This window comes from Lactuca serriola, chromosome 8 (genome assembly GCF_051521515.1).
Source record: "Lactuca serriola cultivar US96UC23 chromosome 8, Lser_US96UC23_V15, whole genome shotgun sequence".
Taxonomy (NCBI): Eukaryota; Viridiplantae; Streptophyta; class Magnoliopsida; order Asterales; family Asteraceae; genus Lactuca; species Lactuca serriola.
Genome location: NC_136415.1, coordinates 333,227,964 through 333,300,052, shown reverse-complemented (window position 1 = coordinate 333,300,052; position 72,089 = coordinate 333,227,964). Strand labels below are relative to the sequence as shown.

The 72,089-nt window shown below is 37.7% G+C and overlaps 2 protein-coding genes across 6 annotated transcripts; one reads left to right on the top strand and one right to left on the bottom strand.

Moving 5' to 3' along the window:
- Positions 1 to 22,365: 22,365 nt before the first annotated feature.
- MSH6 (MUTS homolog 6) lies at positions 22,366 to 28,556 on the top strand. 4 transcript variants are annotated; one of them, XM_079017621.1, is made up of 20 exons: positions 22,366 to 23,359; positions 23,456 to 23,552; positions 23,674 to 23,776; positions 23,863 to 23,916; positions 24,019 to 24,093; positions 24,170 to 24,238; positions 24,345 to 24,428; positions 24,524 to 24,718; positions 24,825 to 25,348; positions 25,435 to 25,564; positions 25,655 to 25,746; positions 25,880 to 26,261; positions 26,341 to 26,442; positions 26,549 to 26,711; positions 26,804 to 27,096; positions 27,175 to 27,312; positions 27,464 to 27,543; positions 27,628 to 27,727; positions 27,854 to 27,983; positions 28,067 to 28,556. In XM_079017621.1, exons 1-20 carry the CDS (start codon positions 22,534 to 22,536, stop codon positions 28,249 to 28,251), a joined length of 3,822 nt encoding a protein of 1,273 aa, XP_078873747.1. In that variant the 5' UTR covers positions 22,366 to 22,533; the 3' UTR covers positions 28,252 to 28,556. The 4 variants fall into 4 exon arrangements, with proteins under 4 accessions (XP_078873747.1, XP_078873746.1, XP_078873745.1 ...); XM_079017620.1 differs by having other exon boundaries at positions 25,877 to 26,261; XM_079017619.1 differs by having other exon boundaries at positions 23,450 to 23,552.
- On the bottom strand, positions 28,515 to 33,192 carry LOC145070670 (uncharacterized). 2 transcript variants are annotated; one of them, XM_079017623.1, is made up of 7 exons: positions 32,980 to 33,192; positions 32,794 to 32,854; positions 31,341 to 31,411; positions 30,176 to 30,314; positions 29,166 to 29,246; positions 28,983 to 29,084; positions 28,515 to 28,882 (listed from the first exon to the last, which is right to left on the bottom strand). In XM_079017623.1, exons 1-7 carry the CDS (start codon positions 33,099 to 33,101, stop codon positions 28,808 to 28,810), a joined length of 651 nt encoding a protein of 216 aa, XP_078873749.1. In that variant the 5' UTR covers positions 33,102 to 33,192; the 3' UTR covers positions 28,515 to 28,807. The 2 variants fall into 2 exon arrangements, with proteins under 2 accessions (XP_078873749.1, XP_078873748.1); XM_079017622.1 differs by having other exon boundaries at positions 32,794 to 32,865; positions 32,980 to 33,190.
- Between the last annotated feature and the right edge of the window lie 38,897 nt (positions 33,193 to 72,089).

Below are 72,089 nucleotides of genomic sequence, written 5' to 3'. Positions count from 1 at the left end.
GTTTATTTGAGATAAGTGTGGAATGGATGTTTTATATGGTTTTTAAATGAGTTAAACCGTATATGTATTTTATATCTACTAATATTTTGGGTAGAACATTGGTAGATGAGATAGTTGGTATGTTATAAAATGATGAGGTAAATGACGAGGTATGTAAGATGATTTAAGAATAATATTGGTAGATGCACCAAATAGAAAACGACATAATACTAGCAGATGCACTTAAGAATAATATTGATAGATGCACAAAATAGAGAATGTCATAATACTAGCAGATCCGCTTATAGGATAATCCTGGCAGTCGCGCATCATAGTGTATGATGTAATCCTGGCAGAGGCGCTTAAAGGATGATGTTGGTAGATGCGCCTTATGTAGCAATAGATTTTGTGCCAATTCCTTAGGTCAATCCTTAGGAATGAATGAATGGTGGGTAGTTGAATTCTTAGGGTAAAATCCTAAGAAATAAAGAAGATAATGGGGATGGGTAATTGGGTTGATTGTTTTATGGTTGAATATAATAATTATATTATTGTGGGTTGAAAGCCCTATATGCTCACCAGGCTCCCAAGCCTGACCCACTCAGTTTTCTTTGCATTACAGGTAATGACACAAGAGTATAAGTTGGTGGACTTGACGAGAGATTTTGGATTATAGATTAGTAGTTATAAATGACAGTTGTAAGGTCTATTTTTTTTACTGTTTATGTTTTTGGTCTGTATCGGAACATGACATCCCGAGCTTTTGTTATTTAATGAAAATACATTTCTTTAAATAAATGCTTCGATAAATTCTTATCACATTTTGTTTTGGGAACAAATTCCGCAGCTGTTTTCTTTAAAAGATTACTCTGATTTAAAAAACAAGCATAAACAAATCAGTCTTTTCTGGCCGTGAAATTGGGATGTCACATGTAGGAACCCCAAAATTAGGATTTTGCTATGAAAGGGAGTATGCCCCGCGTACCCCTTAGTACGCACTGCGTACTCTAAGACCACCCGCGACCACTTAACCCTCTATCCCCCGCGTTAACAATGAGTACGCCCCGTGTAACATGCCAAATTTCGAGTCCAAAAATTTCGTTTTTAATTAAGTAGTTTATAAAATCGTTTAAGGAAAACATTGTCAATATCATATCAATCCATAAACCATCATGAACATGTTTCAAAATCAAAACATCAAACAATAATAAAATCATAGTACAATCCCATGAATCACATAGTGCGGAAATCTCCCGAAGTGTGAATGGGTGTAACTACCACCACACTCGGAGTATGTCGGGAAATGCAATGCCTGAAATGCCACAGGAAGGGGCACACTGCCCGGTTCTGCAGGGCACCAGCGCAACCGATCTCCCAAGTCCCCGGAGTAGAAGTAAACCAGGTTTGCTATTGTTGTGGTGAGACAGGGCATTACAGGAGGGACTGCCCGATAACGAGGAACTTAGGCGCGGATGGACGGATTCTGATGATCACCGCAGGAGAAACTACCCTGGAGTCCCTAGCGACCAACGGTTCGTCTTCGAATTAAGAATTGCTTTAAAATTTTAATTTATATTTATATAAGGTTAAAAATTTGGGAAACATTTAAAAGTAATTATAATAACTCACTCATCTGAACAAGTCACATCATTCATGAGAGAACTAAAATCCGTTCAGGGAAACTATTATGGCTTAGTATATACATCAGGATTGTGCATAGCTAAGATTTTGCAGCCTTAGAGTGAGTGATTCCGCCTTAATTCTTGTTCCTTGTTTGGTTGTGGATTTAGGGCAGAACCACTCAGTCGACCGTCTTATTCATCTTAATTATACATAACTTGTATATGCAGGGCGATCATAGAGGTACCGAGGAGGATCATAATACAGAGTATCGATACTAGTTATCAAAACACGTGCACTGTTAGTACTCACTCATTGCGGTACGATTTGTGGTAGTGGTAACATCAAAGAGAAAATAGAAAGCACTAGAACGATTACACGGGGTACATTGTTGAGCACACTCGGAATACACCATCGTATAACAAACATTTCTTTCAAATCGGCCTAAATTTAGTTTCTGTAAAGAGCCTTGTGTCATCATTCGTCATGGATTGGCATGGTCCTCACATTACTAAGTTCATATGTTTCCATCATCTTGACCGTCAGATTCACGAAACCCTCGTCATTCGTAACGACAACCCGAACTAGACCTCAGTATTGTCTCTTGTCTTCTAAACCCCAAAGTACTCATGCGAGGAGTACCTTGCCCTTCGAAACCTCACCGCCGTATACTCAGCAGACCTTCCTGAACTACCACTTGTCCAACAAATCAAGTTCAAGCACAGAGGCTAAGGACGAATACAACCCACCTATCACTAATAAGTGATGGGTTTGGGCCATATGAACATTCCTATGTGCACATACAAACCCTAATTCTTGGATCTAGGTTTCTCTAATTAAACATGCATTGGATCCAAGACTTCTAATAGCTAATAGAGTATAAGAACAATACAAAATCAGAGTTAGAAGCTTACCTTGAAACACTTGTTTGATCTTCTTGTTCTTGGAGCTTTAGAGTCACAAATGTCACTCCTCTAATGGCTTACAAACACCAACTAGCAAAAGGATGATTTGAGAGAGGGGAGAGGGGCTAGAAATCGGCCAGGGTTTCTTTTCTTTTTCAGAGGTACCGATTTCCCTTGCCCCAAGGGTCTATTTATACTTGTAAGGCTCCTAGGGTTTCACCCTTAAACCCTAATTGGATAACTTTTACTCAAAGCAATCCAAATCCTTTCCAAGATAAGCCCTTGGACGATTTGTGGCTTATCCTAAGCCCTAGAAATCGTCCAACCCTATCCAGAAAGGATTTACAGCCCAAAGTGTAACTATCAAATAATTGACAGTTTATACCCTCTTATTTAATTAATCTCTTTAAGTCACCAAATTAATTCTAATTAATTTATGACTTATATTAATCAAATAACAATATTATTATTCCTTATATTATTCTCATAATATATCAATAATATTTATTCTCTCATAATAAATCATACTGTCAAGTTGCTATGGTGAAGGCAACCCAAAAGGACCATGCACAATCGTGTCAAATACTTGCCTAATATAGTTGTAGCCTTAGACACTATTCCAACAGTCTCCCACTTGGATAAGTCTAGTAACTATATACACAAGTACAATTCGATTTGCAATCGTAGCTCTCAAATACGCTGTCAAACTCTGATCTAATCAATCTTGTCCTTTAGATAAGGGATCGTACAGTCCTCTGTTAGATATCATGCTGACAATTCTATGGAATAATTTGTCTAGCATTTGATTTCTCGATCTCCGATTCATTTGATATAGAACTTAATTGAACACATCAATTCAGTTCTGACCGGGCCTGGCACATCAGACAAATCAAATCATCGAGCGGCCGAGATATCGCTTTTATCCTCTTGGGATAAAAGTAACAGATAAACTTCGACTTATATGCATTTACTTATTCATTAATCAACTATACACAACAATGCGTTTTATAACACCGAGTTACTGATGCGTTTTCGCATTATCAATGTACAACCAATTAACAAATAACAAACCATATATCTAGGTTTTAAGACTATATGATATTATCGTCTTGCGATCACCCTTTTATATCATATTCCATAAGGTGATTCCAGCAAGCGCGGGTTTGTTCCAATGCTCAAAACTAGTTCATAAGCACTCATGAACGTTGCAGCAACCTTTTGCTATGTCCAAAACCATTTAGACAATCTACACACCGATTCATGACAATCTTCATTCATATCTACTTCCAACATATGAACGATTGTGGACAATTTGAATAATTCGATTATTCTTAATAAACTCAATTATTCTGGAAGTCAAAACATGCAAAATGAAACAATAGTTAAACAATTAACATAAGACAGTAACATTACTCATAAATAAAACTCCTTTATTTAATCATCAAATGTTAATTACATTTATCTATTACATGTTTCTAATACTATCTAATCTATGCTAATATCATCCTTCAGCCCAATGCTCCTAGCATGCTGCAAGTGCTTAACCCTACTCAGTCCCTTCGTAAGCGGATCCGCTGGGTTATCTTCTGATGATATCCTCTTCACTACGAGTTCTCCTTCTTCTACACGATGTTTAATAAAGTGATATTTTTTGTCGATGTGTCGAGATCTACCATGATCTCTCGGTTCCTTGGTCAAGGCAACAGCTCCTTCATTATCATAGAAAATCTCCATGGGCTCCTTTATGGCAGGTACAACTCCAAGATCACCGATGAAGTTCTTCAACCATATCGCCTCCTTCGACGCTTCGCTCGCTGCAATGTACTCTGATTCGCATGTTGAATCAGTTATGGTTTCCTGCTTGGAACTTTTCCAAGTCACTACTCCTCCATTCAGGGTAAAGACCCAGCCCGACTGCGAACGATAATTGTCCCTGTCGGTCTGAAAGCTGGCGTCACTATACCCTCGCACCTTCAAGTCATCACTCCCACCGAGGACTAAGAACCATTCCTTCGTCCTCCGAATGTACTTAAGGATATTCTTAACCGCAACCCAATGAGTTCTGCCAGGGTTCCCTTGATATCTACTAACCATGCTCAAAGCAAAGGCTACATCAGGGCGAGTACAAGTCATAACATACATGATCGAGCCAACTGCGGAAGCGTATGGTACTCGACTCATTTCTGCTATTTCAACTTCGGTACTCGGACTTTGAGTCTTACTCAACTTGGCATTACTTTGTATCGGTAATTCTCCCTTCTTCGAGTTTTCCATACTAAAATGCTTTAGTACCTTCTCTAAGTAAGTGTTCTGACTAAGTCCTATTAGTTTCTTACTTCTTTCTCTTACTATCCTTATTCCCAAAATATAGGAAGCCTCTCCGAGGTCCTTCATAGCGAAGCACTTCCCGAGCCAGGACTTAACTTCCTGCAGAGTTGGGACGTCGTTTCCTATGAGTAGTATGTCATCGGCATACAAAACGAGAAAGCTAACTATGCTCCCACTGGCTTTAACATATACACACGATTCATCTTCGCTTCGTACAAATCCAAACTCTTTGACTTTCTCATCGAAGCAAAGATTCCATTTGCGAGACGCTTGCTTAAGTCCATAAATGGACTTCTCAAGCTTGCACACTCTATTCGGATGCTTCGGATCCACAAACCCCTCTGGCTGAGCCATGTAAACATCCTCACGCAACTTCCCATTAAGGAAAGTGGTCTTGACATCCATTTGCCAAATCTCATAATCATGAAATGCAGCAATCACTAGCATCACTCTAATAGATTTTATCTTCGCAACTGGTGAGAAGGTCTCGTCATAGTCAACTCCGGGAGTTTGAGTAAAGCCCTTCGCGACCAATCGTGCTTTATATGTGTGTACGTTTCCATCCACGTCGGTCTTCTTCTTGAAGATCCATTTGTACCCAACGGTCTTACGTCCGGACACATTATCAACCAAATTCCAAACTTGGTTATCATACATGGATTGGATCTCGCTATCCATTGCCTCTTGCCATTTGGCAGACTCTGGGCCTGCCATGGCTTCCTTATAGCTATTAGGTTCATCAAGGTTTATTAGTGTACCATCACTAATATACGTGTCCCCTTCGGTAGTAATATGAAAACCATAAAACTGGGGTTGAACTCTAACTCTTTCGGAACGTCTAAGAGGTAAGGACTCATCAATCGTTTCAACCGGAGTTTCCTCCTCGGGTTGAGTGCCAACGGTAGAGGTTCCTTCATCTATCAACTCTTGAATCTCTTCAAGCTCGATTTGCCTCCCACTGTCTCCTTGGCCTATGAGTTCTCGCTCTCGAAAAACTCCTCTCCTCGCAACGAAGACAACATTGTCCTTCGGTCTATAGAAGAGATATCCAAAGGATTTCTGCGGGTAACCGATGAAAATACATCGCTCACTGCGAGGTTCGAGCTTGCCGTGAGTATTTCGTCTTACGAAAGCCTCGCAACTCAAACCTTGATATGTGCCAACGAGGGAGCTTTCCCTGTCCACATCTCGTGAGGTGTTTTGGCAACCTTCTTAGTAGGGACTCGGTTAAGGATATGGGCGACAGTCTGTAAGGCATACCCCCAAAAAGAGATTGGCAGTGAAGCACGACTCATCATAGATCGAACCATGTCCAACAAGGTTCGATTACGCCTTTCTGCCACACCATTTAATTGTGGTGTCCTAGTTGGCGTCAATTGTGAAACTATTCCACACTCCTTGAGATAATGGTGGAATTCAAGACTTCGGTACTCTCCTCCTCGATCGGATCGAAGCATCTTGATTTTCCTGCCCAATTGATTCTCCACTTCATTCTTGAACTCTTTGAACTTTTCAAAAGTTTCTGACTTTTGTTTGATTAAGTAGATATACCCATATCTACTATAGTCATCGGTAAAAGTCACATAGAAGCAGTTCCCATCCTTCGTGGTTGATCTAAACGGTTTACATACATCGGTATGTATTAGGTCCAATAGACCCTCACCCCATTCTCACATACTTGTGAAGGGTGACTTAGTCATCTTTCCAAGTAAACAAGATTCGCATGTGTCATCTTCCCTAAGGTCGAATGACTCCAACACTCCATCCTTTTGGAGTTGGGCTATGCGCTTCTTGTTGACATGTCCAAGACGACAATGACACAAGGATGCTCTATCCATACTATTGGAAGAATCCATGCATAAAACATCATTTCCTAAGTTATCTACAATCATAACGGTTTCATAAATTCCATTATACGGTATTGCTTCAAAATAAAAGACACCATTTAGATAAGCCAAAATAGAACCATTCTCATTATTAAAAGAAAATCTAAAACCTTGTCTAAACAAACCATAAAATGAAATGATGTTTCTAGCAATTTCTGGCGAATAGCAACAATTGTTCAAATCTAAAGATAAACCATTCCTAAGCACTAAAGAATACACTCCAATCTTGATCATAGGCGACGATCTTCTGTTCCCCATGATTAGATTTATCCTTTCATGCTCCACATCCCTATTTCTTCTTAGTCCCTGCACATTAGAACAAATGTTGTAACCACAACCGGTATCAAGAACCCAAGAAATAGCATGAGATGAATCGTTAGATTTAATTGTGTATATACCTGCGAAATACGGGTTGATCTTTCCTTCCTTGATGGCTTGCAGGTACTCTGGGCAGCTTCTCTTCCAATGTCCTATCTTGTGGCAGTGGTGGCACTTTGCCTTCTTTGGGTTAGGGCAGGGTTTAGCAGGATCAACTTTGGTCCCACTAGAAGAGGCACCATCTCGGGGCTTAACCTTGCGATGGTTCTTAGACGAAGCCTTCCTCTTCTTTCCCCTTCCTTGTCCAATAGCCAAAACAGGAGCAGCAGGTGGATTGGGAGTTGGTGCAACAGACTTGTCCTTGAAGTTGCTCTCAGCGACCCTCAAGAGACCTTGGAGCTTGCTTAGGGTGACCTCTTCTTTGTTCATGTGGTAGGTGATCCTAAATTGATTGTAACTTGGAGGCAAAGAGTGAAGCACCATGTCGATCGCCAAGTCTTCCCCAAAGTCAACATTCAACTTGCGAAGACGGTCGACATACCTTTGCATCTTTTGCAAGTGCACGGTAAGAGACTCTCCATGACCCATTTTAGCGGAAATCGTGTTAGTGAAAATCTCATAACGCTCTTGTCTCGCGTTTTGGTGGTATCTCTCCAACAAGTCTTGGTACATCTCGTACGGGTACATGTCCTCATAGGACTTTTGGAATTCGGAGTTCATAGTGGCTATCATGATGCAATGTACCTTCTTTGCATCACGCTCGTGAGTTTCAAAAGCGGTCATTTCAGTTGGAGTAGCGATTTCAGGGTTGATTTTCTCGAGCTTCTCATCGAGGACATACTCCTTGTCCTCATAGCGAGCAATAGTGCTAATGTATCTTATCCATTCGCTAAAGTTCGTCCCACCGAAAGTGACCTTTTGACAAAGGCTCATCAATGTGAATGAACTAGCAGTAGCCTTGTTAGCGTTTGACATCTACAAATAGAAAGGACAAAGATAGATTAGAATATGAATCCCTAATTATCACCCAATAAGAAAATTAAGGCTAGGATCCAACAACAATATTTATAGATTAGAAAAGGGATGCCGTAATCTAACATGCAAACAATTTGAAGGTAAGTGAATGATGATTCACTAATTCTCCACCACAAAACATAACTTTAAGTTCTAAATTTTGGAATAGTGTCCAAGGATGCAACTATATTAGGCAAGTATTTGACCCGATTATGCATGGTCCTTTTGGGTTGCCTTCACAATAGCAACTTGATAGGATGATTTATTATGAGAGAATAAATATTATTGATATATTATGAGAATAATATAATGAATAATAATATTGTTATTTGATTAATATAAGTCATGAATTAATTAGTATTAATTTGGTGACTTAAAGAGATTAATTAAATAAGAGGGTATAAACTGTCAATTGTTTGATAGTTACACTTTGGGCTGTAAATCCTTCTTAGATAGAGGATGGACGAATTCTAGGGCTTGGGATAGCCTTAAATTCGTCCAAGGCTTATCTTTGGAAAGGATTTGGATTGCTTTAAGGAAAGATTATCCAACTAGGGTTTAAGGGTGAAACCCTATGAGCCTTACAAGTATAAATAGACCCCTAGGGCAAGAGAAATCGGCACCTCTGCTAAAGCAAAGAAAACCTGGCCGATTTCTAGCCCCTCTCCTCTCTCTCAAATCATCCTTCTTGCTAGTTGGTGTTTGTAAACCATTAGAGGAGTGACAATTGTGACTCTAGAGCTCCAAGACAACAAGATCAAACAAGAGATTCAAAGGTAAAATTCTAGATATGATTTTGTATTATTCTTATACCTAATTAGTCATTAGAAGTCTTGGATTAAAAGCATGTTTAATTAGAGAAACCTAGATCCAAGCATTAGGGTTTGCATGTGCACATAGGAATGTTCATATGGCTAAAACCCATAAGTGGTATCAGAGCCTAGATTGGTTTCTATTAAATTGTTGCTTGTTTGTTTGAATCTTACCTGAAAAATTCAAATTTTGTGTTTCTGATTCATGGACTCGGCGAGTCCCATTGTGGACTCGGCGAGTTGGCCTGACTCGACGAGTCCCATGGTGCACTCAGCGAGTCCAAGCGTCAGGAAGGGTCAGATTCGGGATTTTTTGATATTTATCTTATGGAAACTTGCCTTTATCATATTAGATCAACCCTAATCCGGTTTTTTGATATATATAACTATAATCTTGATCTAATTAAAGAGTTTTATCAATTAATAAAATATTTAATTTCCTTATGTGATAATTAATTAATTATTTTGATTAAATTGGTAAATTATTATGCAAGAAATCTTAAATAAATCAAATATGGATAATTATGGAATTAATTGTTAATTAAGATTATTTGTTATTTGATCCTCCATGTTTTAAATGTTTAAAACTTGTCCTCAAGTTTTGAAATTTATGTTTTGTGATTAAAAGTTTAATTTAGACAATTTAAATTTCAAACCCTATAGTTTTACAAGTTTAAAATACAACCCTATACTAATATAATATTACAAGATTAATATATATATATATATATATATATATATATATATGTGTGTGTGTGTGTGTGTGTGTATAACTAAAATGCTAATCTTACCGTTAGTAGGCCTCATTCACGAAGCCGATCTATAAGATGGGTATAAGGTTGCAGCCTATAAAATGGCGCTTAATGGGTGTACACTCACACCCACCGCTTGCTTGATCGGTGGAGGGTCGTTAGCCGAACGGGTAGGATAGGGCAACCTCATCCTCTCATTAAAAGTATAATATGAAATACAAAGTAACTAAATGTTTAAAAAATTTCCCAATCTTAGTTACTTTAGGAAAACTGAATTGATGCAATCCCATGAAATTACACTTTGCACCCTTGCTAAGAAGTTAGTGGAGCGTGTGTGGTTTACCGGCACACTAATTGGTTCTAAGCAAAGGTGGCAAAGGGTGATTCATTGTTTATCATAGTTCGATGGAGCGTGTGTGGTTTACCGGCACATCGAATAAGTGATCGTTACAATGAAGGCACCATGTGAATTTGCATGGTAATTCACACCCGCATTGTGATCCTCGGTATCCCAGTCATAAACAAGAGGGGAATATCGAGATTTAAACATGCCACTGAAAAGTTTCAATGAATCTCATCTAAACCTAGGAATTCTCAAATTCATTTAGAACTTAAAGTTAGGTTTTCATGGTGGACAATTAGTGAATCGTCATTCACTTACCTTCAAATTGTTTGCATGTTAGATTACGGCATCCCTTTTCTAATATGTAAATATTGTTGTTGGATCCTAGCCCTAATTTTTCTTATTGGGTGATAATTAGGGATTCATATTCTAATCTATCTTTGTCTTTTCTAATTGTAGATGTCGAACGCAAACAACGCTGCTGCTAGTTCATTCACATTGATGAGCCTTTGTCAAAAGGTCACCTTCGATGGAACGAACTTTAGCGAATGGATAAGATACATTCACACTATTGTTCGCTATGAGGACAAGGAGTATGTCCTCGATGAGAAGCTCGAGAAAATCAACCCTGAAATCGCTACTCCGGCTGAAATGACCGCTTTTGAAACTCATAAGTGTGATGCAACGAAGGTTCATTGCATCTTGATAGCTACTATGAACTCCGAATTCCAAAAGTCCTATGAGGACATGTACCCGTACGAGATGCGCCAAGACTTATTGGAGAGATACCACCAAAACGCGAGACAAGAGCGTTATGAGATTTTCACTAACATGATTTCCGCTAAGATGGGTCATGGAGAGTCTCTTACCGTGCACTTGCAAAAGATGCAAGGTATGTCGACCGTCTTCGCAAGTTGAATGTTGACTTTGGGGAAGACTTGGCGATCGACATGGTGCTTCACTCTTTGCCTCCAAGCTACAAATCAATTTAGGATGACCTACCACATGAATAAAGGGAAGGTCACCCTAAGCAAACTCCAAGGTCTCTTGAGGGTCGCTGAGAGCAACTTCAAGGACAAGTCTGTTGCACCAACTCCCAATCCACCCGCTGCTCCTGTTTTGGCTATTGGACAAGGAAAGAGAAAGAAGAGGAAGGCTTCGTCTAAGAACTATCGCAAGGTTAAAGCCCGAGATGGTGCCTCTTCTAGTGGGACCAAAGTTGATCCTGCTAAGCCCTGCCCTAATCCAAAGGAGGCAGAGTGCCACCAATGCCACAAAATAGGACATTGGAAGAGAAGCTGCCCAGAGTACCTGCAAGCCATCAAGGAAGGAAATATCAAGCCGTCTTTCGCAGGTATATACACAATCAAATCGAACGATTCATCTCATGCTATTTCTTGGGTTCTTGATACCGGTTGTGGTTACAACATTTGTTCTAATGTGCAGGGACTAAGAAGAAATAGGGATGTGGAGGCTGGAAGAATTAATCTAATCATGGGGAACAGAAGATCGTCGCCTGTGACCAAGATTGGAGTATATTCTTTAGTTCTTAGGAATGGTTTAAGTTTAGATTTGAACAATTGTTGCTATTCACCAGAAATGGCTAGAAACATCATTTCATTTCATGGTTTGTTTAGACAAGGTTTTAGATTTTCTTTTAATAATGAGAATGGTTCTATTTTGGCTTATCTAAATGGTGTCTTTTAGTTTGAAGCAATACAGTGTAATGGAATTTATGAAACCGTTATGATTGTAGATAACTTAGGAAATGATGTTTTGAACATAGATTCTTCCAATAGTATGGATAGAGCATCCTTGTGGCATTGTCGTCTTGGACATGTCAACAAGAAGCACATAGCCCAACTCCAAAAGGATGGAGTGTTGGAGTCATTCGACCTTAGGGAAGATGACACATGTGAATCTTGTTTACTTGGAAAGATGACTAAGTCACCCTTCACAAGTACGTGTAAATGGGGTGAGGGTCTATTGGACCTAATACATACCGATGTATGTAAACCGTTTAGATCAACCACGAAGGATGGGAACCGCTTCTATGTGACTTTTACCGATGACTATAGTAGATATGGGTATATCTACTTAATCAAGCAAAAGTCATAAACTTTTGAAAAGTTCAAAGAGTTCAAGAATGAAGTGGAGAATCAATTGGGCAGGAAAATCAAGATGCTTCGATCCGATCGAGGAGGAGAGTACCTAAGTCTTGAATTCCACGATTATCTCAAGGAGTGTGGAATAGTTTCACAATTGAAGCCAACTAGGACACCACAATTGAATGGTGTGGCAGAAAGGCGTAATCGAACCTTGTTGGACATGATTCGTTCTATGATGAGTCGTGCTTAACTACGAATCTCTTTTTGGGGGTATACCTTAGAGACTGCCGCCCATATCCTTAATCGAGTCCCTACTAAGAAGGTTGCCAAAACACCTCACGAGATGTGGACAGGGAAAGTTCCCTCGTTAGCACATATCAAGGTTTGGGGTTGCGAGGCTTTCGTAAGACGAGATACTCACGACAAGCTCGAACCTCGCAGTGAGCTATGTATTTTCATCGGCTACTAGCAAAAATCCTTTGGATATCTCTTCTATAGACCGAAGGACAATGTTGTCTTCGTTGCGAGGAGAAGAGTTTTCTGAGAGCGAGAACTCATATGCCAAGGAGACAGTGGGAGGCAAATCGAGCTTGAAGAGATTCAAGAGTCGATAGATGAAGGAACCTCTACCGCTGGCACTCAACCCGAGGAGGAAACTCCGGTTGAACCGATTGACGAGTCCTTACCTCTTAGACGTTCTGAAAGAGTTATAGTTCAACCCCAGTTTTATGGTTTTCATATTACTACCGAAGGGGACACGTATATTAGTGATGGTACTCTAATAAACCTTGATGAACCTAATAGCTATAAGGAAGCCATGGCAGGCCCGGAGTCTGCTAAATGGAAAGAGGCAATGGATAGCGAGATCCAATCCATGTATAATAACCAGGTTTGGAATTTGGTTGACAATGTGCCCGGACGTAAGACCGATGGGTGCAAATGGATCTTCAAGAAGAAGACCGACGTGGATGGAAACGTACACACATATAAAGCACGATTGGTCGCGAACGGCTTTACTCAAACTCCCGGAGTTGACTATGACGAGACCTTCTCACCAGTTGCGAAGATAAAATCTATTAGAGGGATGCTAGCGATTGCCGCATTTCATGATTATGAGATTTGGCAAATGGATGTCAAGACCACTTTCCTTAACGGAAAGTTGGCTGAGGATGTTTACATGGCTCAGCCAGAGGGGTTTGTGGATCCGAAGCATCCGAATAGAGTGTGTAAGCTTGAGAAGTCCATTTATGGACTTAAGCAAGCGTCTCACAGATGGAATCTTTACTTTGATGAGAAAGTCAAAGAGTTTGGATTTGTACGAAGCGAAGATGAATCGTGTGTATATGTTAAAGCCAGTGGGAGCATAGTTAGCTTTCTTGTTTTGTATGCCGATGACATACTACTCATAGGAAAAGACGTCCCGACTCTGCAGGAAGTTAAGTCCTGGCTCGGGAAGTGCTTCGCTATGAAGGACCTCGGAGAGGCTTCCTATATTTTGGGAATAAGGATAGTAAGAGAAAGAAGTAAGAAACTAATAGGACTTAGTCAGAACACTTACTTAGAGAAGGTACTAAAGCGTTTTAGTATGGAAAACTCGAAGAAGGGAGAATTACCGATACAAAGTAATGCCAAGTTGAGTAAGACTCAAAGTCCGAGTACCGAAGCTGAAATAGCAGAAATGAGCCGAGTACCATATGCTTCCGCAGTTGGCTCGATCACTACGAGAGATCATGGTAGATCACGACATATCGACAGAAAATACCACTTTATTAGACATCGTGTAGAAGAAGGACAACTCGTAGTGAAGAGGATATCATCAGAAGATAACCCAGCAGATCCACTTACGAAGGGACTTAGTAGGGTTAAGCACTTGCAGCATGCTAGGAGCATTGGGCTGAAGGATGATATTAGCATAGATTAGATAGTATTAGAAACATGTAATAGATAAATGTAATTAACATTTGATGATTAAATAAAGGAGTTTTATTTATGAGTAATGTTACTGTCTTATGTTAATTGTTTAACTATTGTTTCATTTTGCATGTTTTGACTTCCAAAATAATTGAATTTATTAAGAATAATCGAATTATTCAAATTGTCCACAATCGTTCATATGTTGGAAGTAGATATGAATGAAGATTGTCGTGAATTGGTGCGTAGATTGTCTAAATGGTATTAGACATAGCAAACGATTGTTGCGACGTTCATGAGTGCTTATGAACTAGTTTTGAGCATTGGAACAAACCCGCGCTTGTTGGAATCACCGTATGGAATATGATATATAAAAGGGTGATCGCAAGACGATAATATCATATAGTCTTAAAACCTAGATTTATGGTTTGTTATTTGTTAATTGATTGTACATTGATAATGCGAAAACGCATTGGTAACTCGATGTTATAAAACGCATTGTTGTGTATAGTTGATTAATGAATAAGTAAATGCATATAAGTCGAAGTTTATCTGTAACTTTTATCCTAAGAAGGTAAAAGCGATATCTCGGCCGCTCGATGATTTGATTTGACTTATGTGCCGAGCCCGGTCAGAATTGAATTGATGTGTTCGATTAAGTTCTATGTCGAATAAATCAGAGATCGAGAAACCTAAATGCTTGACTAATCATTCCATAGAATTGTCAGCATGATATCTAACAGAGGACTGTACGATCCCTTATCTAAAGGACAAGATTGATTAGATCAGAGTTTGACAGCGTCTTTGAGAGCTACGATTGCAAATCGAATTGTACTTGTACATATAGTTACTAGACTTATCCAAGTGGGAGACTGTTGGAATAGTGTCTAAGGCTACAACTATATTAGGCAAGTATTTGACCCGATTATGCATGGTCCTTTTGGGTTGCCTTCACCATAGCAACTTGATAGGATGGTTTATTATGAGAGAATAAATATTATTGATATATTATGAGAATAATATAATGAATAATAATATTGTTATTTGATTAATATAAGTCATGAATTAATTAGTATTAATTTGGTGACTTAAAGAGATTAATTAAATAAGAGGGTATAAACTGTCAATTGTTTGATAGTTACACTTTGGGCTGTAAATCCTTCTTAGATAGAGGATGGACGAATTCTAGGGTTTAAGGGTGAAACCCTATGAGCCTTACAAGTATAAATAGACCCCTAGGGAAAGATAAATCGGCACCTCTGCTAAAGCAAAGAAACCCTGGCTGATTTCTAGCCCCTCTCCTCTCTCTCAAATCATCCTCCTTGCTAGTTGGTGTTTGTAAGCCATTAGAGGAGCGACAATTGTGACTTTAGAGCTCCAAGACAACAAGATCAAACAAGAGATTCAAAGGTAAACTTCTAGATCTGATTTTGTATTGTTCTTATACCTAATTAGTCATTAGAAGTCTTGGATTAAAAGCATGTTTAATTAGAGAAACCTAGATCCAAGCATTAGGGTTTGCATGTGCACATAGGAATGTTCATATGGCTAAAACCCATCACTAAATGTATTGAGAATTCCTAGGTTTAGATGAGATTCATTGAAACTTTTCAATGCCATGTTTGAATCTCGATATGCCCCTCTTGTTTGTGACTGGGATACCGAGGATCACAAAGCGGGTGTGAATTACCATGCAAATTTACATGGTGCCTTCATTGTAACGATCACCTATTCGATGTGCCGGTAAACCACACACGCTCCATCGAACTATGATAAACAATGAATCACCCTTTGCCACCTTTGCTTAGAACCAATTAGTGTGCAGGTAAACCACACACGCTCCACTAACTTCTTAGCAAGGGTGCAAAGTGTAATTTCATGGGATTGCATCAATTCACTTTTCCTAAAGTAACTAAGATTGGGAAATTTTTGAAAAACATGTAGTTACTTTGTATTTCATATTATACTTTTAATGAGGGGATGAGGTTGCCCTATCCTACCCGTTTGGCTAACGACCCTCCACCGATCAAGCAAGCGGTGGGTGTGAGTGTACACCCATTAAGCGCCATTTTATAGGCAACAACCTTATACCCACCTTATAGACCGGCTTCGTGAATGAGGCCTACTAACGGTAAGACTAGCATTTTAATTATACATATATATATATATATATATATATATATATATATATATTAATCTTGTAATATTATATTAGTATAGGGTTGGATTTTAAACTTGTAAAATTCTAGGGTTTGAAATTTAAATTGTCTAAATTAAACTTTTAATCACAAAACATAAATTTCAAAACTTGAGGGCAAGTTTTAAACATTTAATAATGGAGGATCAAATAACAAATAATCTTAATTAACAATTAATTCCATAATTATCCATATTTGATTTTATTTAATGATTTCTTGCTAAATAATTTACCAATTTAATCAAAATAATTAATTAATTATCACATAAGGAAATTAATTATTTTATTAATTGATAAATATCTTCAATTAGATCAAGATTATAGTCATATATATCAAAAAATCGGATTAGGGTTGATCTAATATGATAAAGGCAAGTTTCCATAAGATAAATATTAAAAAATCCCGATTTTAGCCCTTCCTGACGCTCGGACTCGCCGAGTGCCCAACTGGACTCGCCGAGTCCATGACTCAGAACCACAAAATTCGTATTTTGCAAGCAAGAAACAAACAATCATGCATCAATTTAATAGAAACCAATCTAGGCTTTGATACCACTGATGGGTTTTGGCCATATGAACATTCCTATGTGCACATACAAACCCTAATGCTTGGATCTAGGTTTCTCTAATTAAACATGCATTGGATCCAAGACTTCTAATAGCTAATAGAGTATAAGAACAATACAAAATCTGAGTTAGAAGCTTACCTTGAAACACTTGTTTGATCTTCTTGTTCTTGGAGCTTTAGAGTCACAAATGTCACTCCTCTAATGGCTTACAAACACCAACTAGCAAGAGGATGATTTGAGAGAGAGGAGAGGGAAGAAATCAGCCAGGGTTTCTTTTCTTTTTCAGAGGTACCGATTTCCCTTGCCCCAAGGGTCTATTTATACTTGTAAGGCTCCTAGGGTTTCACCCTTAAACCCTAATTGGATAACTTTTACTCAAAGCAATCCAAATCCTTTCCAAGATAAGCCCTTGGACGATTTGTGTCTTATCCTAAGCCCTGAAATCGTCCAACCCTATCCATAAAGGATTTACAGCCCAAAGTGTAACTATCAAACAATTGACAGTTTATACCCTCTTATTTAATTAATCTCTTTAAGTCACCAAATTAATTCTAATTAATTTATGACTTATATTAATAAAATAACAATATTATTATTCCTTATATTATTCTCATAATATATCAATAATATTTATTCTCTCATAATAAATCATACTGTCAAGTTGCTATGGTGAAGGCAACCCAAAAGGACCATGCACAATCGGGTCAAATACTTGCCTAATATAGTTGTAGCCTTAGACACGATTCCAACAATAAGTGTATACGTGAGGGTGGTATATAATTATGATTATGCAGATTTAGTATGTGTGTTTCCGACCTATCTCCTGTTCCTTGTTTGGTTGTAGACCTGGGGCAGATTCGCACATCCGACCGTCTTACTAATCGTAATTATATACGACTTGTATATACGAGGTAATGATAGATGGACCAGGTGTGAATACTATCATGAGCATTAGGGCAAAGTTACCCAGGTCTACGAGTGAGTATTATGCCATTCAGAGGAGCACAACCCCAAGAGTACAACTAGGAAAGCTAATTTCGGGACGAAATTCCATCTAATGGGGGGATGATGTGACAACCCGAAATTTTTTTATCTTGTAAATCCAACCAATTAACCAAGAGTCAGACTTAATTCCATTTCTTTTTAGCCTTGTTGAGGGTCATTCTAATGAGTTATAAGCCTAGTACACTTAAGGATTGAATGTTAGGAAGTATTGGCTCGAGATCAGAAGGCTTCACCCGAACCAAAGAACCCAACATTTGAGGTTCACAGTCGCAAACCTAGTTCACGACCGTGAACTCTCTTATGGCCGTGAACTATCCCCCTTATGTATAGATTTCTCTCATTTCTTTATCATTATTTGCAATTCTAACTCAAGAACTTCCATTCTATCTTAAGTATCATCAAGAATTACTCCATTTCTCGTCCAACTCGTAAGTGATTCTTCCATTTGTTCATTGATATCCTTCTTGATCTAGTACACCCCTATGATTTCATCCATAAACTCACCACTTTTGTCTAGATCTTCAAGATCATCATATTTCACCAAGAACACCAAGAAAGGAGGTCGTGAACTCCCAAGGGATCCCAAAAATCGTAAGTGTTTTATCATGTACCTTGTTAGACCTGAAAGACTACTAGATCCTAGCCTTGATTCTTCATAAATTCATCACCATCTTCATGAGTTTGAGGTGTTTACGGCCGTGAACCCTTCATAGGGTCGTGAACCCTTCATGAATTCATCATGATTGGGTCGTGAACTCCAATGAGCCGTGAACCCATCATCCATTTGAGCCGTGAACACTTTCCTTTGGCCGTAAACTCCCTTTGATCAATCACATGTGATTTTAACACTTCATTTCAAGTGTTTCCTAATCCTTAAGGTATTTTCCTTGCATGTTAGTTGTTTTAAACACTAATTACATGCCTATATATATGCCATTATATGTCATTTAGGACTCGTTTGTGTCTCAGGAATTCATTCGGAGAACTTCTCATCCTTACGCGAACCTTCAATTGAATCACCCACATAAGGTGAGTTCATACCCCTATAATCAATCTTTTAAATGTTTTAAATGCTTTTAGGGGGGGGGGTATACAAGTTGAACACAATGCTAATTGTGTAAATGTCATTTGTGATAACCATCACGTTAAAGGATTTCTTATGCTTTTATAAGTGATCAAAACCATTTCATAAACTCTTTTTAAGTTATGTTACTTTATTGTTTATAAAACACTGTTTTTAAAGTACGAGCATAACTCAGTAGATAATCGAGCATTTTCTACAAATAAGAGACAGTTCAAAACAAGCATACTAGTAAACTATAATAGGTATAGTTTAGGGGTTCAAAACATACTATAACGAGAAACAGAAAGAACATACCATAAAGAGAAACAGGGAGGAACATACTATACACTAGAACAGAAGGAACATACGATAACAAGAACAAGATAACAATAATGTGAAACCACTACTTCACAGCTTAGCAATATACTTGTTAGGTCACATTTTGTAACCAAAGTCTCTTGGAGGGAGAGCATGAGTTTGTGTATAGATCTATACTGGATTGACACCCCATACCTTGCTGCTAGCTACATTGAGACTTGCAAGTCTACGGGTGACAAATGTCACATCAGTTTCCGCGCCATTAGGTCGCCGTGTTAAACACGTGTCATATCAGTATGGTTACAACCATATCACATCCTTCTTTCTTTCAAGCCTCTAAGCTCTAAAACAAGCTTCACAAGGCCAAACACACACAAGAATGGGAAACCACTACTTCACAGCTTAGCAATATACTTGTTAGGTCACATTTTGTAACCAAAGTCTCTTGGAGGGAGAGCATGAGTTTGTGTATAGATCTATACTGGATTGACACCCCATACCTTGTTGCTAGCTACATTGAGACCTGCAAGTCTACGGGTGACAAATGTCACATCAGTTTCCGCGCCATTAGGTCGCCGTGTTAAACACGTGTCATATCAGTATGGTTACAACCATATCACATCCTTCTTTCTTTCAAGCCTCTAAGCTCTAAAACAAGCTTCACAAGGCCAAACACACACAAGAATGGGAAAAGGAGGTTATATAGGGTTTCTGAGGTTAAGAGGCTGGTAAGGAGGCCAGGACTTGAGTCATAATGTTGTTTATATAGGTCCCAAACCCTAAAAATTAGGGTTTGCATTCAGCGCGAGAACGCAACGCGTTCCTCATGGGAACGCCACGCGTTCGGGCTCCGCCTCTAAAATCCAAAGTTGGCAGAAATGGTCCCTCATTCTTCCAAATTCCATAATAACAAGGTCCAAAAGCAGTAATTCAATATACAAAGGACCGAAATGTAAATAATACCTGGACTGGGTGTTACACAGAGAGGGAGAGAGAGAGAGAGAGCCCTTATTATTTTTTAATTATTAAAGTAAATAAATAAGTATTAGATTTAAAAAAATGAAAGAAAAATGGAAAATAAATACCCTAAGGGTATTACAGTCATTTCAATATCTGGAGGTAAAAAACGCAATTAAATTAGCTTAAAAGGACCACCAATCTAAAAAGTCAGGATTTAGACAAAAATCTGAAAAAAAATACATACCACAGAGACCATTTTTGCAGTTCTGTCAAGATAAAAACATGGAGATTCAAAACCGAGTCTTGTTAAGAGACAATAAAATGTAACAAACATGACCTAAAACAACTTCCATACCACATAATATCCCCGCCATCAAATTTCTTTATTTAATTTATGCTGAAAAAAAGACTAAACATTATATTGATGTTCTTCCTTAAGAAAACTTTAATGGTATTATATAAAGAAAAAAAAACTAATAATGTTTTTTGAACAAGGGATATTTCCAGAAAAGTCCTAATATTTTAGGCAAATTTTCAATAAAGTTCTACATTTTATTTTTTTGAATAAAAAAGTCCTGACTTTTTCACCTTTTGAATAGAAAAACTCAAGAAACCGGCTAATTTATTCACTTTAGCGATTTTTTACATGTTCAGTAGGTAATGAGACCATATTGTTAATTTTTCGAAAATAATGAGACTTTTTTGAAAATTTCGTCAAAATTTTTGTATAATGTATAAACATATTTTTACATATCTATATCTATTTTTACATACTTGTGTATTTTTTTATGTTTTTATATGTATATATTTACGTATTTTTATGTATTTTAAATGTATAAACATATTTTTTTTACTTATTTATATGTATTTTAACCATTTTACATATTTATTTAAGTATTTTTATGTGTTATTTTTTATGTATTATGTATTTATATGTATCTCTATGTATTTTTACTTATTTATGGATTTTTTAAAGCTTTTTATAGATGTTGATGTATTTTAAATTTATAAACGTATTTTTTATGTATTTATATCTATTTTTAAGTATTTTACATATTTTTTTTATGTATTACGTATTTATGTATTTTTTATGTGTTTTATATAGATGTTTTTGTATATATATGTCTTTTAAATGTATAGAATTGTTTTACGTATTTATATGTATTTTTTAAGTATTTTACATATTTTTTGTGTGTTTTTATATATTATGTATTTATATGTATTTTTGCGTATTTATGTATTTTTTATAGTTTTCTTATATAGATGTTTATGTATTTTTATGTATATTAAATGTTTAATTGTATTATTTTTACGTGTTTATATATTTTTTTACGTAAAACTAATACAATTAAACATTTAATATATATAAAAATACATAAACATCTATATAAGAAAACTAAACAAATACATAAACACGCAAATATATATATATATATATATATATATATATATATATATATATATATATATATATATAAATACATAATACATAAAAAACACATAAAAACACACAAAATACTTAAAAAATACATATAAATACGTAAAAAATAGGTTTATACATTTAAAATACATAAATATACAAAAATATCTATATAAAAAACTTAAAAAAAAATACATAAATACGTAATACATAAAAATATATGTAAAATACTTAAAAATAGATATAAATACGTACAAAATACGTTTATACACTTAAAATAGATAAACATCTATATAAAAAGTTTAAAAAATACATAAATACGTAAAAATATATAAAAATACATATAAATACATAATACATAAAAAATAACACATAAAAATACATAAAAATATGTAAAATGGTTAAAAATACATATAAATAAGTAAACATATATGTTTATACATTTAAAATATATAAAAATACGTAAAAATATACATATAAAAACATAAAAAATATAAAAATACGTAAAACTAGATATAGATATGTAAAAAATATGTTTTTACATTACATAAAATTTTTGACAAAATCTACAAAAAAAAAAGTCTCATTATTTTCGAAAAATTAACAATTTGGTCCTATGACCTGTTGAACATGTCAAAAAGGGCTAAAGTGAATAAATTAGTCGGTTTTTTAGATTTTTTTTATTCAAAAGACGAAAAAGTCAGGATTTTTTTATTTAAAAAATAAAATTTAGAAATTTATTACAAATTTACCTAAAATAAGAGACTTTTATAAAGATATCTAAAATTTTGTAAGGGCGTATCTAAAATTTGTAAGTGATTTTCCTGGTTTATACATATACGTATATACCCATCCGCGAGGCTGGAATAGGAGTCGTCATCTTTACCTGTCTTCCCGCCAACGTTCGCCCTCGTACTTCTCTCTGAGATATTCTTCCCACTGCGATTCCCGCCTTCTACACACACATACATACCACTCATCTCGTATTTTACACCCACCACACTCTACACAGTGCATACTCAATAATGGCATTTCGTCGCCCAACCAACGGCCGATCGCCGCTCGTTAATCCACAACGTCAAATCACCTCTTTCTTCTCCAAATCACCATCATCAACTTCCTCCCTTTCTCCTTCCCAGTCACCATCCCCTCTTCTTTCTAACTCTAATTCGAACTCGAACTCTAAACTTAAACCTAAAACTAAACCTAGCCCTACAACCCCATCCCCTTTGCAAACCACAAGCAGTAAGAAACGGGCCTTGGTTATTGGTCAATCTTCTTCTACTCCCGCTTCCGATGCCCAAAACCCTAGATATGGCGACGAAGTAGTTAATCGAAGGATTAAGGTTTACTGGCCACTGGACAAGGCTTGGTATGAAGGCTGTGTCAAAGCTTTTGATAAGAGTTCGGGTAAGCATTTGGTTCAGTATGATGATGGTGAAGAGGAGCATTTGGATTTATCTAAAGAGAAGATTGAGTTGTTAAAGGAGCAGGCTAAAAGGTTCCGTAGGTTGAGGAAATTTTCCATTGAAGACGAAGATGATGATGAGGCTGGAGGCGGTGCCAAGGGGAACGTGGATAAGAATGTAGAAAGTGGAGGAGATGATTCTGATGATGAGGATTGGGGAATGCATGTCGAAAAGGAAGCTATTGACGATGAAATGGAGGATTTAGAGTTGGTAGACGAGAACGAGGAAGAGGAGGAGGAAGTGGAAGAAACGAAGGCAATAAAGCCGGACTCCAAAAAGCGGAAGGTTTTTGGAATGAAATCAGCCTCTCTTAAGAAAATCAAGAACGAGGCTCCGTTGGATTTAAGCCCGTGCAATTTGGAGCATAAAACCAATAATAACAGTAAGTATGAGTATTTGTAGATAATTGTGTATTCTAGGTGTATTGAAAGCACACTGTGTTTTTACAAATAACAAGAGGGTTGCTTTTAAGTTGCAGGTGCGAAGGCATCTGCTTTTGTTGACAATGATCTTGTTGGCGATAAAGCTGAAAGATTTACCACAAGAGAAGAAGAGAAGTTCAAATTTCTTGGGAAGTAAGTACCTGTACTTGTGCACCTTTAATATCTCTTTCTTCTACAGAAATGCAGTTTAATTGCCTTTTTATGCTGGTCTTTTGGTATTCTATTGTATTAATGAAAGCTTTTTGTCGGGTAGAGCCCGGAAGGATGCCAAGAAGAGATCCCCTGATGATGAAAATTATGATCCAAGAACTCTATACTTGCCTCCTGACTTTTTGGAGAGTTTATCAGGTGGCCAGGTAAGTGATCCTTTTTGGTCACAAATGATTAAACTGTATTGCAATCTGCAAGTAATTGAAATGGTCTGCTTTTTTGTTGAATATAGAGACAATGGTGGGAGTTCAAGTCACAACATATGGATAAGGTTCTATTTTTTAAGGTAAGTGATCTATATCTAATATGGAATTAAGATCGGCAAGTATCAAATATTTTTCTATAGGATGCAACTTTTCTTAGTTCCTAACTCCATGTTACTAAACAGATGGGAAAGTTTTACGAGCTCTTTGAAATGGATGCACATGTTGGAGCAAAAGAACTTGATTTGCAATACATGAAGGTAAAAAAGCTGTTTGATTTTGGTGTAGCATACTATTTCCAATTTACATTTATTCACAGAGGTTACTGTTTCTCAGGGAGACCAGCCTCATTGTGGATTCCCAGAAAAGAACTTTGCACTAAATGTAGAGAAGTTGGCTCGCAAGGTTATTTCTTTCTTCAAGTTGTTGATATTCTTACATACATGTATATCAACCTAATTTTCTTGTAGTCATGATATGATATGATTGTAACAATTATTTGCTTGAACAGGGTTACCGAGTTCTGGTTATTGAGCAGACAGAGACACCTGATCAGCTTGAGAGGCGTCGCAAAGAGCAGGGTACTAGAGATAAGGTAACCAAATCTTGTCTTTTACACAATACATGACAATGACATACCATAATTCTAGATTAGATTTTGTGTTCTGACATTTTATGCCTATTCTGCAGGTTGTGAAAAGGGAAATATGTGGAGTAGTCACTAAAGGAACATTGGTTGATGGAGAAATGGTGGCAGCAAATCCGGATGCTTCTTATCTGTTTGCAGTTTCTGAATGCCATGAAGCATCAGGAAACCAACATGATGATAGAATCTATGGTGTTTGTGTGGTTGATGTTGCTACAAGCAAGATCATGATAGGACAGGTGTGAACTAAATATTGGTTCTGTTTAAGTTTTTTTTTTTTTTTTTTTTTTGTACTTTCTAGAGTTGGTGCTTTGTTGACATGGAAACTGATGCTTCATTTTACAGTTTGGAGATGACACAGAGTGCAGTGTGCTGAGCTGCTTATTGTCCCAACTAAGACCAGTGGAAATCATAAAACCTGTCAAATCACTCAGCCCTGAAACTGAAAGAGTACTACTAAGACAAACAAGAAGCCCTGTCATAAATGAGTTGATACCACTTGAAGAGTTTTGGGATGCAGAGAAAACTATGTGTGAAGTGAAGGAGATTTATAAGCGCATCAGTAATCAATCATGTTTGAATGAATCCATGTCATGCTCATCTGATACTAAGGATTGCCTACCAGAAGTACTCTCTGATCTAATGAATACTGGAAATGTTGGTAGTTATGCTCTGTCAGCCCTTGGGGGCACTCTGTTCTACCTGAGAAAAGCCTTCCTGGACGAGTCATTGCTTCGATTTGCAAAGTTTGAGCGACTTCCATGTTCTGGATTCAATGATTCCACCATAAAACCATACATGGTTCTTGATGCAGCCGCTCTAGAGAATCTTGAAGTTTTTGAGAACAGTGTAAATGGAGACTCTAAGGGGTATGTTTAAGTTTTTGAGAACATTATTGATTATTCACATTTACTTCCTGATTTGATATTATATCATATATATATCCATGATGCAGGACATTGTATGAGCAACTAAATCGTTGTGTGACAGCATTTGGGAAGAGGTTGCTTAAAACATGGCTCTCTAGACCTTTATATCACATAGACTCAATCAGGGAACGCCAGAATGCTGTAGCTGGTGTAAAGGTTCTCTACATGTATTAATTTATCCATCTTCTAGAGTAGATCACATTATATATTGTTTCTAATATAATATAATATAATTCCAAAATTCAGGGAGTTAGCCTGCCTTATGCTCTTGAATTTCGTAAAGAGCTGTCCAAGCTTCCAGACATGGAGCGGTTGTTGGCACGCATCTTTTCTTGCAGGTAAAACAACAAACACTCTAGTTGGTAGTAATCTATATAATATATATATATATATATATATATATATATATATATATATATATATATATATATATATATTTTGATGTTGGGTATTCATGTTGATATGAAGCAGTGAAGCTAATGGTAGGAATTCGAGTAAAGTGGTTCTGTATGAGGATGCATCAAAGAAACAACTTGAACATTTCATAATGGTTCTCAGTGGGTGTGAAGTAATTATAAATGCATGCTCCTCACTAGGTGTCATTCTGGAAAACACTGATTCTAGGCTGCTGCATCACCTGTTAGCACCTGGTAAAGGTCTTCCGGATGTTGATGGTGTTCTTAGGCATTTCAAGGATGCTTTTGATTGGATGGAGGCAAAAAGTTCAGGGCGTATAATACCTCGTGATGGGGTTGATAAAGAATACGATACTGCTTGCGGAATGGTTACAGATATTGAGTTTAGTCTGAGAAAGCATTTGAAGGAACAGAGAAAACTACTTGGAGATTCATCGGTGAGATTAGTTTCTCAAAATACTGTTATGAATGAATAATGATATTTACTAATTTTTTGATTATGATGGTGGTGTTCAGATCAATTATGTTACTGTTGGAAAGGATACATATCTTCTTGAAGTAGCTGAAAGTTTGTCTGGTAGCGTTCCTTGTGAGTATGAGCGTCGATCATCTAAGAAGGTAGATTTGGTTGGTTTAGAGTGTAGTTATTTTTAGTGTTGTGTGTGTAAAATGTAAAAAGGTCGATTCTGATTAATCAGAATCATGAATATGGATGGATGTGCAGGGTTTTGTCCGATACTGGACTCCTGAAATTAGGAATTTGATGAGGGAGCTGTCAGAAGCTGAATCCGAGAAAGAGTCCAAGTTGAAAAGCATCATGCAGAGGTTGATTGGGCGGTTTTGTGAGCATCATGTGAGCTGGAGACAGTTGGTTTCTACAGCTGCAGGTGTTTATATTTTGCTACTTTTTTTTTCCTTCATGTTTTTGCTGCTAAACAGCTTATATCAAGTCAACTATATGTATAATTTTTTTTTCCAGAACTTGATGTCCTGATCAGCATAGCAATTGCGAGTGACATGTATGAAGGACCAACATGTCGTCCGCTTATAGTGGATCTGGATGGGGATGAAGCACCAGTTGTCGATGCTAAAAGTCTAGGGCATCCTGTGCTTGGAAATGATACTCTAGGGGATGGCAGTGGCAACTTTGTCCCAAATGATGTTTGTATTGGTGGGGCGGATCATGCCAGATTTATCGTGCTTACTGGTCCTAACATGGGTGGAAAGTCTACTCTTCTGCGTCAAGTTTGTTTAGCACTGATTTTGGCACAGGTAAAGAAAGATATATGGAATTTGTGTTTCTCTTTTTTTTTTTTTTAGTAGTTAATTAGTTATGGATGGGTGTTCCAGGTGGGGGCAGATGTGCCTGCAGAAAGCTTTAAGATGTCTCCGGTTGATCGCATCTTTGTGAGGATGGGTGCAAAAGACCATATTATGGCAGGCCACAGTACATTTCTAACCGAGCTGCTGGAAACCGCATCCATGCTGGTATGTGTGTGTGTGTGTGTTCTTTATCATTTTTATATTATAATATCAATATGAAAAGACTTTTTGTTTAAAAAAAATAGAGTACTATATTCAATCTTCAAGTGTGTCCATGTTGTTGGGTTTGTGATATGAAATTGGATATGTTATGCAGTCATCAGCAACGCGTAGTTCAGTTGTGGCATTAGATGAACTTGGACGAGGGACAGCAACATCAGATGGACAAGCCATAGCGTATGCTTTCACTTTCACTTTCACTTTCATATGTTTATGTTGTTGTCATCTTTCACCAAAACTCATTATTTGGTTTGGTTGCAGTGCATCGGTTCTTGAACACCTTGTGAACAAGGTCCAGTGTCGGGGTCTGTTTTCTACTCACTATCATCACTTAGCTTTGGAGTATCAGCAGATTGACAAGGTACCCGTATTATTCCTTACCCAGCTTTTTGGAGCTATAAAACAACATTTAGATAACTATACTGTTACTATTTTGATGGCAATCTTATCTTTAGACCTTTGACCTTAGTGTGTGGGTTGTATGTAGGTTTCCCTATGTCACATGGCATGCCAAGTTGGAGATGGAGATGGAGGTGTAGAGGAGGTAACATTTCTCTACAAATTGACACTTGGTGCATGCCCCAAAAGCTATGGTGTCAACGTTGCACGCCTAGCAGGCAAGTTCCTTCCCTCCCTCCCACTTTTATTGTAATTCTAATAATAATAATGATTGACACGTGTCAAGCATGGGTTTTTTTAGGACTTCCTGATGCCGTGCTTAAAAAGGCTGCAATCAAGTCACAAGAGTTTGAGACAATGTATGGTAAAAGGACAAGGACAAACCAAAACCAGATAGCACTCATGTTGCAGAGCTTAAACAATTGTCATGGGAATGGGATTCTTGAATTACAGAACAGGGCAAAGATATTTTTGGAGCACAAGTGATCAGATTTTGCACTCTGGATTGGATGTGTAGTTAGTTGGTAGTTTGTTTCGATATAGGAAAACTCGTTTTGATGATTGAGATTTGAGATAACCCAACCCAATCCAACCAAGGCTTGGATGTGTGATGTGTGATGTGTGGTGGGTCCGTCCATTTTTGTAATTGAAATTGCAAGCCAAGTGATGAAGGCTTGTTGACCACCAACCTAATCTCAGTTTTTGTAACGCATCCACAAGAAACAACACATGTTGAATGCAAATACAAATGCAAATGAAAATGTGTATGGCATATGTTTATTTCTCAACAACCATTTCTACTTCCTAGGTGTACGTACATTGGTCTACATTTTGGTTTGTTGGTCTAGCTGTTTGTTTACATTCATTCTCACTATCTCATGGGTACATTCGTTAATATACATATACATACATACAGCGATCAACTAACTGGTAGTAGAAATGGAAGTTGAGCTTTTTCTATTTTTTGCTTCTTTTGAAAAAAATAAAAGAAAATATAAATGAATGAATGAATGGATGTAATTTGCTGGATTGTGTATGTAAACTATACATTGTCCTGTCCTTCCTCCTGGGGCTGGGAACTCGATGATGATGTTTGATTGTTAGAAGTTGAACCAGCCTGTTTACAAGTAGAAAAAAACACAAAAAATCAGTTAAGTACAAGTTGCAATATCTCAATCAGATACACAGGAGTTATCCTTTAAAAATCAGCAATCAACCTGATTCTGATTTTGACGTTTAATGCTGTTATGGACCACATCAATCAACCGCATTATTATGTACATTGGAAGTAATATCCCACTAGCCTTTATAACTAGCAACTGCAAAAGCAAAACAAATCAAATCAGTAACAACCTTAATCAGTTCATATCACAATAATGCCAATGGTGGTTAGTACTTACTGTTAGGATCGTAAATGGGTAATCACCTGTTTCACCCATTAGCACTGCAAGAAAATGTCTCACCAGTAGAAGTACTGTAAACTGCAATAGATCATGATCATCATGCAAATTGCAAAAACTTAGAAACAAGAAAGCACAAAAAATCTTCTTTGTGAATTGTGAATTGTGATCATCATACATACAGTATACACACAAACGAGTACATGTCATGTCTGTTCTGTGCAATAATTTAAAGTCACATGGTAATAAAATGGTTTCCATTCCAATCCATAATAACTTTTGCTTTATTTGAGTAATTCGTTTCCATTTCCATTTCCATTTCATGTGTAGCTTAACTATTGACAATTTGACATCTGGCATTTAAATTTAACAACACAGCTAATGTCGTTTTTTACCCTCTACATTCAAATAAGTATATCTTATCTCGAATTGACTTGGATACCCATTCATCTTCTTGCAATAAATACACTTTGAAGTTTGAACATGAAACCAAGGTGTGGGAATTTTAATGGCAAACAGTTGTCTATTAATCGTGTTTTTTTTTTTTTTTTTTTTTTTTTTCTTATTAAGTTATCCATCCATGTAAATGTAATCTTGACAACGCGTGAATAGTAGACTAGTAGTATGGTCCCATTGTAGACTTTTCAAACCTTATTAAGGAACTAACAATAAATATAATACTTTTTTTAAGATGAAACGGAAACCCCCACCCCCATACTTTTGACTTTCAATGTCATCGTTTCAATATAGCTATTTTCATTTTTTTTACAAGCCATATTAGCAAACATCGTATAATATATATTAATATTTAATAGTTGTCTGCCAATTATTTAAAGGATATTTTAATTACGACGTGAGTGTGTGTGTTTTAGAGAAGAGAAAGATATGGATAACCATTAACCTTTGTGCAATCATTCATAATTTCAAATTCTTTTAAATAATTGTTATTAATTATTTGTATATAAACTGAAACTTTTGACAATTAAGTTGAAAATTTAGGCAAAACTTACGATGACAGCCACTGTTCTGCACATAGAAGCTGTTGTATCGGCAGCTGATGAGCACTCTGCATATTCTCTTTCAATCAATCTTTCTTCTTCATCATCATCACCATCTTCAGTGCTTGGAGTTGGAATTTCCAAGCTTCCTCTATTATTGTAAAATAAACTAATTTATTAAAACAAGAATTACCAAAATTCGATCTATATAAAAGGCATGAATCATTCTTTTCTACTTTATGGGTCTAAATTCTAAAATTCCTTTCCTTTAAAATATATATAAAAACGGAAGCATTACTGGTTGATTGCAATTTAAAAATATTTAAATTTGCGGTGAATATAAAAATCAGTTTATTGGATACTCTTATTATTATTATTCTTATATTTGGAGATGCAATGGATTATGAAAAGATAACGGAAAATTTCTATTTCCACATTAAGGCCTCCAACCCATCTTTACCTAAATATTTAAACAAAATTAATATCCAAAACAAATTATGAGCTGTTGATTGATTTTATTTTTTATGTGCGCATACAGGAAACAGCTAATGTGTGTGGACGTCTTCTCCCCAAATAACATTTCCTAGCTACTTTCGATTCACACTTCAAACTTCAAGCTCTACTAAATTATATATATATATATATATATATATATATATATATATATATATATATATATATATATATATATATGTTTGGTCATCTATCTAATATTTTTATGTTGTGAGACCCATTTTTAATAATAATAATATCGACAAAAAAAAATGGATATGTTTGTGGATGTTACCTACTTCAAATGAAACATACGTACGAAAACACTCAAAACAGAAGTAAGAAAATGACAAACACATGAAATCTAAACATTATAACATTTTTTATTCAATTTCCTTTCACATATATCATATTCATATATGCTTGTTGGCGTGGTTAATTAGAGGACATATATATACCATGGTTTGGTATCGGATCGATTGATTATATAATTAAAGTTGTCTAATGAAATATATACATAAACAGAAGAATAAAGTTGTCTGATAAAGAAATTTGAGACCTGTGGTCCAAATAATAATAATAATAATAATAATAATAATAATAATAATAATAATAATAATGTGGTTTGGTTAGAATATATATATAGAGAGAGAAAGAGAGGATGATTGAGCAAAAGAGTAATTACCGAATTGTGACACGAGTGTCGTCGACCTTTTTTGGGGGTGGGGTTGGGGCTGAGTAACCAGGTTCAAATTTCTGCAGCGTTAAACAAGTACACGTCTTTTTCAGTCGCTGCTAACATACATACATAATATACAATACATGCTTTTTTTTTTTTTTTTTTTTTTCACAACAAAATTCTTAACCAATTGCAATAATTTATAGCAAATAATTCATCGTCTTGTGCATTTAATTTTAAACATAAAGACCAAAATACTTTTACGCTTTGAACGACGTTAAAATTTTGGTTTAATACATATACTACTTATAAACAATCTCAAAAGTCACATGGCAATATTTTCATCTTCACAAATAGCATTGAAAACTAACAAACTTCCTTAATTTTGAAATCATCTCTTAAAAGGACTTCATGGGTCTATAATTTAGAGAAAAGGAAGACGCCACGCCATATACTAAAAATGGATGGATGTATTGCATCATTTTTGTTGTTCAAGAAGGTAACAAACTCCTTTTCAAATTTTATTCTTTGAAAAAGTAATGTATATATGGAGGAAATGGGTTGCTAAAGCAATGTTTGTTGCTACTTTTTTTGTTATCAAAATAAAAAGAAGACAAAGGTGTGCTGGTTTAAAATTCGAAAACAGATTATTATTGGTTGAATTATCGATAGCTAAATTTTAAGATGAAGAAAGTATGCACGAAGCATATGAATAATTTAGTAAAGACGGAAAATAGAGAAGAAGATGAGAGGAAAATTACTTGTCTTAGTTGACAAGGAATATGCATGAATATACAGATTTAATTTCTTGACATAAAAGTCGGGTATATGCCATTTGACCTTCCTTCCGTCATTGATTACACGTTCAAATAAAGCAGTAGCCTTTTATTAATATAATATATATAATATATAAAATTAATAACATACCTTTTAAAAAAAAACAAACAAACTTATAATATGTTATAATCAACAAATAAATAGCGAAAAAAAATGAAATTTTAATTAACGCGATATTTACGAATGAACAGCAGTGAGTCAGCAGAGGAAATGAATTTCAAGGTGAAAACCGATTCAAATGGAGGAACGAATGAATTAAATAATCTGAATTTGAATATGCTTCTGCCTTATCTTGTTAAAACAAGACACATGTTAATATGTTATATGTATGAAGAGACGAAATTCAATGCCTGTCCATATTTGTAGACTTTTTCTTGAATAATTCAACACGAAAAGAAAAGGATCTATTCATAGCATTGGTGGTTTAAAATTTAGCACAAACGCCGATACCCAATAGCCAATACGATTCAGTATTGGGGACGGACGATTCAAAATATATGTCAGATGAGACTCCGGCAGAGAATTGAAATTTAACCAAAACGACAACAAACAAAACCACCGTAGATTCAACTTCAGAATTTCAAAAAAAAAAAAAAATGAAGAACGAATGAAGAAACCTAACCTGGAGACAAAGTTCGCAATTAGTGTTTCCCTTCTCATCACACCATCTCTGTACGCAATCTCTGTGAGCAAACTGATGTGATGTGATGATCGATCAAAATTCAAAACAGAGATTAAATTCGTAACTATATGTAATACCTAGTAATGAAAAAGAAAAATGATATTTAAGACAGAGAAGCAAGAATACCTTGATAGTTCCAGAACAAGAACATGGAGTTTCCAAGGTTTTACAACTTTCGAACTCTCCTTCGTGACAAATTCTGCAGTATATGATCTCAGATACTGAATATAATAATTCTTCTTCAACATTCACCTTCAATTCTGCCATCCTCTCTCACAAAATTCAAAATTCCTTTTCTCTTCTCTCTCTCTAGTCGTTGGCTCTGTTTCGTGGAGAATTTTTGGGCTTTAAAGGGATGAAACCAGATACAAAATTCCAACAATACCCTTCCTTGTTTATACGCTACTACTACTTCCCCCCGCCCCTCCCCGCCCCACCTAGCCTAAATTAAAACTTTTTGTAAACAAAAACATATGATAGTTTTCTATAAAATACTGTTATTTTATTTTAAATTGGAATTATTTAAAAAAAAAAATGATATAATAAGCTACAAAACAATATTCTATATTGAAATAAAATAATGACATTTGTTTGAACGATGTTAGACTGAACTTTTTATATTTTTGTTTTGTTTGAGTTAATTGTCAAAAGTTTACGGATGATTAATCATCTGATTAATATTGTCTTTGCTTTAAATATTTTGTTTCGCCCTAACATTTGGGAAATTGAGTAAACCAACCCTTATAAACGAGTTTGTTAACAATAATAACTATTTTTTTTTTGAAAAATGGACCACTTTCTCTGAAATAGCGTATTCCGGAGCACGTAAGAACATTCCGGACTTGGGTCGGTCAACGTATTCCGGAATACGATATTCTGGAGCTTATTTTCATTCCAGAGTTGTAGGTGGTTGGTATGAATTAGGTCTGGAATCTGATACCCCGTACATTCTGTACTGAAAAAGTGTATTCCGGACTATACCACGGAATAACCGTACATTCACGAGGTCTGTTCCGGAGAACTAAAAGTAGGGTATTTGTGTGTTTTTGTTCCATATATTTCCATATATGCAATATATTTGTGTTTTTGATACCTTCATTACACGTTCTGGAATGCGTACCTATACGAGTTTTTTTCGAGTGCCAGTTTCTAGTGGAGGGAAATGACAGCATATCGAAGAATCTGTGCAATATATTGGTCAAGACTACACATGCTTTGATGTAGATATTGTTGGATTAATGTCTAAGTCCATAACTATATTTGGTATGTACTTGACTCGACCCGGCATGGTCCATTTGGGTTGCACTTCACCGACACAATTTATATGGATAATCTTTTGAGAATAGTATGTTTATGATTAATATTAATATATTATAAGTTCTAATATATTAATATGGAATCATATTATTTAATTAGTATTGATCAAGAATTAATTTATAATTAATTAAGTGATCAAAAGGAACTAATTAAATATGGACTCTTATATATATGGAATGGGCCAAGTTCATTTAGGTTGGGCTAAGCTTTCATGGATAGTCCATAGAGTGTTTAACCCATGGATCCTAGGAAATGAAAGGTCATGGGTATTAGGGTTTAACCCTAATCCTCCACACTATATAAAGATGTCCTTGGTTGGTGAAATTGGCACTAGGGTGGTACACTAAGAAGGGCTAGCCAATTTCACTAGAGAGAACCAAGTATCCATATTCTCTAAAGTCTTCCAAGGTGTTTTGGTGATTTGTGATTCCATTTGAGGCTTCCACACTATTGGGGCTAAGTTCTTAAAGTTTGAATACATCAAGCTACATCAAAAGGTATGTCATCTAACTAGTACTTTGTAGTATAAGAACTTCATAATATGCTAGTTAGGATTAAAGCCTTGGAAAGTTCTTATTTGCATGTATTATAGAGAAAACATAGATCCAAGGTTTATAGGGTTGCATGTAGACCATAGGAGTGTTAGAATGCTCAAAACCCAACAGTGGTATCAGAGCCTATGCTTGTTTTCTTGTTTTCTTGTTATACTTGCAAAAGAAGCTGGAAAATCGAGTTTTGATGCTGTCTGCCCTGCAGACTCGCCGAGTCCATGAATGGACTCGGCGAGTCCAAGTCAAAAAGCATCCAACTCGCCGAGTTGGTTCATGCACTCGACGAGTTGGACCCCCAGACAGCATAAATTCGACTTTTTTGGCTGGAATTGGACTAGGAACATTACCCTAAGATGTTTTTGAACTTATAAACTTGTTTTTGATGTGGTAATGTTCATGCTAATCCAATTTCAAAGATAATTGTCAATAGATTCATGTTTTGTATTAGTTTAAGGTTTAGACTAATTACATGAAAAAGTTTGACTTGAATTATCTTGTTCTTATAAGTTGCTTAGATTAATAGAAAAGTTGAGTGAAATAGTTGTTTTCAATCCAAATTAATCTAAGAGTTGATTCTAAAATGTGTTTTTGTAACTTGTCCTCAAGTTATATGAAAAGTCACATTTAAGTTTCATAAAACTCATAAAAGTTGGCAAAGGTTACAAAAATGAAGAGTCTAGTTCTAATTAAATGGTTTTATGACTCCATAACTTGTCCTCAAGTTATGGAGGACCAAGAGTCTCTTCATTAAATAATAAATATAAAAAAAAGTGTAGCCTTAATTAATTCCATAAGTTATAAGATAAAGAAAAAGTTAATTCTTTTATTAGTTTAAAGTCTTCCATAACTTGTCCTCAAGTTATGGAACTTGAAGAGTTTTTGGATTAAAACTACTTTAAACACAAAAGTTATGGAATTAATTAGTTTTGAATAGTTTCAAAACTTGCCTTCAAGTTTTGGAATTTGTAAAGTTTTCTCTTATGAATACTTTAATTCCAAGTTAGCCCTTAGAATTTTAAAGAGTTAAAATTCAACCCTTATACTTTATAATATTATAAGTTAATAATATATACATACATACATATATATATATATATATATATATATACATATATATATATATATATATATATATATATATATATATATATATATATATATATATATATGTATAAGAGTAAAGTCTGTCTTGCCGCTAGTACGCCTCATTCACGAAGCCAGTCTATAAGGTGGGTATAAGGTTGTTGCCTATAAAATGGCAACTTAATGGGTGTCCACTCTCACCCACCGCTTGCTTGACTGGTGGAGGGTCGTTAGCCGAACGGGTTTGACAGGACTATAATTCTCCCTTCATTAAAAGTATTAATGATAAATACTAAGTAACTAAACTCTTAATAATACCCAATCTTAGTTACTTAGGAAAATGTGAATAAGGTGCTAATCCATGAAATTACACTTTGCACTTTGTTTAAGTCGGTTAGTGGAGCGTGTGTGGTTAACCGACACACTAACTCGTATTTAACAAGGTAGGCAAAGGGTAACTTAATGTTTATCATAGTATCGATGGAGCGTATGTGGTTAACCGGCACATCGATTGAGGGGTAAACACTTAAGGGTACCAAGTAATTTGCATGGTTACTTCACACCTTGTTTTGTGATCCTCGGCATCCCAGTCACAAAACCTGAAGGGCACACTCGAGATTGAAACATGCCATTGAACAGTTTAATGAATCTCAAAGATCTAGGAGTTTCAAATCCAATTAAAACCTAATAATACATTCGTTTATCTTGGTGGAAATTGGTGAATCGTCATTCACCTACTTTCAAATATTTTATAGCTTGGATTACGGCATACCTCTTCTAAGTTATAAAATAGTTTGTTGGGTCCTAGCTTAATATTTCATATTGGGTGTCATATTAAGGACTTAAGATCAACTATCTTGAATATCTCCCAAAAGATGTCTGGTTTAGACATTTATGATCTTCCCAAATCTCTTGAAACAAGATTTCCTAAATGAAGATGATGTCCCATGGAAATCATACTTCTTTCACCTCCTCCAATTATTCTCCCTAACCCACAAGTTCTTGAAAATTTTAAGGTCACTCAAGCACTATTGGCAAGGCAAGGTCTAGGTGTGATCACATCTTGTAGATGTAGTCACATATTGACAAGCCGGGAAAGTTGGGTGTCAAAGTCTTGAGAAAGTTGGTGGTTCAATCACTTTCTAAGTCACATAGTGAGTTCCTTTGGGACACCTATGAAACAGACTATGACAAGACCCTTAATGATCTTATCTATTTCTTAAGATCAACTTCCTTAAAACCTGATGGACATTGACAATAGTGACAAAGGAAATCCAGAAAAGCATTCTCTTCCCAATGGAAAGGGGTCGGCCATAGTCAACTCGGTTGACCAAATGGTAAAGAGAAAAGCTAAGTCTGTGATAGTCCCGTGTACCGTTATCAAAGGGTCCATATGTTTAAATTGCCAAAGGAAGGGACATTGGTTACGAATCTACCAAATTTACCTAAGGATGTTGAAGTCAATAAGTTTGACTCTACTTCAGGTAAAGTCCACTATTTAACTCTGCTAAGTTTCTATTCTGAGATTCTTGATACATGATGTGACTGGGTCACATGGTGATGTTTTAAGAATCAAAGAAAAGTGAAGAAACTTAAAAAAAAATAAAAAAAAGAATATGCTGAATCTGATCGCGTAGATGGATTTCTATCGCATAGTTTGAAGATCGGATTCTTGAGCTACTTCTTAGGAGTTATGAGATATTGCTTAGGAATAGATAACAAGAAGTTTTCATATGGATTGTAAGGATAAGTTTTTCCGCAAAGTTTTTAAAATAAAAGAAAATTTTAGATTTTATTTATTTTAAAATATCCTTACAATGGCATTTGAGGAAAAATTGTTGCTTATATGATTCCATTAATAGCAAGAGTGGAAATATGAAATTGATTCTTTCATTTGTGGTAATGTCTAAATTTACCAAATAAGGAAAGATTCTCATCACCCAAGTTTCAATTGGACCGGAACTTGGAATCATGCAAGTTGTATAGCATGATGAATGAGAACTTTCAAGTATTGGAAAATTAAGACTAATTACTTGTTCACATGGATGTGTGAGTCAAGTGAAGGACTAAGGGATCGAGTACACAGTCTTGTGCACTGATTAATTCCACCACAAAAGATCGATAAGATTATTCGTCATAATTTACTATAGCTCAGTAGATATGGTTATACTTACAAGCTTAAGTGTAATTCTGAGACATTGGAAAAGGTTCCAATGTATGGCAGAGCGAATAAGAAGAATCAAATTAGGCAGAAGGATAAAAGTTTCTCAAATCTGAAAAGATGGGAGAGAGTACTTTCGTATCAGTTTTGTGATCATCTTAATGATTTAGAGACCTTATCACAATTCATCTTCTAAGAGCCTTCTTATAGCTAAGAAGAGGAACTTGAATTCTTGAAGTGGTTAAATCAAGAAGATGATTCATACTTTGTTCCAAAAACAATTCTTAGAGTTATACTCTAAGATTGTAACTTGAGTGACATGTCTTAAAGAAGGTTTAAAACACTTGTTAAATGTAAGAGTAAAAGTTTTCTACTCTTGTACATTTGAAATTGGTAAGTTGTGATGTTTTGGATAAAACAAAGACCAACTAAGGCCAATTGTGTGAAGTGTTTGTCTTGATTAGAATCCGCACTATCTCATGGATGTTTGACAAGGGAGTCTTATATGTCAAGAGGACAGTGGGAGTGTTAAAGGTCTTGAAAGTCTCAAGAACTAATCAAGAATAAAACCTGAAGTTCTTCACTAGCACACGAATTGAGGTTTATAACCTATCGTGTTGACATATTCTGTGCCCATTCCAGTTAAAGTTGGCTTTGCATATGAGTTCTTAGAGTTCTCAATTTGTTGCACATCAACTTGGAAGCAATGGCAGGCCCTTGAGCTGCCAGGTGGCAAGAAATTAAGATTGAGTTCAGTCCATATAAGTTTGGATTTGTCATTATCCTTGTCTTGCGACTATGGTTTTGATAATTCACATGGATAAGAACACATACACCATTAAATCTAAGTGTCATAAGGTTTCTCTCCGATTCATGAAAATGATGGTGAGGAAACACTTTCACTAAGTAGATATTAGCTTAGATAGCAATTGTGATATTTGCATTCTCAAAGTCGTTAGTGGAGCGTGTGTGGTTTACCGGCACACTAACTTGGACTTGTGACAAGTGGCAAAAAGGTCTAACCATTATGATTACGGCATCCCTCTTCATAATTGTTTAGACACACAAGTGTGCTATCTAAGGGAAGATGTATGATTTTGATAAAGTTTTATCAAAACAATCTAGTATCAGAAATCTGAACTTTGGTAAGAAAGTCAGCTGATTTCTGAGTACATGTCAAAGCTAGTGGGAGCATAAGTGTTATGCGAATAATCATCATGTTAGTGGGAGCATGATAATTATGATAAAGGTTGCAAGTTAGCAATGTTAATTATAGAAAACAAAAGGTTTCAATCGGGAAAAAGGTTGTTTTGCTATAATTAAGGGAGATGAAATTATACTTCATCTCAAATCTATAAGCTTAGATCGTGAGGTTTTAATCATTTAGTCAAGGATATATATATGAATTTCATGTTGGAATGGCTCAAAATAAGGAAATTTTGTATATGGGTCTATTATTTGCATTCTAAAATTCGATTATGATTACGACATCCCTTTTCATAATCTGAATTATGAGAACTTGGCAAATTGAAATGGACATATTATAGCAAAAGACTGGTTTAGTCTTTATGTGAGACATCATGAATCGTGTCCCATATGCTTCGGATATAGGATCGATTACATGTGCTACACTCATCCTTTCTAAAAATTTCAAAATGCCTGGGGCATTAAGAAGGGAAAAGGTTTAGAACTGGATATGACTAAAAGGATTAAACAATTGTCGAGGACAATCTAAGGTTTACCAAAGATTGGTTGCTCAAGGACAGTTGGAAGTATAGTGATAATTCTGGAAGGACCATATTGACATAGTCTGTAAGGAGGCAACTCTTGTTCAGAAGTGATAGTCAAAATGGAATCTGGAAATGTTTCAAAGTTAGAATTTTCAATCTATTTAAGATTAGGAAACTTAATGCAAGAAGGATGTTTCCAAGGAGCTAATCTCCTTTGGAATACTCTGTAATGATTGTTGTCAAGTCTTTCTGACTTTGTGCATAATCATTACAAGAGGTTCAATGCATATAAGTTTAGAATCTGACAAATTTCAGTAAATGGCATGAATTTGGAATTCTTGCATTTGCAGTAAGGATTTGGGAGTGTGAAAAGAGAATCATTGAAGTTATGTTCAATTGATCTAGTTCACAAAGTAAAGATCATAGACAAACATAATATGCATACTTGGTGTGTAGCATGACTAGTGTTTAGAAAACATAGTGTACATGCTTGGAGCATGGGACAACTATTGTTTTAAATTCAAGAATAAAGTTGATAGCTGAAACAGTATACAATGAATAATGTGTAATCATATGGTGATAAATAAAAGGTGTTTTATTTATGTTCATAGGTTTTGATACCATATTGGATTCAATTATTCTTGTGTTTCATTTTGCATGTTTTGACTTCCAGAATAAACTAGGTTATTCTTCCGGAATGACTAAGTTATTCAAACCATCCACATTCGGTCATATGTTGGAAGTAGATATGAATTAAGACTGTCATGAGTTGGCTTGTAGAGGTCTAAGGTGTTGGACAAAGGGCTACAACACTCATGAGTGCTCATAAGTTCTGAGTATTGGATTCAACCCGCGCTTATTGGAATCACTTCATGGATTTTATCACGAGTGATCATGAGACGATAATATCTTATATTCTTCAAACCTAGAGATATGAGTTGTTACTATGAGTTGGTTGTACATTGATTGCACGAAAACGCATTCGGTAACTCGGTGTTATAAAACGTGCCTTTGTGTACGATTCAACAAATAGTAGAACAAGCCATATGAGTCGAAGTTTATCCATTCCTTTTACCTTCGGGATAAAAGCGATATCTGTGGGCCCCTCGATGATTTGATGATGACAAATGGAAGTGCTCGGCCGGACCAGGACTGATTTGATTTGTTCAATTAGTCAGTCGTCATAAATCGGAAATCGGGAAACAACAAATGGACAGAGAGAATGATTATAATCCATGTCTCAGTCCATATGATATCTAGAATGGAGGAATATATGATCCCTTATCTAATGGACAAGTTCGTTGACAAGATCAGACTTCGACAACGTCTTTAAGAGCTACGATTGCCAGTTAGGTTTGAAGTCATACGCAATAATAGTTTTAGACTTATCCAAGTGGGAGACTGTTGGATTAATGTCTAAGTCCATAACTATATTTGGTATGTACTTGACCCGACCCGGCATGGTCCATTTGGGTTGCACTTCACCGACACAATTTATATGGATAATCTTTTGAGAATAGTATGTTTATGATTAATATTAATATATTATAAGTTCTAATATATTAATATGGAATCATATTATTTAATTAGTATTGATCAAGAATTAATTTATAATTAATTAAGTGATCAAAAGGAACTAATTAAATATGGACTCTTATATATATGGAATGGGCCAAGTTCATTTAGGTTGGGCTAAGCTTTCATGGATAGTCCATGGAGTGTTTAACCCATGGATCCTAGGAAATGAAAGGTCATGGGTATTAGGGTTTAACCCTAATCCTCCACACTATATAAAGATGTCCTTGGTTGGTGAAATTGGCACTAGTGTGGTACACTAAGAAGGGCTAGCCAATTTCACTAGAGAGAACCAAGTATCCATATTCTCTAAAGTCTTCCAATGTGTTTTGGTGATTTGTGATTCCATTTGAGGCTTCCACACTATTGGGGCTAAGCTCTTAAAGTTTGAATACATCAAGCTACATCAAAAGGTATGTCATCTAACTAGTACTTTGTAGTATAAGAACTTCATAATATGCTAGTTAGGATTAAAGCCTTGGAAAGTTCTTATTTGCATGTATTATAGAGAAAACATAGATCCAAGGTTTATAGGGTTGCATGTACACCATAGGAGTGTTAGAATGCTCAAAACCCAACAGATATAAACAATGATATCAACTTTGTTGGGTTAATTATGTTGGTTGCTTCCAAGTCCAGGTTACACACTAACCAAATACGTCTATCTTTTCAATGTACTAGATCAAATATAGTTATGCAGATTCTAGACGATAGTGATGTCGGATATTTTCTTGGTTTTGTTAGTAGTATGCCTCCCAACACAGTATAACTGTTTGTTGTTAGTAACGTTATGGGAAGTGGTATTCATCGATTTGCCGGGGAAAATCGTTCTGGTGGAAACAGGTCTTCTGGTGATCAAAGTAACCATATGTGTAATTTATTGCCTATGACAACCGACCATGTTCCTTCTTATAATGGCCATGTAGATGGGGATGATTATAGGAATAATGTGACAACCCGTAAATTCCTATCTGTAAAGACAAGCCAATCAATCAAAAGTCAGACTTCTTTCTGCTATCTTTTAGCATAGTTAAGGGTTTGTTTGAGTGTTCTAAACCTAGTACATTGAAGGATTGTGTGTAGGGATGTGTTAGCTAAAGTTCATTGGGTTGCATTCAAGTCGGAAACTTCATCACAAGGAGTTTACAGCCGCAAACTAGAGTTTACGGCCGTAAAATCTTGGCAGCCGTGAACCCCTCCCCTATATATATATATATATATATATATATATATATATCGATTTCCTTCATTTCTTCATAATTTCCTCACATCTTTAAGGTTGAAACTCATTTCTCTCTCAAGTATCGTCAAGAACACTTCCATTTCACTTCAATATTGTAAGTGATTCTTTCATTTTTTCTTAATATCCTTCTTGATCTTGTGAAACCCTTTGATTTCATCAATGAATTCAACTCTTTTGGGTTAGATCTTCAAATCTTCATCTTTTCACCAAGAACACCAAGAACACACACTTGTTCTTGGGCCGTGAACACCACAAAGACCTCCAAAGTGTGAGTATATCTTCTATCATCTAGTTATCCATAAGAAACACTTGATTCCTAGCCATACAACAACCAATTAGTGCATGATCTTCAAGAGTTTACGACAATAAACTCTTCCTTTGGCCGTAAACTCTTCATAAGCTCATGATTTTGGTCGTGAACCTTCTTAAGACCAAGAATAGGACCGCAACCACTTCATAGAATCAAGTTTGGGCCATAAACACATCATGTGTTCTGGCCGTAAACTCTACCTTGGCTGTAAACACACTTTGTGTGGCCGTGAACTCCCTTTAGTCAATCACATGTGATTGTAACACTTCATTTCAAGTGTTTCCTAGTCCCTAAGGTTGTTTCCCTTCATGTTAGTGGTGTTATAACACTAATTATATACATATAGTCATATATGTATCAATATATGTCAATTAGGACTTGTTTGTGCCTCGGGACTTCATTCGTGGAACTTCTCATCCTTACTCGAATCTTCAATTGAATCACCCACATAAGGTGAGTTCATACCCCTATAATCAATCTTTTAAATGTTTTTAAATGCTTTTAGGGGGGGGGGATACAAGTTGAACACAATGATATTGTGTAAATATTTATCTGTGATAGCCATCACATGAACTAATTTCTTATGCTTTTGTAAGTGATCAAATCAATTCAAAAACTCTTTTACGTCATGTTACTTTATTGTTTATAAAACTCTGCTTTTAAAGTACAAGCATAACTCAGTAAATAATCGAGTCTTTTCTACAAGTTAGGGACAGTACAAAACAAACATACTAGTAAACTATAATAGGTATAGTTTAGGGGTTCAGAGCATACTATAACACGAACAGAAAGGAACATACTATAACAAGAACATAAAGGAACATACCATAATGAGAACAAGATAACAATAATGTGAAACCACTACTTCACGACATAGCAATATACTTGTTATGTCGCGTTTTGTAACCAGAGTCTCCTGGAGGGAGAGCGTGAGTTTGTGTATAGATCTATATGAGACTGACCATCCTACACCTTGCTGCTAGCTACAGTGGGACCTGCAGGTCTACGGGTGACAGATGTCATACAATTTCGATGTCTTTGGAACGTCGTGTTTTATACTAGTCAAATCAAGCATGGTTATAACCACCTCACATTTTAGCCTTAATTAACAAACTGGTTTTTAAGGTAGTTAGTGTTTCAGTAGTTACTTTATTCAACATTACTGAATACTTTCATTTTCCCATTACATTCATATAGCGATCATCTCACATAAAAGGTAATGCAAACTATTTTCTAGTAAAGATAGTCTTAAACTTAGGAAAACTTACATCATTACAAAAGACAAACATAACAATTGAGTCTAGTACATTCAGTTAGAAGAGGGACTATAATGCTAACTTTATGATTCCTCGGTACATACATCAGGGATATATATTAATCGAGTCCGACAGACAGTAGAATGTGTACTTTTCGCTTCATTTCCTGTTCCTTGTTTGGTTGTGGGCTTAGAGTAGATTCATCCAGTCTACTATCTATTCGATCTTAGCTATAATATATATATATATATATATATACACACACACACACACACATATATATATATATATATATATATATATATATAGGGTTTAGCTCATTTTTGGTCACTTAAATTTTGGTTTTGTGCTTATTTGGTCACTTAACTATTTTTAAGTTTTAAAAGGTCATCAAACTTTTGACTTTGTGCTCATTTAGTCACTTAACTTTTGGTTTGGTCACATTTAGCCACTTAACTTTTAGATTTGTGCTCATTTGGTCACCTAAATTTTAAAATTTTGCTCATTTAGTCACCAAACTTTTAAAAAAATTTAAAAGTTTAGTGACTAATCGAGCACAATTTTAAAAGTTAGGTGACTAAATGTGACCAAACCAAAAGTTAAGTAACTAAATGAGCACAAAGACAAAGGTTTGATGACCTTTTAAAACTTAAAAAGAGTTAAGTGACCAAATGAGCACAAAATCAAAAGTTAAGTGACCAAAAATGACCTAAACCCATCTATATATCTCGTATACACCAAGTAATCATAAGGAATATCAGGTATGGGTCAGGTCATAGCATACAAATTCAATACACCGTTTTCTAGTACAAAAACATACTTTTCAGATAGAACATTTAGTAGGCTAAGCTAGAAACTTATCAGTAGAAGGTTTAATTCAGTTTATTAAACCAATATAACTTAAAGGACCTTTAGTGGTTAATTCTATAATACCTTAGTTTATACATCAGGGTTCTATATAATTAATATCCGATAGGCAGTTGGATGTGTGCTTTCCACCTTACTTCCTGTTCCTTGTTTGGTTATGGGCTTAGGGAAAATTCACCCATTTAACTTTCTGTTCGATATTAGATTATATATAGCTAGTATAAACTAAGTGATTATAGAAGGAACCATTGTGGCTACCATTTTTACCAGAGGAAATATATGATTTTCTTAAAGAATGCTTTCATCAAATATAAAGAACTATTATAGTTAACTTTGTAAGTACCAAATGAATACAACAGGGTTGTATACAATGAAGATCTAACAAACAACTGGATGTGTGCTTTCCGCCTTATTTCCTGTTCCTTGTTTGGTTGTGGGCTTAGGGCAGATTCACACAATCGATTGTCAGTTTACTCTAAATCGTATATAACTTGTATCCATTTAATACTCATAGAAGGAATTGTAGAGTCATTTTTACTTTCATTCATCACATCAGAGAAATATAGGATTTTCTAGAGGAACATGCGAACTTTTCTAAAGAACTTACAATTTACTTTTCATCACTAAAATACTTATGAACTCACCAGCTTAAATGCTGATCTACTCTTTCAAAATAACTTGTATTCTCAGGAGAATAGTAGACAGGTACGCGCATTGGGATTCAGAAGATGAAGTATTGTAGCTTCATGTCTTGTTTTGTTATTAACTTTTGGAGTATATATTTTGTGAATCACATACTTTGTAAACAATTTAATATTAATACAATGGTTGTTTGTTACTTTTATTACTATGATGCATTTGTTGTGATACTAAACATGACGTCCTCCGCCCCCGAACGTTTCCGCCGTTCCGGTTTGGGGGTGTGACAAATAAAGGTAAGGTTTTTGCTGATGCTTCTCCTACAGTTGATGTTGATGAATCTGCAAATGATGATGCAAAAATAATGATGTTGGTTGATGATGGTAATATAATTCCATATGGAGATCCAGTTGAACATTTTCAGAGTTTCACTGAATTTGATGGGGAAAATACTCAAGGTGAAGAGGAAGATACTGATCCATAACAACCCTGAAAATCACAACAGGAAAAGTTTCCTTTTTATTTTTATGATTCTGAAGAAACACAAACCACCCATTGGGGTATGCTTGAACCTTTACCATTGCCCGGACTAGCTCAACAAAAACGTAAAGGTGCCACACCCCATAATTATACTTCCCATGTGAAGTTATTCCAACTCTTTAAAAGTAAAGAACAACTTAAGCTGAACTTAAGATTAAAAAGTGTTACTGAAGGCTTCCAATATAAAGTGAAAAAATCCACAAAAGACAACTTTGAGGATGTTTGCTTTATGGATAATTATGACTGGCGGATACGGGCAACAAAACATAATACTACTTGTTAACGTTACCTAACGGCCACATTAAATGTAACGGATATGTTACTACCTTGGCTAAGACCTGATCTTGGCCTAAGAGAGCCAAAGCCGGAGTGGTAACTCATTTCTCGTCACAAGGGAAGAACATTCCATGTGATCTCCTCATTTAGTCACAACCAATGAGAAAGCAACGAATAGACTAGATGATGCCTAGAACTGACGTCACCTGGCGGTTAGTTAGCGCGAATAACTCTCCTAGTAAGAGGAGGCCACGTTTCACGCTTACGAGACACGGTCCCCACAATCCGTTAATAACAGGTATAAAAGGATCTTTTCTGTCTCAAGGAAGAGATCCATCTTCTCTCTTATGAAGATTACCCTAAAATTTCTCTCTCTCTAAAAAAACTAACTTGATCGTCGGAGCGACGTCCTAGGAGAACACCCAGTCATACTTTAACGATTCTTTTATGATTGTGTTCTCAGGGAAGCACCCAAGTCAGATCCATCATTCATTATCCAAACCATTTGCGAACTTGTCACAACATTTGGCACCATCTGGACGTATCCTCAGAGTGATACAACCAATAGACGAAGCTGAGGTTCCTTACATAAGGGGGATCTAAGCCCAACAGTATCTGGGATGACAGTAGAAGCTCTGTTCAGAATGCACAAACCACTCCAGGTGCTGATGACACAGATCCCGCCAATTATGATAAGAACAGCAGAACCAGGGCTCCAGAGCAGTTTCTGAAAATTTCATCGGATATCTCATCACCTCAGATGGCGATATCATATCCCAATATGTTGCAGACGAATCCATATGACAACACTGAGGTATTCACTATCTCTAACTCCCGTAAGAGAAACCCACCTCACCATGCAGAAAACGAGATCGAGGCACTCTTGAGAAACCTACTCAACATCAGTTTCTTGAGCAGTGATCCCAGACCATCAAATTGGGATCCACGAGACCCACTCCTCATATCATCCACCGAATATACATTGACAATGGTAGTTGCTCTGATATACTCTATGAGCACTATTTCCGGCAGCTACCTGACACGTGGAAGGAGGGGCTCCAACCCTCAACCAGTGGACCATTAGTAGGATTCACTGGGCATGGCTTGTGTCCACTAGGAACTATTCGACCGCCCTTAACATTGGTCAGCCACGACAAAAGGGACCGAATCACAAGGACAATCAAATTCTCTGTGATTCGATACCCAACAGAACACAACATTCTGCTTGGATGACCAACAATCGCTTTACTGCATCTCGTACCATCGACGATACATGGCATCATTAAATTTAGCACACGTCAGGGATCGGTGGCGCTCCTCGCCACAAACACCAGAGCACAACATTGCACCAAATCATATCCGCACCAGAACTCGTGCGCATGCCAAAGAAGTCCAAGGAGGGATGTTCTAATGAGCAACACTATATAAACATGGAGTATCCAAAGTAGCTCGTGCGAATCAGCACCCACTTAATAGACGAACCCAAGGCACGACTGGTGACGCTCCTGATGCAATACTCCACCGTCTTCACCTGGAAGCCAATGGATCTGATAGACGTCCATCGACAGGTCATAAAACATAGCCTCAACATCGCACCTAGGAGTAACCCTGTGAAGCAAAAGAAGTGAGGATAGGGGCAAACTGCAATAAGGCTATTAACGCAGAAGTGGCCGATTTGGTGAGTGTTGGCATACTCCAGGAAGAATGTTCCCAACATAGATAGCAAACACGATCATGGTGAAGAAAACCAATGGGGCATGGCGAACGTGCATAGATTATTCAGGTCTTAATAACGCTTGCCCAAAGGATTGTTATCCTCTCCTGGAGATCGATCAGAAAGTCCACTCGCTTGAAGGCTTCTGATTCAAATGTTTCCTCGATGCATATAAGGGTTATCACCAGGTGCAGATGAAGCAAGAAGATGAAGCAAAAACAACCTTGCATAGTGAAAAGGCACCTTTTGCTATCAAAAAAATGCCATTTGGGCTCAGAAACACGGGCGCTACTTACCAGAGGCCGATGGACAAGGTATTCGTCAACCAAATTGGACGGAATATCGAAGTCTATGTCGACGATATGGTAATTAAAATCCACAATGAAGAGATGTTACTCCAAGACGTGGAAGAAACCTTCAAAACACTAGTCAAAGCGCATATGAAGTTAATCCGACTAAGTGTAATTTTGGAGCCGAGGAAGGGCAATTCCTTGGCTATCAGGTGACCAGGGAAGGGATCGTACCCAATCCCACCAAAATACAAGAGTTCCACAAGTCGAAAACTCCCCACAACCTCGAGTCGAAAACCCTCCACACTTAGTACTTATAGATCTACCAGCAAGGGTCCTTTGTTTTCACATAGTTGGTTCTTAGTATTATAGTGCCTAAAATACTCCTATAGTACTTTAAATTTTATGTTCTGTTCTAGAGTTCTTGTACGAGTAGAGTTGGTAAGGTTTAGACTTGTCGCAACAATACCATCACTCCCAAACACATGTTGGTTGTATCTCAAAAAATATAGTTGATCAGGATATATTTATCCCATATATGATTACATAATTGTCCAGGTTTAACTACAGTGTCCAACATCCAAATACTTTTATGTTGTTATGACTGTGATGTTGTTCTTGTATGTATGAGTGTTAGTATACTTCTTATAAAATACTTATATTTTTAAAGTATGCTTGTAGTCAGAGCTCTTTAGCCCCAATGTATTTATAGTTGTAAACCTTTTATGAATTGATATACTGAGTTCACTATAAACAAGGCTCTGATACCAATCTGTCACACCCCAAACCGGAGCGGCGGAAACGTCTGGGGGTGGATGCCTTCATTTTAAGTATCACAACACATGCATCATAGTAATCAAAGTACAACAACCATTGCATTAATAATGTATAAGCTTTACATAAGTGTTCAAGTCATTGTATATATGACATCAAAAGTTATATATAGCAAAAGATAAAAGACATGACTCTATACTGCTCCATCTTCTCAAAATCCTGGGGATGTACCTGTCTACTGGTTCACTAAGAATACAAGTATTTTGAAAAAGAGAGTATCAACATTTAAGTTGGTGAGTTCATAAGTATTTATGTTTAGAAGCTTGTTATTTGTTTCTTGAAATAGTAATCATGTTTATTGTTCCAAAAAATCCAATATTTTCTAATATAACTAAAAAGTAGTTTTAATACCATAAAATCGTTCTGTGTAGTTGTTGTTGTACTATAAAATAGTGTAACATAGTTTTAATTCACAATAAAACCCTAAAAAGAAATGTTTGTTGTATTGTTTATGTTTCTCTTTGTTGTAACTAGTATTCTGTAATTGTATTCTTTGAAAACCCTATAATTATGAGTGTGTCTGGTTCCACCAGCTGTAATTGTAAGTCGTAGTATTACACTGTAAATCGTATTATTGTAAAACCAGTACGTTGTATTTGTACTCTTTGGTTTAATTATTCACACACTAATCGTATTGTTCATATGTTTTTGTGAGTTATTATAACCATACTAAGACTAGTAAGCCTGATACAACGCTTTACAGGTGTTAGAACTGTAACGACATTTGTCACTCACATGCATATAACCTAACTGTAGCGAACAGTCTGAGTGCGAGATTATTAATCCCGTATAGATCTATACACATTTGTCTCGCTCTCTTTCGGGAGATTCTGATTATAATTATCAGGTCTTTAATAGTATTGCTTAAATAATTAAGCGAGTGAACTTTGTCTCACAAAAACCATATTGACAGTTACATGTATAATAATGATGAAAAGTTATTCTGAAATAAACGAACTAATAGTATGATCCTTTTCTAGTATACTTGAATGTAAAGTATTTGTACGAGAGTACATTGTTAAACTTTGTATAATTGACTAGTGAAACTAGTGTGAAAGTTCCATAAATTATACCTATTAAAATTTATATTTGTATTCCATTTTGTATGAATTATTCGTAAAAGTACCCCCTTTGCTCGGCATGATACAAAGGGTAATGAATTTGATTGAAGTAACTTATATATATATATATATATATATATATATATATATATATATATATATATATATATATAACATATAAAATTAAAATTGAAATGACATTCGGATAAATAATGCTACCCTAAGCCGACATCCAGCCCTTTATATATATATATATATATATATATATATATATATATATATATATATATATATATATATGATTTTGGCAAAATATAAGTTAAAAGAGTTTAAAAAACATTTAAAGGAGTTTGAAAGTGTTTACAAGTATTTCAGCAACTTGAAATCATTTTAGAAGTATTTAGAAATCATATAAATGTGAACACAATGTCCTTGTGTTTATACTTGTATTCCCCCCACAAAAACATTGAAAAATAGTAAAAATGCAGGGGTATGAACTCACCTTTTGTGAGTTTGAGGGAAACCCAAAAGGACTCTGCTTTTAATTCAAGTACATACCAATTTAGTTATTGGCTTAGACACCTAATCCAACAGTCTCCCACTTGGATAAGTCTATAAGTACAATTACAAGTATAACTTCTAAATTAACAACAAATGGGTGCTTTCCAAAGCAACTTCAGTATCTGATCTGTTCAAACATCGGTCCTAAGATAAGTGATCAAATATTCCTTCATTCTACAAGATATCGTATGGACATGAGACATGGATTATAATCAATCTCTTTTCCAAAATTTAGTTTACCGATTTCCCGATTTATGATGACCTCATAAGACTTACTAATTGAACACATCAATTTAGTCTTGGCTGGGCCCAACACTATGATGTCAACACCAAATCACCAAGGGGCCCAAAAATATCACTTTTACAATTAGGGCAAAAGGAACGAATAAAGTTTGACTCATATGCTTGTATCTTTTACTCACCAAATCATGCATGACACTACGTTTTATAACATCATGCCACTGCATTTACATAACACCAATGCACAACCGACTTGTAAATTACAACTCATATATCTCCATTTTAAGAATATAAGATTATCCCGTCTTAGAATTACTCGTGATATAATCCATGAAGTAATTCTCTGAGCGTGGGTTTATCCAGTATTAAAAATATTCATTTTTTAAATACTCACGAATACTGTACCAACCATTGCAATGTCTAATCTCCATAGACAATCTACAATCTATTCACGACAGTCTTGATTCACTACTTACTTCCAAAAGTATTAGCAACTGTGGAGTTTCGAATAATCAAATCATTCGGGAAGTAAAACATGCAAAATGAAACACAAGAATAAATAATTAAAAAAGGTAGTAACCATACTCATAAATAATCTTTATTATTCAATCACCAAAGTCAATTACATTCATTTTGTTACAAGTTTCAAAAATATCAACTAATTACTAAAACTAATATCATTTTTCAAGCCTATGCTCCTAGCATGTTGGTTATGCTTAACCCTACTCAGAGCTTTTGGAAAGGATCTACCCGACTTTCTTCTGAGGATACTCACTTCACTATAAGATGGCCTTCTTCAAATCTATGTCTTATGTAATGGTACTTTCTGTCGATATGCTTGGATCTACCATGATCCTTGGGTTCTTTGGTTAAAGAAAACGCACCTTCCTTATCATAATAAAGTTCTAATGGCTCATGAATAGTTGGGACTACTCTGAGATCTTTGATGAAATTCTTAAACCAAGTCGCCTCCTTTGACACATCAATCGTTGTGATGTAGTCTGATTCACAAGTAGAATCAACCACCGTGTCCTGCTTGGAACTTTTCCAACTCACTGCTCCACCATTTAACACAAACACCCAGCCCAACTAAGAACAAAAGTTTTCTTGATTTGTTTGAAAGTTGGCGTCACTATATCCAGTTACTAATAATGTATCTGTAACACCGTGAAAATTTACAACCAATTTAAACTTTTCAAAAACAACCCAATTTCATTAAGTTATTACAAAAAGGTTTTCAATACATTTATTATCAGAGTATTCCTAGAACCATATCATAAAACATAAACATGAGGAGCGGTACGATCACGCCTTTGCCTTGCCACGGTCTCCTGAAGTACCTGAAACGTTAAACCACAACTGTAAGCCCGAAAGCTTAGTGAGATACCCCCAAAATACCAACCACATATACCATACACATAACATGTCATATCATAACAGAACAACCATGCACTTTGGGTCTACTGTGTGACTGGTCCGCCGCACCGGGCCTTTAGTCCACCTAGTCCACCCTCCGAGTCTAGCCATATACATCGAGTCTGCAGTGTGGTTGGTCCGCCCGCACCGGGTCTTCAACCCACCTGCTCCACTATCTGAGTCTTTAGTATGACTGGTCCGCCCGCACTGGGCCTTCAGTCGGCCTGGTCCACTCTCCGAGCCTCGGCACGTCTGGTCCACCCTCGTAGGGCCTACAGCCTATCCAGACTGCTCGCTGGGCCTTTGGAATATCTAGTCCGCCCTGGGTATGTTGGCCTACAGCACAAAGCAGGACCCGACTCAACCCAACCCCAGTCAACCAACCATGTGCACATAAACATATAATCATATAGCAATTCATCACTAACCAACCAATCTAGCAGATCACATACATAACATACTCTAACCAGGATACCGACCTAACCGGTCACTAACATAATATCATCCTATATATACCAGGATTCCGACCTTAACCAGGTCTCTCACATACACCATCCTAACTACCAGGATGCAAACATATAACAAAGCAATAACGTAACAACTACCCGGATTTCCATCCGACAAAGGGCCGACCTTGGTGCCTTAGACAATGTTGATATAGTGAGGATAACTCACCTTGCAATTGCTGACTGAAAAGATAAGATCACGTTGCTCCAACTTCCAACACGAACTCCACCACTGATCAATACCAAAAGACTGAACTCAAGAAATACCAAAATACCCCTAGAAGTCAACTGGTCAACTCTTGGTCAAAGTCAAAGTCCTCAGTCAAAGTCGACCTTCCTGACTGACTCTACTCGCCGAGTCAACCCGCAGACTCGTCGAGTCCCTAAACTCAGAAACTCCCAATCCACGACTCAACTCGCCGAATCGCCCCAAGACTCGCCGAGTCCAACAAACTCTGAGTCCTTTCTCGCTCAACTCACCGAGTCGTCCCTCAACTCTCTGATTCACAGCTCAACCAAAAAGGTTAGGTCTTCACGACCAGACTCGCCAAGTTCCAGAACAGATTCGTCGTGTCGTAGGAAATCTTCAACTTCTCGCCGAGTTGTTCTTCCAACTCGTTGAGTTCCTGCCTATCTTCATCCAACTTGCCGAGTCTCTTCAGTTCTCATTTCATACAGAGGCTTTCCAAGCCATGTAGGAGGCTCAAATCCCTGGATCTACCCTTCTACAAGCCATTCCTCACGTAAAGTGGCAAACTTTACTCGAACTCTAGGAGCTATGAGCCCAAAATGCTCTAGGGTTAAGGCTAAGGACAAAAAAGCTTCACTAACAACTCTTATACAGGAACTTTATGACATATAGGACCATCACAAGCTTAGATCTGAAGTAGCATCCTCAGATCCAAGCTTCTATCTCAAATTAGATCTCATATCAATGACCATACATGAATATAGGAAGAAACAGCTTAAGGAAATGGTTCCTTACCCCTGAAATGAGCCCAACCAACTGTAGATTTCTGATCTCCCCAAGCTTCCTCATACAAGCCTTCAAACCTTCAAGCTTCAAGCACCAAAGATCCTCCTCCAAGCTCTAATTCACTCAAAAATGGGGTCTCCTCAAGAATTATGATTTTCTGGATCTCAAATGGCCAGCGAAGAGGCTGAGGGGAAAACATAAGGTTCCTTATATAGGGTGCAAACCCTGTAAAATAGGGTTTCTCATTCTAGCACCGAATCGCCGAGTCAAGCCGCCGACTCGTCGAGTTGGTCACTAAACTCGTGACAAAAATTACGACTTGAATCGCCGAGTCATGGACTCGCCGAGTCTATTCTCCTTAATTACACCAAGCACCCTGAACTTTGCACTTCTGAACTCGGGGTGTTACAATTCTCCTCCACTTAAATTAGGCTTCGTCCTCGAAGCCTGCACCCTGAACTTTGCACTTCTGACCCGGTACCAAGCTGCTACCCCTTTCCTTGTCTGGCATATCCTTTATCGAATTCACTTCTGGGACTCATCCCACTTTCCTTTCCGAAACCAACTCGTTTCTTTCCGAGCTGAAAGGATGGCACATCCTTCAGCTCCTGAGTAACTCCCATGAGATCTCCCTTGCAGTCACATACGCATGCCGAACCTGCTCTAACATCCTCGGGCTGGAAACCCGACACACTGACGATACCTTCACACATCCCCAGGATGAATTACCGCTACATACATAACTTCCTGATCACAACCATACTGGAAAATCCAAGGCTCCCTCCTTGCATCCCGTCCGAACTATTCTGGTTCTACACTACCGGAAATCCTTCCGCAACCTCAACAGACACCCAACCTGGATGTGTTCCCATACCACTGGTACAATCACAGTGCTCAACAACCATAGTTGAAATACTCTCAATAATCCATTCTCAATACTGTTTTCACTTCCGTGAACCAACACTCCCTCCCGGAGTTACATACCTTTCCCTTTCCTTATCCATGGAAATCTACTTGCCAACCTTGCCACTTCAGACAAGTGCCACAGTGCTCACACCCCACTCTACACTATCCCTTGTAGAGTAACCGCTACTACATGCATCACACATGCTCTAAATCTGCTCGCAAGGACTTTTGGGTCCACGCACTGCCTTCCACTAACATGATCAATACCCGGGGCCAGACCCACTGCTTGCTACTGCGTAGCAGCATACTTAAATCACTTTCCGCATACATATCTATCAACACTTATAGAGTCTTCAAGATGACTGGACCGCCTTACCAGGCCTTCAGCCAATCTGGACCACTCTCAGAACCTTCAGCATGTCTGGACCACCCTCCAGGGGCTTCAACCTGTCTAGACCATTTTCCGAGCCTTCGGCCTGACTGGTATACCCACCGACCTTCAGTCTCCCCGGACCGCTCAAACTATCATTCATCATTTCGAACTATTCCTCCTGGGAATCTCTCCTATACATACTGTTCTAGCCCTCTAGGGGTTCCGAACTCTAACTCTATTCCATATACTCAGATCCCGACCCAATCTTAGGCCTCACAACAACCAATCACCCTTTCCGAAATCCTTGGTCTGTACTCTGCCCCATCGGTCTGTCACTTACTCATACCAGCCCACACTTTTGGCTGACTGAAACACTGCTGGATCCTAAACAACTAATCAAACTCTAATGCTTATCGACCCTCCTGAGAATTCTCCAATTCTCCCCCACTTAGAGCACTGACTTCCAACCACCGGTGACCCAAACGACATCACTTAAACAACCCAACTCAACATATTCCCCTTATCCATGAACCGATTCCCTCTAAAACGAGCAACCTATACAAAATCACTCCTCCGACATCGCACATCTCGAACTCTAAGGGAGTTCGACTCTCCGCTGAACACTTCTCAAATCGCAATTGCTATATCCGGCAACAAGACCATACAACCAAATTCTGACCATCAATCCCTTGGATGCTAACCATTTACAAATCCTCACTACCGCAACCGCATATGGCTCTACCTTGACCTCCTCTGCTGTTAGCTGAAAAGCGTGCCCTTGAGCCCTCGGAGGCTCCGCTCCACCCTGGCTCCCTCCAGTAGTCCTCAAAGTGGCTGGTGTTGGAACCTGCAGTGGCCTGGAAATAAGCTGTGGATAGTTGGCCCTCATGTGACCGACCTGATGGCACTGATAACAAATCCTCATATCCTGAACTGGGGCTGACTGATGGTAATCCCTCGCATATTGCCCCTCTCTCTTGCGGCACGCACCACCGGTCCTACAAACTCCGGTATGACCCTTCCCGAGTGCGGCCGCTCTGACTACCCAACTTGGAATCAATTGTTGGACCGTTTCGGCGCCGGCTGCGACTGCACCGGGTCCTCCCCCTGCTCTCTCAACTGTAACTCCATCTCCAACTCACACCGCCGAGCGACCTCCTGCAACTCCAGTAAGGTCTCGCACCTCTACGTAGAAACGAACTGCCTGATATCCCTCTTGAGCATACTCAGATATCGGGACATCTGAGCCTGCTCTGAAGCAAACTCAAGGCAAAACATCGCCCTTTCCGTGAACATCATGGTGATCTCCGTCACCGACTCTGAATCCTGCTTCAGCTCCAGGAACTCCTGAGCCAACCTTTCTCTCTCAACTTGCGGAACATAACGAGTACTGAACATCTCCCGGAACTGATCCCATGTAACCGTAGCCCGATGCACATCAAAATACGATCCCGTAGTCAACCTCCACCAATCGTTTGCTCTGAGCCTTAAAAGGTTCAGAGCGCACCTCACCCTATGATTCGCACGACATGAACATGTGAAGAAACAACCCTCCACATCTAACAACCACCTCATAGCAATGATCGTTTCCTGAACTCCATCAAAAGTAGGGGCTTCGTATTATCGAAGTCTCGCTACTAAAAACCCCGACCGGCTCCTCCACCTGTCGCTACTACAGCCGCTGTAGCTGCCGCGGCAGCCGTCTCTGCAAGAGCCTCATAGTGCTCCTCAATATACTCAACCATGGCGGTCTTGATCGACCCAAACATCTCCGGCATCTCCGCCCTGAACATAGCAACAATCTCATCATATAGGATCCCACGAATCCTGGCATCCAACTCATCCGTACTCATCCGACCAATGACCTTGGGTGGCGCTGATCCACCCTGACCACCCTCTCCTGATCCCGATCCTGACCCGGATCCACCCCTGGCATGCCTCGTAACCACCATACTGGAAATACATCGCCAGACAATCAGATGCTTCCCCAATAACCCGGGAACCAAATCCCAACCCGACCCTAGGGGTTGTGACTTCCTTGATACTCGTATGGGTCCTATGCTTTCAGTAGTACAGGCCCATACTACCTTCCACACCTACCCATATTTATATCAAGTATCACCACAACACCCTAGAGATAAACATATACATGGCAACACTCAATCCTTACCTCTAGAGGAGCTGGTAACTACCCCACAAAACAGGGAATCCTAGGCTAGCAGGCATCATATAATCAGGCAATTCTACCATGCAATTCCTGAAGATTCCTAGCCTAGTACTAGCATGCTGTTCTAACATATCACATAATCAAATAACTTGTATGGTATTTTGGGGTCTACTTACTGGCTCTAGCTGATCGTACCTCCGCATCCTCCTCTACTTATTTTTGAAAACCATTTCAATTTCACTTTGAAAACTCTCCATGATTTGAGACTGGATTCACACGAATGTTCCTCCAATTCACTCAAACCAAGGCTCTAATACCAACTTGTAACACCGTGAAAACTTACAACCAATTTAAACTTTTCAAAAAAACCCAATTTCATTAAGTTATTACAAAAAGGTTTTCAATACATTTATTATTAGAGTATTCCCAGAACCATATCATAAAACATAAACATGAGGAGCAGTACGATCACGCCTTTGCCTTGCCACGGTCTCCTGAAGTACCTGGAACGTTAAACCACAACTGTAAGCCCGAAAGCTTAGTGAGATACCCCCAAAATACCAACCACATATACCATACACATAACATGTCATATCATAACAGAACAGCCATGCACTTCGGGTCTACTGTGTGATTGGTCCGTCGCACCGGGCCTTCAGTCCACCTGGTCCACCCTCCGAGTCTAGCCATATACATCGAGTCTGCAGTGTGGTTGGTCCGCCCGCACCGGGCCTTCAACCCACCTGGTCCACTCTCTGAGTCTTCAGTATGACTGGTCCGCCCGCATTGGGCCTTCAGTCGTCCTGGTCCACTCTCCGAGCCTCGGCACGTATGGTCCACCCTTGTAGGGCCTACAGCCTATCCGGACCGCTTGCTGGGCCTTCGCAATATCCAGTCCGCCCTGGGTATGTTGGCCTACAACACAAAGCATGACCCACCTCAACCCAACCCCAGTCAACCAACCATGTGCACATAAACATATAATCATATAGCAATTCATCACTAACCAACCGATCTAGCAGATCACATACATAGCATACTCTAACCAGGATACCGACCTAACCGGTCACTAACATAATATCATCCTATATATACCAGGATTCCGACCTTAACCAGGTCTCTCACATACACCATCCTAACTACCAGGATGCAAAAATATAACAAAGCAATAACGTAACAACTACCCGGATTTCCATCCGACAAAGGGCCGACCTTGGTGCCTTAGACCCTGTTGATATAGTGAGGATAACTCACCTTGCAATTGCTGACTGAAAAGATAAGATCACGCTGCTCCAACCTCCAACACGAACTCCACCCCTGATCAATACCAAAAGACTGAACTCAATAAATACCAAAATACCCCTAGAAGTCAACTGGTCAACTCTTGGTCAAAGTCAAAGTCCTCAGTCAAAGTCGACCTTCCTGACTGACTCTACTCGCCGAGTCAACTCACAGACTCGTCGAGTCCCTAAACTCAGAAACTCCCAATCCATGACTCAACTTGCCAAGTCGCCCCAAGACTCGCCGAGTCCAACAAACTCTGAGTCCTTTCTCGCTCAACTCACCAAGTCGTCCCTCAACTCTCTGATTCACAGCTCAACCAAAAAGGTTAGGTCTTCACGACCAGACTCGCCAAGTTCCAGAACAGATTCATCGTGTCGTAGGAAATCTTCAACTTCTCGCCGAGTTGTTCTTCCAACTCGTTGAGTTCCTGCCTATCTTCATCCAACTTGCCGAGTTCACCGATGGAACTCGCCGAGTCTCTTCAGTTCTCATTTCATACAGAGGCTTTCCAAGCCATGTAGGAGGCTCAAATCCCTGGATCTACCCTTCTACAAGCCATTCCTCACGTAAAGTGGCAAACTTTACACGAACTCTAAGAGCTATGAGCCCAAAATGCTCTAGGGTTGAGGCTAAGGACAAAAGAGCTACACTAACAACTCTTATACAGGAACTTTATGACATATAGGACCATCACAAGCTTAGATCTGAAGTAGCATCCTCAGATCCAATCTTCTATCTCGAATTAGATCTCATATCAATGACCATACATGAATACAGGAAGAAATAGCTTAAGGAAATGGTTCCTTACCCCTAAAATGAGCCCAACCAACTGTAGATCTCTGATCTCCCCAAGCTTCCTGATACAAGCCTCCAAACCTTTCAGCTTCAAGCACCAAAGATCGTCTTCCAAGCTCTAATTCACTCAACAATGGGGTCTCCTCACGAATTAGGGTTTTCTGGATCTCAAATGGTCAGCAAAGAGGCTGAGGGGAAAACATAAGGTTCCTTATATAGGGTGCAAACCCTGTAAAATAGGGTTTCTCATTCTAGCACCGACCCACCGAGTCCAGCCGCCGAGTCGCCGAGTTGGTCACTAAACTCGTGACAAAAATTGCGACTCGACTCGCCAAGTCTATCCATGGACTCGCCGAGTCTATTCTCCTTAATTACACCAAGCACCCTGAACTTTGCACTTCTGAACTCGGGGTGTTATAGTGTCACTGCCTCTAAGGACTAAAATCATATCCTTTGTACTTCGCAGATACTTAAGTTTTTCTTTACTGCAGTCTAATGAGATCTACTAGGACTGCTCTGAAATCGGCTAACTATGCTCAAGGAATAAGACACATCAAGGTGAGTACATGTCATAAAATACATGATCGACCCTACAACCGAAGCATATGGAAATCGATTCATTTCAGCTAACTCTTCATCTGTACCAGGGCTTTGAGTCTTACTAAACTTGGCAGTACTCTGGATGGGTAGTTCCTTTTTCTTGTAATTTTCCATTCTAAAACCTTTTAGTACCTTATCCAAGTAAGCAACTTGACTAAGACCAATAAGTCTTTTCTTTATATCTCTCAGAATCCTTATACCAAGAATATATGCAACTTCCCCTAGTTCGTTCATGCCGAAACACTTCCCGAGCCAAGATTTCACTTCTTTTAATGTCGGAATGTCGTTTTCCACAAGGAGTATGTCATTAACATATAATACTAGGAAAGTTATTATACTCCTACTAGCTTTGATATACATACATGAATTATCCTCTCTCCTAGAGAAACCAAACTCTTTCACTTTCTCATGGAAAAAAAGATTCCAGCTGTGTGATGCTCGTTTCAATCCATAAATGGATTTCTCAAGCTTACAGACTCTATTAGGAAACTATTCATGTTTAGCACCCTCTGGCTGATTCTTGTAAACATCCTCAACCAACTTCCCATTAATGAAAGCAGTTTTGATATCTATTTGCCATATTTCATAATTATGAAAAGCATATATGGAAAGAATTATCCTAATATACTTGATAATATCCATTGGTGAAAAGGTCTCATAATAGTCAGCCTGAGTAAATCCCCTTGCAACCAGTCATGCTTTGAATGTGTGTACTCTCCCATCCATGTCGGTCTTTTTCTTGAAGATCCATTTGCAACCCACTGTCTTTCGACTAGGTTCTTGATCAACCAAATTCCAAACTTGGTTGTCATACATGGACCGGATATCGCTATCCATTGGCTCTTTCCATTTGGCAGCTTTAGGGCTCGTCATCGCTTCCTTGTAGCTTGTTGGCTCATCCAAATTTACTAGTATACCATCATTCATAAACGTGTCTCCATCAGACATTATATGGAAACCATAGAACGTTGGCGGCATGCTAACTCTACCTGATCGACAAAGAGGTAAGGAAATTTCAACGGGCTCAACAGGGGTCTCATCCTCTGGTTGAGAGCTAGAGTCTTCTATGGTTCCTTCATTGGTTGATTCTGGAATTTCTTCCAGATCAATAGCACTCCCACTGTCCTCTTTATATTTGAGCTCTCTTGTGAAAGTCTCTTCTTTGAGCTACGAAGACCACATTCTCACTAGGCCAGTAGAAAAAGTCTCCAAAGGACTTTTGTGGGTAACCAATGAAAATACACCTCTCACTTCTAGGTTCTAGCTTATCGTGAGTCTCTCGCCTAACAAAAACTTCACAACTCCAAACCTTGATGTGGCCTAATGAGGGAACATTGTCTGTCCACATCTCATGAGGTATTTTGAAAACCTTATTAGTAGAGACAAGATTAAGAATATGGGCGGCTGTCTCTAAGGCATACCCCCTAAAAGAAATAAGAAGTGAAGCTCGAGTCATCATCAAACGAACCATATCTAACAAGGTCTGATTGCGCCTCTCAGCCATACCATTAAGTTGTGGTGTTCTAGGAGGAGTCAATTGTTAAACTATTCCACATTTCTTAAGATAGTCAAGGAACTCGATAATAAGACAATCTCCACCTCTATTATATCGAAGCATCTTTATATTCATATCCAGTTGATTCTCGGCGTCGCGTTTAAACTCTTTGAGCTTTTCAAAAGTTTTTGATTTATGTTTTATTAAGTAGATATATCCATATCTGCTATAATCATCCGTAAATGTCATGCAAAATCAATTGGCATCCCTTGTGGTTGATCTGAAGGTCTCACACACATCTGTGTGTATGAGGTCCAACAAACCTTCACCTCTTTCACAAGATCCAGTGAAAGGTGATTTTTTCATCTTACCCAAAAGACAAGACTCGCACTCACCATCCGACTTTAAGTCGAATGATTCCAACACTCCATCCTTTTGGAGTTGGGCGATGCGTTTCTTGTTAGTGTGATCAATATGACAATGCCACAAGCATGCATGTCTATACCATTAGATGAATCAATATTTAATACACTATTGCCTAAGCTATCAACACAAATCACAGTTTCATACACACCATTACAAGGTAAAACTTCGAACATAAGAACACCATTTTTATAAGCTAAAATCGAACTATTCATATCATTAAAAGAATATCAAAATCCTTGTCTAAACAAAGCATGAAGGAAAATAATGTTTCATGTCATTTATGATAAATAGCAACAATTAATCAAAGTTATCCTAACATCACTACTAAGCATAAGACTATAAGTTCCAATCTTGGTAATAGGAGAAGATTGTGTATTTCCCATGATTAGATTTATTCTTCCATGCTACCTCCTCACTTTCTCTTATCCCACAAAAATTAGAACAAATGTGATATCCACATCCTGTATCGAGGATCCAAGAATGAGTAAGTTATGAGTTATTGACTTGAATAGTGTATGTGCCTGTCGATGATGGGTTGACGTTGCCATCCTTGATTTCTTGCAAGTATTTAGGGCAGATTCTTTTCCAATGGACCTTATCATTATAGTAGTAGCAAATGGCCTCTTTAGGGTCACTAACAACAAGAATATCTGAACTGGTCTCTTTCGTTGACCATTGCTAGGCGATCCAACTTGGGCGTTCCCCTTCCAGTTCGATTGAGGTTTAGCCTTCCTCTTTTTTCCTCTGTTTTTCCAAATGGAAAGAATGGGATCACTTGTAGCACAAGGTACTTGATTCTTTTTCATCCCTGATTTAGCTGTCCGCAACAAGTTGTGGAGTTGGGCCAATGCGGTCTCTGTGTTGCTCAAATTGTAGGTCAAGATGAAGTAATCATAACAATATGGCAAAGAGTTAAGGACTATGTCAATATCTAACTCCTCGTCAATGTTCACATCGAGCCTTTCAAGATGCTCCACGTATCTTTTCATTCTCTGTACATGATTGCAGAAAGATTTCCCTCCTTCAACTTCCAGGCTATTAACGCTTTGACGACCTCATAGTTTTCTTGACGTGCTCTCTTGTGGAACTTTTCCGCAAGGTCCAAGATAATCTTGTATGGCCGATAGTCCTCATAGAAAATTTTTAACTCAGGTACCATGGTTGAAACCATGATGCAAGCGACCTTAGTTGCGTCGTCATAGTGTTTCTTGTAGGAAACAATCTCTTCTAGAGTAGCAGTTGAATCATTGATCTCAACAATAGCTTTGTCGAGGACATATTCTTTGTCCTCGTATCGAAGAGTCATCTTGAGATTTCACATCCAATCCATGTAGTTTGGACCAGATAGCTTCTCTTTAGAGAGTATTGATAGTAGAGTGAAGTTGTTGTTGGTAGATGATTGAGTGGGAGAAGCATCTCTTGGAGTAGACATCTATATGAGGGAAGTAGTTTTAGTTAGTTGATATAAATCCTTAATATTTTAACCCATAATAAATATTTAAGACGAGGATCCAAGATAACAGTTCATAACAACGAAGAAGGAAGACGTAATCTTATTGCGAACTTATGAAAGTAGGTAAAAACAATTCACCAATTTTGAATTATGAAACTCCTAGATCTTTTGGGATTTACTGAATCTTATCAATGACATGTTTAATATCAAATTATGCTCTTCTATTTGTGACTGGGACTCTGAGTATCACAAACAAGATGTGAATAACCATGCAAACACACTTGGCACCCTCGATGTCATTTATCATCTCCAATTATTGTTCCGGTTAAGCACAGACGCTTCATTAACAATGATATTTTTCGAGATGCCCATTATTTTCTTTAAAGTCCCTATTATTGTGACGGTTAACCACACACGCTCCACTGCCGACATATTAAAGTATGATGTGTGTTTTCATGGATTAGCATACTATTTCACATTTTTCCTAAAGTAACTAGAGTGTGATTTTTAAAATAGTTTTTTTCACTTTATATCATCATACTTTTATTGTGGTTATGTCCTATCAAACCCATTCGGCTACCGACCCTCCACCACACAAGAGAGAGGTGGATGAGAGTGGACACCCATTCAACTGCCATTTTATAGGCTGCTTCCTTATACCCTCTATATAACATGGTTTCGTGAATGAGGCTTACTATTGATTTGACCGATTTTTCTTATACATATAGTAGTTAACTTTTAATAATATATATAAGTTTTATTTTACAACTTTTTAAAACATGAGGTTCAAATATTAATTATTTAAAGTAATATTTTTAATTAATTACTATTAACCAATTATGATTTATCTTTATCTTTTAATTAAATTGTTGAATCATAAAAGTGACCCTCTTGAACTCAGCTACCGCAACCATCTCTCTGCCACAACGGTTCAGCACCCGCAGCCAATCCAACACCCGGAGTTCGCTCTTCATCAGCAACCGCAATCAAGTCTTTTGCTACCTCAGTCTACTTAACTAGATTACTTTATTTGTCTTTTATGTAATTCACTCTATTATCCAGTTTTCCTTGCACGGCTGCTTATAGATTTGTAGTCTAGTATAGTTCAGAGTCTCTATAAATAGAGACTTATTCTATTGTATTAAATACTCCCGATCACTGATAACTTGCGACTTATTCTGAATACATTTCTTCAAGTTATCTTCTTCATTTCTCTATCTTTCTACTCTTCTTACTCTCAATTGTTACTGAAACATACCTGATTATAACCTCTCTCCGGAGCAAGTCTTTAAGACTTAATCACTAAGCTTGATCTTCCTTATTAACTTGGAGTGAATGCATTCCTTGTTACGAATCAGCTTAAGTGTATTCTTTATATAACAATTGCTGTCATTTATATTTCTTTACTTTCCGCAACTAACTTTCTAACTATCTAACTATATTATTGTTGAGCTTTTAGATCCTTTGAGATTAACTATTCCGCAATATACTTGTTCTAACTTTTGTTCAAGTGTGTCTCCAAGTTTTTCTCTCAACAATTGGTATCAGAGCCAAAGTGGTTGCTTTTTGGATATCGGAACTCTGATTTTTCAAAAGGCCTTCTATACCACTAAATCTCATTTCTTAAAAAAAAATAACAAAAAAAATCTCAAATGGCACAATCGTTATCTCTGAATGTCTCCAATAGTGTTGGTGGTTCTAACCGAGCTCCAATACTGGTAGCAAATGAATATCATCACTGGTCACAAAGAATGGAGAGGTACTTAAGAAGACTGGGAAGAGATGTTTGGCGATCTGTAGAAGAAGGACCACATGTTCCAGTCCTTACACCAGTCCAAACTGACGGCGCTGCAGCCAGGCTAGGAGGAGGTCAACCAGCCATGAGCCGTCCCACCAAGGATGATCTCGATAAATTGGAAAATGATGCTGTTGCTTTCTATGAAATTTCCTGCGGAGTTGTTCTTGACAACTTTGATTCTATCATAAACTGCAAATCAACAAAAGAGATCTGGGATGTGCTCAAGAACCTGTACGAAGGCTCAGAACAAGCACAAGACAAGAAGCTCACTACCGCACTCAACGACTTCAACAACTTCAAAGCTCATACTGGTGAAAGTTTGGAAGACTCCTTCAAAAGGTTCAACCTGATAGTCACTAAGTTATCCAATGCGGGCACCATCCGCAGTAACCATGAAACCAATCTCTAGTTTTTTAATGGTTTAGGAAGACATTGGACTACGACTAAGATGATAGTCCAAGGCGACAGGAAGATTCACTCTTTGTCACTCTACAAGCTCTATGGAGAGCTTCAAGCTCAAGAATCCAACGTACTCAAAAACTGTGCTGACTTCGGAGGACCACTTGCTCTCATAGCACAAGCTCCACCGCAGTCACCCTACTCTTCATCATATGACACTCCACCGCAGTCATACGAAGCAGATTCTGAGTATGATGATGAAGAATAATTTCAGAAGGATATTGCTCTGGTTAGCCAACAGTTCAACCGTATACCACCTCCTTCCTTCCACAAGAATCAACAGTTCAATAAACCTCCATTCAATCGTAACTTTGGTTCTCAGAACAACCATTCTCGATATCCCAAAAGTTCTCATCCACCAGCGCAATCTCAGAACAATCAACCAAAGGAGGTACCGCAGTCTCCTCAGAACACTGACTCCGGTACTCAATCAGAAGACAAGACTGATATTGTGATTTGTCACAAATGCAACAAAGAAAATCACTTCGCAAAAGATTGTAAGGCCAATGTAGTCAAAGACAGAGCATTCTACCTTAGAATGGCTCAAGAGGTGGAAGAAAAGGAAAATTCAAGGGCATATATGGCCCATGTAAAAAGAGACCATCAAGTTTGGTCATCCGGAGACGAAGAAGAGACCATCGGCAGTGTTAAAGGAAAAGGGAAAATCTGCATGCTGGCCACTGCGGATGATGATGGGTATACAATGCTGAACAAAAACTACTGCTACATGGCAAAGGATGGGACTCTAAGCATCGTTGAACAGGTAAAACTCATGATCCAAACTTTAAATTATAGTATGCATGACTGTCAACCCTACATAGATGATCTTAATGACACTTGTGCCGCCGTCCTTACATACTATAACAAAGCCTTAGATGAGAAGAACATTGCGTCCCAAGAGATGCTCCATGTGAGAGGACGATTGGATAACAAAAGACTTAAGATGGCTATGTTAGACAAGGATCTAGAGTTAGAAAAAGATGCTAGAATGTTAAGCGAAACCCAATTAGAGATAGCTTTGAATCAGAGAGATTTGGCTCAGAGAGAAATTGTACGCTTAAATCTCTTAATTGAAAAATTGTTTAATGAAAGTGAGGCTATTGAAAATTTGGTAAACAATGGAACCGTGGACAATACATATAATTGGGGTTGGTCAAATGGATATCCTACCGCAATGGATTCCTCACCCCGGTTCAACAAAGACAGATTGTATGTCCCTCCTGATAGAGAATTTCATTTCCCTGTCAATGACAAGACTTTTCTCGAAGATATCAAAACTCACTTTGGTAGACTGCACAATTTAAGCAATAATTGTGTCATTGAAGAAATTGGGCCTGAGGGTTCAGGTCACACATGTGATCAAATTCCTATCTGTGACACCATTTATCCAAATTCTCAAACTTCATCCGTAATTGATGAAGAGATTGTTGTTGAGGGCCCCAAAGTCTCAAAATACTTTCCATTTCTATCCTCAAACCAAAGTGTCTCACACTGTAGTCAAATGTCCCACACGTGTCCCACCGAAGTTCCATCTAAGACCTACTCTGCGGTAGTCAAGTCATCTCTACCCCAATCATCAGTTCAAGGAACTGCAACTCTTCAGCCAATATTTCATGAGTTACCCATAGAAAATTTTGAAGTAGGTCAATGCTCTCAAATCCTAGAATCCTCAAGTTCTGATGACTCAAGCCCACGTTTTCAAAATCATTCAAAAAATTCCATGAAACCGCAGTTGAATAACAATGACTGTGGTTCACCAAAATCTTTGGCAAAAAAGGCTTTCAAAGAAGAAATTAGATCTCGAGGCACAAACAGACAAAGTTTTTCAAAAAATAAGAGACATGTCAGAATTCCAAAATCTAAGAGTCTTGAAAAATTTGTTTTCTCAAACTACATTTCAAAAAACTTTTCTTTCATGAAAACAAGCAAAAAGGAAAGTCCAGTTTCAAAAGTCATTCTTAGTACTTCTGACACAACCCAAAAAGGTGTCAAGTCCTTTAGAAACTACGTATTTCAGGTCTATTCCTCAAATGACCCTAATTGGAAAGGAATTTTACCCACTCCAACACTTTTAAAATCACGTCAAACTTTCAACAAATGGAAGGGTATCTTACCAAATCCACCTAAAGGGACTCAAAGATTTACACATGCTAAACCTCGTTCAAAACAAACTTTTCAGAAACCAAACAACAAGTGTGTCAGAAGTTACCCACCTCAGACCGGTACTAAGTCCAATTCATTCTATAAACCACTGACCAAGAAAAGTGTCAGATTCAATGACAAAATCTCTTTTTGTAAATGTCAGTGTAGTTGTCAAAAGGTTTTATCTCATGTCAAATCGAATCAAAGTCACAAAACTCGTATTTTTTCAAAAACTCACAACAATTCAAATCTGAACAAACATCCCAGACTAGGTTTAAAAATTGACAAGAGACCTGTCCATGCAACCTCGGAGTATGCATCATTCAGAAATACATCACTTGTCCCTGGATCCAAACTTGTTTGGATGCCTAAACTAACCGTGTAATTATCAGGCTTTGTGCAAGGAGGAACAAGAAGAAGAGTGGTTAATTGACAGTGCCTGCTCCTTGCACATGACCGGAAGGTTAGAGTACCTTCGGGATTTCTGGCCTATATGCAATGGTGGAAATGTCACGTTTGGCAACAATGCAAACGGTGTCATCCGAGGTTACGGTGTTCTCACTAAGGGGAACTTTTCCATTTAGAAGGTTGCTTATGTAGAAAGCCTTAAACACAATCTCATCAGTGTTGGCCAACTATGTAAAGCAGGACATCGTGTTGAATTTGATGATCAATTTTGTTACGTAATGACAAGTGATAGGAGCTCATGTCTGATCAAATCTCGATCTGAAGGTACCATGTATCCTTTGGATGTCTCTCTAATCATTGGCAGACCGTAGTTGTGTTTCCTGTCCAAAGCTGTATCCAAAGTCAGTTGGCTATGGCACCGCAAGCTAGCTCATCTCAACTTCCGGTACATCAACAACCTGGTCACTGGAGAACTAGTCCGCGGTCTCCCTATTCTCAAATTCAGCAACGATACTCTCTGTCCAGCTTGTGAATGCGGCAAACAATCAAAAGCAAGTCACCCTTTGATAATGGACTCTTCTATTTCTGAACCACTGGAGCTGTTACACATTGATCTCTGCGGTCCCTCGACCGTAGCCAGTCTCCACCACAAAAAGTATATACTGGTTATTGTTGATGACTATACACGCTTCACATGGGTCTTCTTTCTTAGACTCAAATCAGAGACATCGCAGATCTTCATCAACTTCATCAAAGAAATCGAACTTCAGATCAAGCTTCTAGTTAAACGCATCCGCAGTGATAATGGAACCGAGTTCACTAATCATCTTCTCGACAGTTTCTTGGTTTCCAAAGGCATCTTTCACAACTTCTCAGCACCTTATACACCGCAACAAAATGGTGTAGTAGAAAGAAGGAATCGCACACTAGTAGAAGCAGCCATATCCATGCTTAACTTCGCCCAACTTCCTCTCTTCTTCTTGGCTGAAGTAGTAGCAACCGCATGCTTTGTTCAAAACCGAAGTATCGTGTGCAAACGCCTCAATAAAACACCATATGAGCGTCTTAACAACCGCAAACCAAATGTTCGCTTCTTTCATATTTTTGGATGTAGATGTTTCGTGATCAACAACAGAGACCAACTCAACAAGTTTGCACCAAAGTCTGACGAAGGCATCTTCCTTGGTTATTCCACTAACAAGGTTGCTTATCGAGTGCTCATCAGACGTACAAGGCTGATCATTGAAGGCTTTGATGTGAAATTTGATGATTCTCACATCCGTGATGCTCCTACGTCCACAAAAACCACCGCAAACATGGAATGTGACATTCCTGCCTCTTCAGGATCCTTAAATCTAGTTGAAGTAAGTTATGAAGATCTTTTCGATCCTGTTGAAACGGTGAAACTATCCAAAGTTCTTGTGTCACCCGCAGCTCAACAACAACATGCTGATGTTTCTGGACCATCTCTATCTGAAGTAGTATCTCTCAATACTTCCACCTCTCCGGTTGAGGGGGAAAGCTCTACTCCGGATCTTGCCGCAACCGTTGAGGTTCCAGTACTTGATGTTGTTCAAATTCCTGCCCGCAGAGAAGCATTACCATCAAACGCATCTTCGGATTCGGATGATGAACTCATAGAGAATATTGTCACTAGAACCGATCCGAGGATTGTCACTCTCCCATCTGCAGTCCAGGGGGAACCTTCTCAGGTTCCAGAGGAACTCCCGTCCGCAACCCAGGGGGAACCTCTCCCGGCTACTCAAGAAAATTCTGCTCCAATAGATTAAGATGATTCAGCAGGATGTTCTCAAATCCAGGGGGAACTATCATCTCCAACCGCAGATTCCTATGACATCCAAGATATCCCTTCTACCGTAGCTGGTGATCATCTGCTGCTATGTCTTCATGTATGGACGAAAGACCACCCACCAGGTCAAATCAGCGGCAACCCATCCGCAGGTATCCAGACTCGATCTTCCAAGGATTTATCTGATCACTGCCACTATGCAGCATTTATGTCCTTGGTAGAGCCTAGAATGATCAAAGAAGCACTGCTTGAACCGGACTGGATAGCCACAATGCAAGAAGAGCTTGAAGAAATTCAAAGAAACAAAGTATGGCAGCTCATTCCGAAGCCACGTGGTCACTCCATTGTTGGCACTAGATGGGTGTTCAAAAACAAGCTGGATGAATCTGGTTCGGTAGTCAGAAACAAGGCAAGGCTTGTTGCCAAGGGCTATAGTCAACTGGAAGGCATTGACTACGACGAAACGTATGCTCCGGTAGCACGCATGGAAGCCATCCGGATCTTTCTAGCATACGCAGCCCACAAAAACATCAAGGTACACCAGATGGACGTTAAAAGTGCCTTTCTCAATGGGGAACTAAAAGAAGAGGTTTATCTTCAGCAACCTCCAGGATTTGAAAATGTTGAATTTCCAGACCACTGCTACAAGCTTGAAAAAGCAGTCTACGATTTGAAACAAGCCCCAAGAGCTTGGTATGAGACACTCTCTGAATTCCTCGTCTCATCCGGGTACAAGAGAGGAGTGATTGATCCCACACTATTCAGAAAAGCAAATGGTGACCACCTTATGATGGTACAAATATATGTGGATGATATCATCTTCGGTTCGACTGATCAAGGCATGATAGATGAATTTGCTAAGCTCATGACTAACAAGTTCAAAATGAGCATGAATAGAGAGATTAACTTCTTTCTAGGTCTTCAAGTGAAACAAGTACCGCAAGGCATATTCATTCATCAAGAGAAATACACCACTGAACTATTGAAGAAATATTCAATGGACAACTGTTGATCTGCTAAGTTCCCCATGGCCTTCGGTTATAAGATCTCTGCTGATCCCTCAGGCGAATCTGTGGATCACAAGATTTATAGAGGCATCATAGGCTCTTTGATGTACCTCACCGCAAGCATACCATACATTGTTTTTGCAACTGGTGTTTATGCAAGGTATCAGGCTGACCCAAAAGCATCTCATCTGACCGCAGCCAAACAGATTCTACGGTACCTGAAAGGAAGCAAATCTCTTGGTCTATGGTACCCCATAGACGATAACTTCAGCCTACAAGCCTTCACAGATGCGGATCATGCCGGATGCAAGCTCGATCGGAAAATGACTTCAGGTAGATGTCAATTTCTGGGTGAACGTCTCGTCAGCTGGTCTTCAAGGAAACAAAGCTGTGTCTCTCTATCAACTACAGAAGCCGAGTATGTGGCCGTAGCCAGCTGTTGCTCTCAAGTCCTTTGCATGAAAACTCAACTAATGGACTACGGGTATAGAATGTTGCGGATACCGATATATTGTGACTCTGAAAGTGCTATTGCCATCTCTCACAATCCGATTCAGCACTCAAAGACCAAACATATTGAACTACGGTATCATTTCATCAAAGACCACATCTTGAAAGGTAACATTGAACTCATCTTTGTCCCTTCTCATGAAGAGATTGCTGATGTGTTCACAAAAGCGCTCGACTCCTCAAAACTGAACACTTTCCTGCAAATGCTAGGGATGATGAATCCATACCTGCAATTCTTTTTGAATTGTTAGCTACCGCAGACCATTCTTGGTCTCCGTTGTGGTTCTAACTGAGAATTACATATGAAACATGGTTTTAGTACCGCAGTCTAGGTACCGCAACCATATGTCATATGTATCTCTCATGGGTCCTAATGGTCTGTTATTACTAATTTTTGTACAGGTGTTTTCCTTTCAGTTCTTCACTGCAGTCTTTCCTTTGTTCATTCACGATGACG

Excerpts from the sequence above, each read along its gene's own strand:
- MSH6 (XM_079017618.1), top strand. The coding sequence starts at position 22,534 with ATGGCATTTCGTCGCCCAACCAACGGCCGATCGCCGCTCGTTAATCCA. Across the intron at positions 23,917-24,018 it reads ATAAGGTTCTATTTTTTAAG|ATGGGAAAGTTTTACGAGCT; the intron begins GTAAGTGATCTA and ends GTTACTAAACAG. Across the intron at positions 27,544-27,627 it reads TCAGATGGACAAGCCATAGC|TGCATCGGTTCTTGAACACC; the intron begins GTATGCTTTCAC and ends GTTTGGTTGCAG.
- LOC145070670 (XM_079017622.1), bottom strand. The coding sequence starts at position 33,120 with ATGGCAGAATTGAAGGTGAATGTTGAAGAAGAATTATTATATTCAGTA. Across the intron at positions 32,866-32,979 it reads CTTGTTCTGGAACTATCAAG|TTTGCTCACAGAGATTGCGT; the intron begins GTATTCTTGCTT and ends ACATCACATCAG. Across the intron at positions 31,412-32,793 it reads ATTGCGAACTTTGTCTCCAG|AAATTTGAACCTGGTTACTC; the intron begins GTTAGGTTTCTT and ends TTAACGCTGCAG.